General features: G+C 40.4%; 18 non-coding genes across 18 annotated transcripts; 13 read left to right on the top strand and 5 right to left on the bottom strand.

The window, feature by feature from the left end:
• The first annotated feature begins 25,266 nt into the window (after positions 1-25,266).
• On the top strand, positions 25,267-25,339 carry TRNAR-UCG (transfer RNA arginine (anticodon UCG)). Its single transcript has one exon. It is a non-coding gene; the product is annotated as a tRNA-Arg (tRNA).
• Positions 25,340-27,177: 1,838 nt separating this feature from the next.
• On the bottom strand, positions 27,178-27,250 carry TRNAR-UCG (transfer RNA arginine (anticodon UCG)). The gene has a single exon. It is a non-coding gene; the product is annotated as a tRNA-Arg (tRNA).
• A 792-nt stretch (positions 27,251-28,042) lies between these two features.
• On the top strand, positions 28,043-28,115 carry TRNAR-UCG (transfer RNA arginine (anticodon UCG)). Its single transcript has one exon. It is a non-coding gene; the product is annotated as a tRNA-Arg (tRNA).
• Positions 28,116-29,210: 1,095 nt separating this feature from the next.
• Positions 29,211-29,283, bottom strand: TRNAR-UCG (transfer RNA arginine (anticodon UCG)). Its single transcript has one exon. It is a non-coding gene; the product is annotated as a tRNA-Arg (tRNA).
• A 792-nt stretch (positions 29,284-30,075) lies between these two features.
• Positions 30,076-30,149, top strand: TRNAR-UCG (transfer RNA arginine (anticodon UCG)). The gene has a single exon. It is a non-coding gene; the product is annotated as a tRNA-Arg (tRNA).
• Positions 30,150-31,245: 1,096 nt separating this feature from the next.
• On the bottom strand, positions 31,246-31,318 carry TRNAR-UCG (transfer RNA arginine (anticodon UCG)). Its single transcript has one exon. It is a non-coding gene; the product is annotated as a tRNA-Arg (tRNA).
• Positions 31,319-32,110: 792 nt separating this feature from the next.
• TRNAR-UCG (transfer RNA arginine (anticodon UCG)) lies at positions 32,111-32,183 on the top strand. The gene has a single exon. It is a non-coding gene; the product is annotated as a tRNA-Arg (tRNA).
• A 1,094-nt stretch (positions 32,184-33,277) lies between these two features.
• TRNAR-UCG (transfer RNA arginine (anticodon UCG)) lies at positions 33,278-33,350 on the bottom strand. Its single transcript has one exon. It is a non-coding gene; the product is annotated as a tRNA-Arg (tRNA).
• A 19,330-nt stretch (positions 33,351-52,680) lies between these two features.
• TRNAR-UCG (transfer RNA arginine (anticodon UCG)) lies at positions 52,681-52,753 on the top strand. Its single transcript has one exon. It is a non-coding gene; the product is annotated as a tRNA-Arg (tRNA).
• A 1,096-nt stretch (positions 52,754-53,849) lies between these two features.
• Positions 53,850-53,922, bottom strand: TRNAR-UCG (transfer RNA arginine (anticodon UCG)). The gene has a single exon. It is a non-coding gene; the product is annotated as a tRNA-Arg (tRNA).
• Positions 53,923-54,714: 792 nt separating this feature from the next.
• TRNAR-UCG (transfer RNA arginine (anticodon UCG)) lies at positions 54,715-54,787 on the top strand. Its single transcript has one exon. It is a non-coding gene; the product is annotated as a tRNA-Arg (tRNA).
• Positions 54,788-64,203: 9,416 nt separating this feature from the next.
• Positions 64,204-64,276, top strand: TRNAR-UCG (transfer RNA arginine (anticodon UCG)). Its single transcript has one exon. It is a non-coding gene; the product is annotated as a tRNA-Arg (tRNA).
• Positions 64,277-64,964: 688 nt separating this feature from the next.
• TRNAR-UCG (transfer RNA arginine (anticodon UCG)) lies at positions 64,965-65,037 on the top strand. Its single transcript has one exon. It is a non-coding gene; the product is annotated as a tRNA-Arg (tRNA).
• Positions 65,038-67,197: 2,160 nt separating this feature from the next.
• On the top strand, positions 67,198-67,270 carry TRNAR-UCG (transfer RNA arginine (anticodon UCG)). The gene has a single exon. It is a non-coding gene; the product is annotated as a tRNA-Arg (tRNA).
• Positions 67,271-67,944: 674 nt separating this feature from the next.
• On the top strand, positions 67,945-68,017 carry TRNAR-UCG (transfer RNA arginine (anticodon UCG)). The gene has a single exon. It is a non-coding gene; the product is annotated as a tRNA-Arg (tRNA).
• Positions 68,018-68,690: 673 nt separating this feature from the next.
• TRNAR-UCG (transfer RNA arginine (anticodon UCG)) lies at positions 68,691-68,763 on the top strand. The gene has a single exon. It is a non-coding gene; the product is annotated as a tRNA-Arg (tRNA).
• Positions 68,764-70,196: 1,433 nt separating this feature from the next.
• On the top strand, positions 70,197-70,269 carry TRNAQ-UUG (transfer RNA glutamine (anticodon UUG)). Its single transcript has one exon. It is a non-coding gene; the product is annotated as a tRNA-Gln (tRNA).
• A 673-nt stretch (positions 70,270-70,942) lies between these two features.
• Positions 70,943-71,015, top strand: TRNAR-UCG (transfer RNA arginine (anticodon UCG)). The gene has a single exon. It is a non-coding gene; the product is annotated as a tRNA-Arg (tRNA).
• The last annotated feature ends 1,074 nt before the right edge of the window (positions 71,016-72,089 follow it).

The raw sequence follows: 72,089 nt of genomic DNA, 5'->3' as shown, positions 1-72,089 counted from the left end.
AACATGATTCAAAGTGAAGAATCTCTAACCCTTTGGTCTTTAAACTATTCAGTAAACTTTGTAGATTGCACATCAACCATTAAATATATTTCTCAGTTTGTTTAAGGTTTCTCAAACTTCTTGAATGGGGTATTGTAGAATACTAAACAATATTAGTTTTATTCAGAATTAATAATTGAAATTATTGTTGGATTAAAGTTTGTCATCTGAGTGTAAGATTATCCAAAACAGTTGTCTCAAAGAAAAAAACAAATATGTTTTTTACTTGAATCTTTATGTTACTATACTTTCTTAGGCATTAATATATTGACAAACAGTGACCACCTGGCCTAATGGATAAGGCGTCTGACTTCGGATCAGAAGATTGAGGATTCGAGTCCCTTCGTGGTCATTGGATTCAATGTTATTTGTTTATACTGTATTTTTTTCATTAAGATGAAATACAGATGTAGCCACCTTTATCTTGAGTGGCCGCGGCGGTTGTCCCGTTCGACCATACGCAGCGTACTGTGGCGTAGCGAGGCGCGCCTAGCCACAGAGAGGCTATCTAATCGCACGGAGACAGACATTTGACGTTTGGCGTTACCTTTACGTGTAATACCTGCGATCAGCCACCAGATGTCGCTTTTTACAATCACCACTGCGCATGCGTGTGGTCTCCCGTAAAATACAATACTGACATACATAATAAGGACTACTTTACTAAGGCGTCTCATTACGCTGCATACAGCAAATACTGTACTCATTACGCTGCATTATTTAATACAGTACTGTATATACAGTACGACACCGACGCAAATACAGTAGTACAGCATACAGTATATGATCCATCTACAATACTTTATGAATACTGTATGTGAGCGTCCAAGTCCCGCAGACAAAACACAGTACTGTAAAACCAGTAGTGTACACTGTCGCAAATGGATGTGTGTTACAAGTTCACTATTGCCTCTCAAGATTAGGAATTTTCTACAGTATGTTATCGTCCTAATCCCGTAGCCATTACAGCATAATCAAAACCAACGGATTTATACATTTGTCTGCGGCGAAGTGGTGAAGTGTTTCGCTTCCTATACTCAGAGTCCAGGGTTCGATTCCTTAAGTACGAATGCATGTTACTGTAGTTTTTTTCAGACACTTTATTATTTTTTTTATTCACATACTGTAAACCAGGGCATACAGTAGCTGCATGAGCGGTTCTATGCGATCGAGTCCGGTGTACCATAATGTGCAGGTTCTATGCAGGTTAAGGTACTATGCTCCGTACACAGTACACATACAATTCTGTAGCTGGGCAGACTGAATAGAAATGGCTACCACCTATGACTCCTTGCCCCACAGAGGCCCTAGGCTACGGAGCAAGTAATAGTCCAGATTGTACAGACTATGGGGCAATGCTGAAGGAGCGTCACAATCCCCTAGCTAAAATACACAGTATGCATATTATGGTACACCGGACTCGATGACATACAGTACTGTAGCACACTGGCAAAATGGCCGCCGCCCCTGAACCCTTGTGCAGGTTATGGGGCAATGCTGAAGGAGCGTCACAATCCCCTAGCCAAAATACACAGGGGAGGGATAAGCTACTGTACTGTAGGATTGCATACAGTATTACGGTACACCGGACTCAATCGCATAGCACACTGTCAAAACGACCACTACCCATGAACCCCCACCTCCTGAACCCCCACCTCGTGGCAGGCAGCAGTTGGGTATGGAATGAGAAATGGCATAAGCTGTGCAGGCTACGGGGCGATGCTGAAGGAGCGTCACAATCCCCTAGCCAAAATACACAGAGATACTGTAAGCGAGGTCTATGCACATTACAGTACTGTACGTTACACCGGGCTCGGTCGCATAGCAAACTGACAAAACACAAGTTTTACAGTACATACAGTAAAGCAGGCCAAAGCTGCAGGAGAGTTTCTACTGTAAAGGTTCTATGCACCGTACGGTAATGTACACATACCTGTACAATTCTATAGCAGGGCAGACTCAATTGAAATGGCTACCGCCTGTGACTCCTACAGTAGCTCCTAGGAGGCACTCAGCTATGGAGCAAATAACAGCACAGATTTTGCAGGCTACGGGGCAATGCTGAAGGAGCGTCACAATCCCCTAGCTACAATACACAGGGGTGATAGAGATAATCGAGTGGCTGGAGGGGGGTCCCCTTGATTTAAGGGGCCCCCACTCCTCCAGGGTACTCCGGCCAGGTGTGACTAGTTGGGTATTTAATTCCATGGCCGCAGGGACCGGTATAAAAGTCTCCCCCGGCTGTGCATTATCTGTCCAGCTAGTGGAGCCCAGTGCTGATTCAAAAAATATGGGGAACCCCTACGCTTTTTTTGTCCCCCTTATTTTTTGCACCAGGACCAGGCGCAGAGCCCGGTGCTGGTTCTAAAAAGATGGGGGATCCCGTGTCCATTTTTTCCGTATTCCTTCCGGAATTCGACTGCAATTGCATATACAGTACTGTACCCCTTAATGTCACTGCTTACAGTATACAGTATTTAGACATGAGCTTGTGTACAGTATCTGTCATGAGGTGCTTTTTTCACTGACACTATAACTTTTTTCTATTGTGATATACTGTACAGAGGCGGCAAACTAGCCAAACGGGAATAATCAGCTTCTGCAGAATAAAATGAGATGCTACAGTACATGCCTATATTCTGTGAGTGACTGCGGCTCTATGAAATTAAATCAGAAAATTTAAATATGAAATGCATTACTAATGTGTGGCATTACTGTACTGTATGTGTATAAGGTGTACTACAATATTTTCTGGTGTAACATAAGGAAAGGCACTACTGCATGGTCTAATGCAGTGGTTCTCAAACTTGGTCCTCAGGACCCCACACAGTGCATGTTTTGCAGGTAAACCAGCAAGTGCACAGATGTATTCATTACTAACTGACACATTTTAGAAGGTCCATACAGTAGGTGGAGCTAATTTTTTCACTTGTGATTCTGTGAGACCTGCAAAACCTGCACTGTGTGGGGTCCTGAGGACTGAGTTTGAGAACCTGTGGTCTAATGTAAATAAAGATGAATGTGGTGGGGTGTAATGTGAATAAGGGGCATTACTGTTAGGAGTAATGTGGTACTATGATATGATGTCATGAGAATAAGAGACACCACTGCATGATATAATGTGAATAAAGTTGCAGTACTGTGTTGTGTCATTTCATCTTCGGGTATTATTGTGTTACCATGCCCCTTCCCAGCAAGAACATACTGTACACTGTTTTGGGCTGGCACTAAATGTGCACATTGTTCTTATTTAGATTATAGGGGGTAGGAGCGCCAAAATGGGTGATGGTGCTGGGAAAGGGGTGCAGGGTTAGAGGCGGAACTACGTAGCATCTGTGCAAGAGGGCATCAGCCAAAATCTAGCCTAGGGCATCATGTTGGTCAGGTTTGGCTCTGATAATACTGTATACTGTACTCTTACTGTACTTTGCATTCAATACAGATACTGTTTGCACACAGGTTTTACATGAATCATTGGCAATGCTGCAGGAGTGTCTCATTAGGCAATCTAAAATATACCACGACTATGGGTGGGGATACAGTAGGGAAGTTCTGTCACCATAAGCTGTCTGCTGTGTATAGCATATTTCCATCTGAGATGCATTTGTGTGTTTGTAATAAGAAAAAATCATTTTACTGTACATTTAGTGGATACAGTATTTCTCCCCCATAATGACGTATCATACTGTACAGGTACCCTCATGTACTGTACCGTACCATACTGTAAAATTGAATATTTATTGGAAAAACATCAATATTAATGTAAAAATAAAGTATTACAACATCCGATTCCATGTACTGCACTGATCAAAATGTACAGTACTCTTATTCAGGACTTATAAAACTGAAAATAACTGTTCATACAGTACACATCAATAACATTACTACTGTATAATATTCTACATTAGTTTATGCAATAATCAGACAAAGGCAATTTTATCATTTTTTTTAATAATGCACCAATTTAAAATTTTAAACAGAAAATACAGAACTACATATTTGTGGCTTGACCATTTCTTTCAACTACAACAGGTAATACTTTATACAGGTGATTTATATAATTATTACAATGTTCAGGTGTGAGTACTTCTAGCCAAAATTTCTTTATCCCATCCACCAGTTGCTGTTTTGTTGTTGGCTTTGCAACACTCCTAACGTACCTCTTCAATTGAGCCCACACTAATTCGATTGGGTTCATGTCTGGTGATCTATATAAAAATAAAAAAAAAGCGTATAGAAAAAATTAATTACATTACAGTAAATAGAGAAAATTAAACATACAATATTGTACTGTTTATTAAACAAAAATTTTTTTTACAGTACTAGAGTGCTATCCAAAATTTTACTTGTACACTGTTGAAAGAATACTCACTCTGGTGGTGTGCGTTCCCAATTCATACCTTTCTCTTCCATAAATTTGGCTGAGGCGGAGTGTTTAGGATCATTGTCTTGGAATATCCTATGGTGAGTTGGGTAATATTTATTCACAAATGGCACCATACATTTCTCTACTATTGTTTCTTGGAAATATTTCTTATCCATGATTCCTACAGAAATCAAAAAATGTTGTTCATTAATAAGCAACTCCTTTTATTGTGCAGTTACACGTACTCTACAGTACAACATGTATTTTTACAGAACACAGGCACAGAATAAAGTATAGTACTGTACCTTCGAAAAATAATAGGGGACCAGCTCCTAATCGTGATATGCCTCCCCATACATGGACTTTCAATGGATGCTTTGGGCGTGGTTTTAAAGAGATATGGTTACGTTTCCTGAATGACATTCTGGAGAACCGCTCAAGGGCAACAGACGATTCATCTGTGAAAATGACATCATCAAATGTTTCACCACTCTCAATCCATCGCCGTGCCTGTTCCACTCTCTTTTCTTTATTCACATCTCTTATCATTGGAGATATCCTGTGAAGAGCCAAAAATAATGAAATCAGATACAGTTATGAAATTACAGATTTACAGATTACTGTATATACAGTAGACTGTATGTGCAGTATACTGTATTATATACCTACTGTATACATTAAACTGTACATACAGTACATTAAGTTACATACAGAGTAATATATATATACATACTGTACATACACACAAACACACACACACAGTATACAGTATGTAATCATCACAATAAGCCGGCAATGCTTCATTGCTGTCTCTGAGTGCCTATACAGTAGGTATCTCTTTTGGGATAGAATATATACAGTATATACACACACACATACTGTATATAGTATAAAGTACACACTCTGTATAATGATTTATGGCATTATTATATCACGTATCAAGGGATTATTAACAGTGCATTTACTGTATGGTTTATACTGCTTTCAGTATTTTACCTTGTTGCGCCAAAGGTCCATCCCATTTTCCGTCGCATCCTTCTGATGCTGGTGGCCGATATGTCCAGGTCATACTTGGAATGGAGAATTCGTTTTATTTGCAGAGCAGTACGCTCATCATCCTCACGAGTTAGTTCCTCCACAATTTGTTGCACTCTCCTACAGTACAATACAGTATGAAAAATATGAATTCATGAACAGCACAATCACAGTTACAATTGATGAAGTTTTTATTTTATTTCAAAAAAATTGTTTATGGTATAAAGCAAGTCATTTAAACATTACAGTAGTGTACAGTACGTACCATGTGCATTTTGTAGGAAATACAAATCTGGGCGTTGTTCTCTCGAATGCATGATAGCGCACCGTTTCTAAAGTGACTATAATGCCACTTTCCTTGAGCCATGCATGGATCTCTTTGATGGTTTTATTTTCTTTTTTCATGTTGGCGATTATCTTGCTCATCGTTTTGTTGATAGTTACTGGCATGTTGTCCAACTATAATTCCTGTATGGAGAGAAAACATTTGTGAATACTGTAGTCTAAAATTTACACATCTGAAAATGCATAAGAGTTTTATGATAGAAGTTAATACTGTACATGTTTACTATCCAGTACCTGATACATGTTTACTATCCAGTACCTGATGTTCAAATTTAAGTATTGTATACTGTACAGTACTGAAAATACAACTTCAGTGTTATGGACTGCAATTAGTTTCCTGTATGAAACAGATACAGTACAGTAAATAACCCTCCTTGGAAGTGCATGGGCCCTGTGAGACTTACAGTAGTGTACAGCATAAGGGTCGACTGACATGATGTACAAGCATTACATACAGTACATGTCAGTACTGTATGTAAATTCTTCAATTATTGCCTAACAACAATGCTGCTTACTGTATATTAAATACTGTAGGCCTAGAAATGTGCATCTCAATATAGTAGTTAAAAACACAGGGGCCTATGTGGATAAGCGAGTTCTATGCACACTAAAAATGGCCACCGACCGTGAACCCCCAGCACGTGGCAGCGCTCGGATATGTAGTGAGATACAGTATGGCATACATTTCACAGTTCAGGGGGCAATGCTGAAGGAGCGTCACAATCCCCTAGCTCAATTACACTGGGATAAGCGAGGTCTACTGTATGCACATTACGGTATACCGAGCTGGATCGCTTAGCAACCTGACAAAATGGCCGCCGACCGTGAACTCCCAGCACGTGGCAGCGCTCGGATATGTAGTGAGATACAATATGGCATACATTTCACAGTTCAGGGGGCAATGCTGAAGGAGCGTCACAATCCCCCTAGCTTAATTACACCGGGATAAGCGAGGTCTATGCACATTACGGTATACCGAGCTGGATCGCTTAGCAACCTGACAAAATGGCCGCCGACCGTGAACTCCCAGCACGTGGCAGCGCTCGGATATGGAGTGAGATACAGTATGGTACAGTCCAGGGGCAATGCTGAAGGAGCGTCACAATCCCCTAGCTCAATTACATTGGGATAAGCGAGGTCTATGCACATTACGGTATACCGAGCTGGATCGCTTAGCAACCTGACAAAATGGATGCCGACCGTGAACTCCCAGCACGTGGCAGCGCTCGGATATGTAGTGAGATACAATATGGCATACATTTCACAGTTCAGGGGGCAATGCTGAAGGAGCGTCACAATCCCCTAGCTCAATTACATTGGGATAAGCGAGGTCTATGCACATTACGGTATACCGAGCTGGATCGCTTAGCAACCTGACAAAATGGCCGCCGACCGTGAACTCCCAGCACGTGGCAGCGCTCGGATATGGAGTGAGAGATGGTATACATTTTAAAATACACCGGGATAAGTTGTATAGGCCATGGAGCAATGCACAGGGACATTCATCATTTACGTACAGTATATAAATAATTGTAAACCGTAAATGAAAGAATTACCGGTCAAATACTGTATGACGAAACTGTGTCAATGAGCTGGAACAGTATGGCCTGTGAAGAAGTTTTCGAAGGCAGAAACGGAGAGCAAATTATCAGGAGATTTCTGAAAGGTCGGAGAAGATCCACACAGCAAGTCTGCTTACGAGGAAACAGCTTTGCAAAGTGGGTAGCGGGGCGGTGACTGAGACGCTCTTTTATTCACATTCACACAAAAGGAATTCTTACCGCTGTGATTGGTGCCAATATAGGCGCATTCATCCTTACACCAATCACAGAGCATACTGTACTTTTGAATGTGAATAAAAGAGCGTCTCAGTCACCGCCCGCTACCCACTTTGCAAATCTGTTTCCTCGTAGGCAGACTTGCTGTGTGGATCTTCTCCGACCTTTCAGAAATCTCCTGATAATTTGCTCTCCGTTTCTGCCTTCGAAAACTTCTTCACAGGCCATACTGTTCCAGCTCATTGACACAGTTTCGTCATACAGTATTTGACCGGTAATTCTTTCATTTACGGTTTACAATTATTTATATACTGTACGTAAATGATGAATGTCCCTGTGCATTGCTCCATGGCCTGTACAACTTATCCCGGTGTATTTTAAAATGTATACCATCTCTCACTCCATATCCGAGCGCTGCCACGTGCTGGGAGTTCACGGTCGGCGGCCATTTTGTCAGGTTGCTAAGCGATCCAGCTCGGTATACCGTAATGTGCATAGACCTCGCTTATCCCAATGTAATTGAGCTAGGGGATTGTGACGCTCCTTCAGCATTGCCCCCTGAACTGTGAAATGTATGCCATATTGTATCTCACTACATATCCGAGCGCCGCCACGTGCTGGGAGTTCACGGTCGGTGGCCATGTTGTCAGGTTGCTAAGCGATCCAGCTCGGTATACCGTAATGTGCATAGACCTCGCTTATCCCAATGTAATTGAGCTAGGGGATTGTGACGCTCCTTCAGCATTGCCCCCTGAACTGTGAAATGTATGCCATATTGTATCTCACTACATATCCGAGCGCTGCCACGTGCTGGGAGTTCGCGGTCGGCGGCCATTTTGTCAGGTTGCTAAGCGATCCAGCTCGGTATACCGTAATGTGCATAGACCTCGCTTATCCCAGTGTAATTGAGCTAGGGGATTGTGACGCTCCTTCAGCATTGCCCCCTGAACTGTGAAATGTATGCCATATTGTATCTCACTACATATCCGAGAGCTGCCACGTGCTGGGAGTTCACGGTCGGCGGCCATTTTGTCAGGTTGCTAAGCGATCCAGCTCGGTATACCGTAATGTGCATAGACCTCGCTTATCCCAATGTAATTGAGCTAGGGGATTGTGACGCTCCTTCAGCATTGCCCCCTGAACTGTGAAATGTATGCCATATTGTATCTCACTACATATCCGAGCGCTGCCACGTGCTGGGAGTTCACGGTCGGCGGCCATGTTGTCAGGTTGCTAAGCGATCCAGCTCGGTATACCGTAATGTGCATAGACCTCGCTTATCCCAATGTAATTGAGCTAGGGGATTGTGACGCTCCTTCAGCATTGCCCCCTGAACTGTGAAATGTATGCCATATTGTATCTCACTACATATCCGAGAGCTGCCACGTGCTGGGAGTTCACGGTCGGCGGCCATTTTGTCAGGTTGCTAAGCGATCCAGCTCGGTATACCGTAATGTGCATAGACCTCGCTTATCCCAATGTAATTGAGCTAGGGGATTGTGACGCTCCTTCAGCATTGCCCCCTGAACTGTGAAATGTATGCCATATTGTATCTCACTACATATCCGAGCGCTGCCACGTGCTGGGAGTTCACGGTCGGCGGCCATGTTGTCAGGTTGCTAAGCGATCCAGCTCGGTATACCGTAATGTGCATAGACCTCGCTTATCCCAATGTAATTGAGCTAGGGGATTGTGACGCTCCTTTAGCATTGCCCCCTGAACTGTGAAATGTATGCCATATTGTATCTCACTACATATCCGAGCGCTGCCACGTGCTGGGAGTTCACGGTCGGCGGCCATTTTGTCAGGTTGCTAAGCGATCCAGCTCGGTATACCGTAATGTGCATACAGTAGACCTCGCTTATCCCAGTGTAATTGAGCTAGGGGATTGTGACGCTCCTTCAGCATTGCCCCCTGAACTGTGAAATGTATGCCATACTGTATCTCACTACATATCCGAGCGCTGCCACGTGCTGGGGGTTCACGGTCGGTGGCCATTTTTAGTGTGCATAGAACTCGCTTATCCACATAGGCCCCTGTGTTTTTAACTACTATATTGAGATGCACATTTCTAGGCCTACAGTATTTAATATACAGTAAGCAGCATTGTTGTTAGGCAATAATTGAAGAATTTACATACAGTACTGACATGTACTGTATGTAATGCTTGTACATCATGTCAGTCGACCCTTATGCTGTACACTACTGTAAGTCTCACAGGGCCCATGCACTTCCAAGGAGGGTTATTTACTGTACTGTATCTGTTTCATACAGGAAACTAATTGCAGTCCATAACACTAATATTAAGCCCACTCCATTATCCACTCCTCCCCTGTGTATTAAACACCCCCTACCACCCTGGAAGTCATGTACCAGGGCCCCTTCATTCAGCACAATGCCCCCTTCTACAGTTTAGTGTTCTCCTTCCTGCCCCATCTGTGCAGTAAAGGAATAATTAGCAGAAATTATTTCTCCAGGTCCTACTGTACATACTGAGCGAAAGATAGAACCCCCCTATCCCCCGCGGAGCATCAAAGCTGCCGCTGATAGCTCCCCCCACCCCTTCCGCTGGTGAGTGGGTAGGGGCCCCAGTGCATTGCTGTGTCCAGGGGCCCACACTGCTGTTAAGATGGCTCTAGTAATTGAGCTAGGGGATTGTGACGCTCCTTCAGCATTGCCCCTGGACTGTACCATACTGTATCTCACTCCATATCCAAGCGCTGCCACGTGCTGGGAGTTCACGGTCGGTGGCCATTTTGTCAGGTTGCTAAGCGATCCAGCTCGGTATAACGTAATGTACATAGACCTTGCTTATCCCGGTGTACTACAGGTATGTGCAGTAGTACTGAATGATTGCTATCACTTGTGGTGAATTAGTCCCACAAAAGAAGAAGAAAACTGCCAAGGCGGCTCAGAAAGAAAATGTGGTGAAACCACGAATAAATGCCAAGGCAAAGAATAATACGTTGGAGATGATATGTGGTGTGGCAAATGATGTAATTGTTCCATCTCCTGCAGATCACAGTGTTCAGCCAATGAATCTGGAAATACCGGTGCTAGAGGACGTGACAAACACGCTGCATCAGGAAGCTTCTTTTTTGGACCATGTAGCCACCCCTGGACAAGAAGACATGACACATTCACCACGAAGAAGGTTGCATTTCACAGATGTGAACACCAAAGTGCAGGACTGCCAGTGTACCTGTCCTGTTTTACTAAAGGAGCTACTCAGTAAGGTGACCAATATGGAGTCAGAAGTTGGTGGACAGGTCAATCAGCTGCAGACCGATGTGGCTGGCCTTAAAGAAGGCATAAAGGAACAGATGGTAGAAGCCATGAAGAAAGTCATTGAACAAACGAGGGAAGAATGGCAAGTTGGAGTTTGCCGCACCATCATTGCAACACACCACCAAGCGGTTCAAGTCAGCGGCCTGGACGACCGAGGCCTGGAGGACCGCAGAGGAGGCCTGGAGGACCGCAGAGGAGGCCTGGAGGACCGCAGAGGAGGCCTGGACGACCGCAGCGGACTGGACGAAGTCAGCGGCATGGACGACCACAGAGGAGGCCTGGAGGACCGCAGAGGAGGCCTGGAGGACCGCAGAGGAGGCCTGGACGACCGCAGAGGAGGCCTGGACAACCGCAGAGGAGGCCTGGACGACCGCAGAGGAGGCCTGGACGACCGTAGAGGAGGCCTGGGGGACCGCAGCAGCGGACTGGACGAAGTCAGCGACTTGGACGACCGCAGAAGAGGCCTGGAGGACCGCAGAAGAGGCCTGGAGGACCGCAGAAGAGACCTGGAGGACCGCAGAAGAGACCTGGAGGACCGCAGAGGCCTGGACCACAGCAGCGGACTGGACGAAGTCAGCGACTTGGGCGACCGCAGAGGAGGCCTGGACGACTGCAGAGGAGGCCTGGACGACCGCAGAGGAGGCCTGGACGACCGTAGAGGAGGCCTGGGGGACCGCAGCAGCGGACTGGACGAAGTCAGCGACTTGGACGACCGCAGAGGAGGCCTGGAGGACCGCAGAGGAGGCCTGGACGACCGCAGCGGACTGGACGAAGTCAGCGGCATGGACGACCACAGAGGAGGCCTGGAGGACCGCAGAGGAGGCCTGGAGGACCGCAGAGGAGGCCTGGACGACCGCAGAGGAGGCCTGGACGACCGCAGAGGAGGCCTGGACGACCGTAGAGGAGGCCTGGGGGACCGCAGCAGCGGACTGGACGAAGTCAGCGACTTGGACGACCGCAGAGGAGGCCTGGAGGACCGCAGAAGAGACCTGGACGACCGCAGAGGAGGCCTGGACGACCGCAGAGGAGGCCTGGACGACCGCAGAGGAGGCCTGGACGACCGCAGAGGAGGCCTGGAAGACCGCAGAAGAGACCTGGAGGACCGCAGAGGAGGCCTGGAGGACCGCAGAGGAGGCCTGGAGGACCGCAGAGGAGGCCTGGACGACCGCAGAGGCCTGGATTCAAGTGTGCTGTTGCCAGGAACACCAATGATGACCAGCACACCTGCTCACAGGCCACTTCGCAATACATTCGGAGGCTCTCTGAACAATATTGCCCTGGCTGTCATCTCAACTTCCCTGGACGACCATCTGTACAGAGCTTCAAATGGACATATTCAGAAATATGCATATTCTCTGTTCCAGCACCATGTACGGTACGACAAATACTTGACGTGGGCCAATCGTGTGAACTTTGATGGTTCCAAGGGCAAACTTCCGCTGCCCAAAAATCTGGTACATGACATCATGGCTAGGTGTGAACGCCGCGTGAGGATTGGTGATCCAGAAAAGAGGAAGATAAGGGATACCATAAACTCTGTGCTGAGAACGAAGAGGAAAATGACTTGGAAGCTCGACTATGATGAAACCAGATCATTACCTACCTCCTAGCTTCAGCACATCAGCTTCACACAGCTGAAGCTAAAAAATTGTGTCAATGTACCTGTATGACCTGTACATTTTCTGGGGCTGCATGCACTGTGCTGAATCCACTTGGAGCAGCTCGGTTACTCAAAGGGGAGTGCATGAACTTGGCTCACCACATTCCTGGTAATGTAAGGGCCTGTTACAAGTTGCCCCTTTTATTCCTGTTGATTTTTTGGGCGCTGCTGTATCTATCCAGTAGCAGCCGAGTCCATTGTGCTGTGTCCATCTGGGGCCTTGGGCTGCGTTTCCATCCAGGGGCTGCTGTTGTCAGTCCTCTATTCTGGTGTCCGTATGCGACAGTGTTAAAAAGCAAAAGACAAAAACGAAAAATAATTCAAAAAAGCAAAACCTAAAAATAAAGTACAAAAACCATTACCCCGCACCACCACCACAAAAAAATAAATTATAAAAATGTTAAAGTTGATATTGTTACTGTATTTGTGCTGTTACCTTTTGATTAAAGTACCGTACAGTATGTGTGATGTTGGCTTTATTACAATACAGTACAGTATGTGTGATGTTACATGTTCCAAATGATTTTGTCCATAAATAAAGTGTTTCTTAAAATAAACATGACGTGGTTTCCAATGTTTGTATTCCCAACTTCCTGTACTGTATAAATTAGTACTACTGTATGATGGGAATTCAATTAAGAGTGGTATACTGTATGTAAAACAACTTGGTTAGGCATCTTGCATTTCATATTTTAATAAAAACCACAGGAAACTTCTATTTTTAAAAGTTTATTGAAGAAAAAAAAGGTGTTTTTTTTTAAATAAAGTTTGAAAGTTAATTAAAACAAAAAAGTAGTTTGTTCTTCGTTACATTCTTTTCTTGTGTATATAGATATCTGTGGGGAAAAAAAAAAAAAAGTATTAAAGTAAAGACACTCATGTTCATTTGTTTTCCAAGAAAATTTGTGGAACCACACAGCCCAGCAATAAGTCATGCTGGGCTGTGTGGTTCCACAAAAGGCATGCGGTACAAAGTGAAATAGTGGTGTCAGTGGTCAGCACTTTGACACGCTAACATTTGTGGAACCACACAGCAATGGCTGACACACATAAAATGGCTGACACACACAAAATGCCTGACACACACAAAATGCCTGACACACACAAAATGCCTGACACACACAAAATGCCTGACACACACAAAATGCCTGACACACACAAAATGCCTGACACACACATGCTGGAGTGAAAACACATGTTTGCCAAACAGTCGACAGCACATGTCGGCCAGATGGCCGACCAAACTTGCTCCAAATCACCCCAAACTGGCCAGAAAGCACCCCAGCACACTCAGGAGGTACTGTACACCACAGCTAAATTAGGAGAGAATTTCATTACAAACAGCCAGATCTTGCAGATTATCTGCCAGATAATTGTATGGTGTACAGTATGCCTATCTTATACAGTAGAAAAAGATACTATACAATGGAGTACAAGAACAAAAAATTTTATTAAATAAAATTAAATTAATCTTAATAAAAAATTAAAAAAGTGGTCCACTAGGAGGTGGACCACCACCCGCAGGAGCTGGATGGCACGCTGCAACTGTTCTGTGGGAAAAAAAGGACAGTATTACAAAACAAATACTGAATACTTTACAGTGTAGTAATGGCAATACAGTACTTTACTCTATATTAGACAATATTGTTATTTACAATGTACAGTACTGTATTGTCAGTACAGTAAATCAAACCAAACACTACTGTACGCTGTCGAGGTAATTTAAACATTGCTTTAGTTTACCTCTTGTATAAGTGGGCTGCTGCCTGCCCGCTTCTGGGCCAGCCCACCTATCTTGCCCCTGTCTGGGGCCCCCATAAATAATTGGCACTATATTGGAGAAAAAAAAAACATTTAGTCACATTCAAATAGTAAACAATTATTACTGTATACTGTAGGTACAGTATTATACTGTATTGCTGGTATTCAAAATATAAAGTACTGTACAAGAGTTTAGCTTCAATAGGTCATAAACAAATTGTCAAAGGAATAAAACACCACAGTACAAATACTGTAGACATTTACTGTATGTATTAGCAGTCATGACATTTCATGACCGCTTCAGAAAAAAGAGGGTTACAGTACTGTAGGTGGTGTTGTAGGGAGTACTATCCATAATAGTGGACTGTACTCAGAGCCAGCCATAAATAATATGATTCCCTAGTCAAGTTTTTGGATGCTGCCCCCTTGCACAGATGCTATTTCCGCCTCTGAGCCTGTACCCCTTTCCCAGCACCATCACCCCTCAACCATAGCAGTCCTCATTTTGGTGCTCCTCCAACTTACTGTACTGTATGTTTCAAATAGCAACAGTGTGCACATTCGGTGTGCATCCCAAAACGGTGCATGTTCTTGCTGGGAAGGGGCATGGCCACACAGTAATTCCCCAATCTGAAATGACGCCACACAGTACTGCAACTTTATTCACAACATATCATGCAATAGTGTCTCTTTTTCTCGTTACATCATATGATAGTACCACATTACTCCTCAAAGTATTCCCACTTATTCACATTGCATCACATCATATTGCTCTTTGTTCACATTAGACCACACAGTAGTGCCCTTGCTACAGTATATGTTACACAACAAAGTACTGTATACACATAATGCTGCACATTAGTAATGCATTTTGTATGCACAGAATATACTGTAGGCATGCTGCATATCATATTAATCAGCAGAAGCTGCTTGTGCCCCTGGGCATTTGGCAAGTATGCCTATGCCTAGGGCAGGCTCAGACTGGAGATCAGTACGTAATCCCGCTGGACGGGATCCCGGCAGTCAAAATACAGACGCCGGAATCCCGACCACACAATCCCGACAGGGGCGGCGAGCGGAAAGCAGCCCCTTGCATGCTTGCTTCGCTCGCCACGCGGTGGACACGGTGCCTCGCTACGCTCTACACACTATTATATCAGTAGTCAGGAAACGCAGCATGCATTTGTGTAGTGAAGAGGGTGAAAAAGGAGAGAAAGTACAGTTTGTACTGTAAGGTTATGTCAGAGGGTGTGAAGATGATCAGCTCAGTGTTATACATGTTACAGTAAGTTAGAATACAGTACAGTGCATTATGTATTTCTATTTTATTACCAGGTGTCTCCTCCACTGGTTGGCGACGGACTGTAAAAAGATAAAATACAGTTAGTCATATCAGTTGGACTTAAAGTAATGTTGGAGAAAAAAAATACTGTAATTGCAGTACCAACTATTGCTACTGTACAGTATATTTATTTACCAAAATGGTATTCTGGCTCGTCGTCTGTGGGTAAAAGAGAAGAATATTATAAGATACAGTATACAGTAAAAAGTATAGTAATAGTAAACTAGTGTCCAGGCCTAGTGACAGGTGGGTAAAAAAAAGGTATGCTTGTGACAGGCATGGTGATTCCAAGGGACCCCACCGAGACCATCAGAAAATTTGTGAGTGGCCCGTATGCCGGTGATTATGACTAGACTAAGGTAGCAACTCTTTTTTGCTTTGAATTATGCATACTGTACAGTACTGTACTGTATGTGCATATTGTACAGTACACTTAAAATATTTAGCAGTTACTGTAGTGGTAATTTGTAGTGGCAAATATGAGAATTCTAACTACAGTATATGAAGATACTTCTCTGACAATTACAAATATTACCTACTGTACTGCATTATCGTCTGTAAGTGTAACTACTGTAGATAAATGTTAATGTGGAATGTGATTGGTTGCTACTGTATGGGCAATATCACCAGTTCAAACAAAAACAATCATCTAAAGTCCCCCATCCACTATTCCGATTTGTGCAATTTTTATCCGATTTCTACGCATTTTCCAGAAAAATCTGATGAAAAGTGCTACTCTGGTGGAATCAAATCAATGTCAGTGATAATTCTTACCACTAAATGCCGCCTCATCATATTCATCATCCTCCTCGGCGGCCTGTTCCAGTGTAGGAACTATGAAAAAACATTAATGCGAAAAAAAAGGTTCATTCCAGGAAATACACTACTTTACACCTAACCGCTAGAATCCTGACTGCTGGTCATGCAAACCCAACCCATTGGTTTAACACAATGTACAGTACAGTACAATACTTTAGTTTACTTACCAAGTTGGGGAGAGGGCTTTTTCTCCCCTTCCTCATCCCCTTCCTCATCACTGTCAATAATTACTGAGTGGAAAATAAAAAAATATTATAAACAAAATACAGTAGAGTACAGTTACTACAAAATTGCACAGTAGTACAGTGCTACAGGAGGCAGAGATATATTCATAATACAGTAGGAGCAGAATGACTGTCCAGTGGTAGGGGACATACAGTACTGTACTGTGCCTGTATTTAACTCGTGTTGGAGGAGAGGCGATTTCGCACACAGAGGCGAAAAGGGGTCTTCACAGTGAGGGAAATACTGTACAGTACATGTTTGGAATTCCCTGCCTGAAAAGTAATAAAAGTGGACTTGGTCAATACTTTTAAGAATGGGCTTGAGAAAATCCTACTGTACTTACTATACTGTGGCGGCTCCTCCGACGACTCAGAGTCCACGTAAGTGACATCTGTGTTGAATATAAAAAAAACAAAAAGAAAAGTCAATGGGATTTCTGCAATCAGGATACCGCTGTCGGTCACTTGACTGCTGGAATCCTGACCACTGGTCACGCAAACCCAAGCCATTGGTACTGTTAATAAATCAATGAATGTAGAATGTAGAGTACTGTACAGTAGATTACAATTCTTACCAGGCTGGCCTGAAGGCTCCCCCATTTCCTCCTCCTCGGTATCAATAACGAGGCGGTCTGTGTGTACAAGATAACAAGTATTGTAAAATAAAAAAATTACAGTAATACTGTAGGAAACTAGTGTGTCTGTAACAAAAATAATGATTACCACTTCCAGAGCTCTGCTGGTCAGACGGTGTTGGTGGTGGTGGTGGTGGTGGTGGTACTGTGAGAAAAAACAACAGTGCTGTAAGTGAAGCTGTCAATTTGTAACATGTACTATACAGTATCCAGGACACATGTACAGTAGTGTAACAACGATGACAGTCACACCAGAATTCTCGTTACACAATACCTGGCAGCGCAGCAGGTGGTGGTGGTGGTGGTGGTGGTGTTGTTGGTACTGTGGGAAAAAAAATAACAGTACTGTAAGTGAAGCTGTCAATTGGAAACATGTACTGTACAGTATCCAGGACACATGTACAGTAGTGTAACGATGACAGTCACACCAGAATTCTCGTTACACAATACCTGGCAGCGCAGCAGGTGGTGGCGGTGGTGGTGTTGTTGGTACTGTGGGAAAAAAAATAACAGTACTGTAAGTGAAGCTGTCAATTTGAAACATGTACTGTACAGTATCCAGGACACATGTACAGTAGTGTAACAACGATGACAGTAGCACCAGAATTCTCGTTACACAATACCTGGCAGCGCAGCAGGTGGTGGTGGTGGTGGTGGTGGTGGTGTTGGTACTGTGGGAAAAAAAATAACAGTACTGTAAGTGAAGCTGTCAATTGGAAACATGTACTGTACAGTATCCAGGACACATGTACAGTAGTGTAACGATGACAGTCACACCAGAATTCTCGTTACACAATACCTGGCAGCGCAGCAGGTGGTGGTGGTGGTGGTGTTGTTGGTACTGTGGGGAAAAAAATAACAGTACTGTAAGTGAAGCTGTCAATTTGAAACATGTACTGTACAGTATCCAGGACACATGTACAGTAGTGTAACAACGATGACAGTAGCACCAGAATTCTCGTTACACAATACCTGGCAGCGCAGCAGGTGGTGGTGGTGGTGGTGGTGGTGGTACTGTGGGAAAAAAAATAACAGTACTGTAAGTGAAGCTGTCAATTTGAAACATGTACTGCACAGTATCCAGGACCAAAAAGGGGTCCGGCCAATAAACAATCTGCATCAGAGAAGCAAGATACAGTATGCTTAAAGTATACAGTACTATATACTAGATCGCCAACAAACGTAAATTAACAAACAACTATCACTGGAATTTACCATCCTCATCCCGTAGCGAAGCACAGGTATTCAGCTATCTACAATGTTATTTATACTTTGTGTTTAATATTTACATTTAGTTTTGTAAACAGACATTCTTAACATTAACGGATTGCAGCAAGTTATCTGTGATGGTCAGGACAGGGGGTTGGGACTATAGAAATCACTATGTACTGTACACTACTGTATTTGACAATACTTACCAGCTTGGCGGCGCCTGTCCCGCCTCCTGTGACGTCGTGCTACCAGCCCTGTAAAAATATATATACAGTATAATGGCAGCATACTGTACAGCCAATGAAATTCAACATTGACAGCATCTTTATGACATCACAATAAATGGAATTGTTCATTCTAGTACCCTGCACCTAATCACTCAGGAGGGCATAGTGTACTGTACTGTCTTCAAAACTTAAGGGGCACATTTCTAAATGTGACATACAGTACACTTACAGTATCGCTACAGTACAGTAGGTCCAGGGTATTAGACAGAACACTACCTTTATAGACATTGTAACACACATAAGCATTGCCCTTATAAACATTATGACACACATCAGCATGCAGCCCTCCCACCCTTAACCATCTCAGTACTGTTCATTACATTACAAATTGATTTCATGACAGATGATGCAGTACTCACCTGAATTCATCTTATTCACGTCATGTCACAGTAGTGCAGTTTATTCACGTCACAGTACTGTCCTTGATTCACGTTGTGTCACACAGTAGAGCACCGTATTCACGTCACAGTACTGTCCTTGATTCACGTTGTGTCACACAGTAGAGCACCGTATTCACGTCACAGTACTGTCCTTGATTCACGTTGTGTCACACAGTAGAGCACCGTATTCACGTCACAGTACTGTCCTTGATTCACGTTGTGTCACACAGTAGAGCACCTTATTCACGTTACTGTACTGTACGTCACAGTAGTGCAGTAGTATATCCACATTACGTCACAAAGTAGAGATCTGCCAGTCATGAACCTTATGCAAGAGTAATGCACGTCAGAACACATTAGGCCACTGTAACATCCCTTAGAATAATTTCTGCCAAAGTAACATCCCTTAGAACACTGTACTATCTGAAACACAAATTTCGGCACACTGCACGACACACTGCAATTAAACCACACAATGCACTGCACGACTGCATAGTGTATGCACTGCGTGATATGACAAACTGCACATTTCCCTGCAAAATATGATACAATGTACACTACACAAAAAACTGCAATTACCACATGTGTATACAGTACACTGCACGACAGTGCTGGCCCTAGCCAGGTACAGATACAGCCGCAGTCACGCAAAATATAGGCATGCCGCATATCATTTTAATCAGCAGAAGCTGCTGGTGCCCCTAAGCATAGCAAATGCCCTAGGCATTTGCCTACTGTAGTTTGCCTATGCCTAAGGCCGGCTCTGCTGCACGATGTGATTCACTATGTATTACACTCACTGCACAATACCATATACTGAATGTACACTGCATGACACGCTGCAATTACGCAGCACGATACACTGTGATACATTGCATATACTGTACACTGCATGATACTGTACACTGCACAATCGTAGACCACCTGGATTGTAAAGAACTACTGTATATACACAAGTTTAAAAAAATAACAATTGTTTTTGTAAAACGCATGTCGATCTTTTTCCATGTCAACTTAACGACCATGTCAACCTACAGTAACTGGTGTCAACCAATTTCAAAAGCCGCACCATCTAGGTCGACGCAAAAAAACAAATTGACCTTTTGACCCGGGTTAATGTTTGGTCCTTGTTTAACCATTTGTTTACCACAAATACTGTACAGTGCTGTATAGACCGGATACCTGCTGCTACAGCAGCCCCTGCTATAATGTACTGTACCTGTAACTACAGTAACTTAAAGTACAGTAATCTACAGTAATGTACTGTATTTACAATCCCTTATGGCCTGCAGGCGTCGTGGGGTCCTCCTCACGAGGTCGCTCCATCTCCTCTGGAGCGACCTCACCGTTCTCCTCCGGTTGTAGGTCTGGAGGATAGCCCTACTTGCCCTCCTATATGCTCTAACTTTCTCCTCGTTGCTGGCGAGAGTTCTGTCCCGCCAGCGAACGAGGAGACGCAGCTCACCCAGAGCATAGGGACGGTCACGTACAGCAGCCATGCTTATGCTCAATGAGCGATCCAGACGTCGTGCGTCTCAGACGTCGTGCGTCTCAGACGTCGTGCGTTCCAGGCATTCAACGTACAGTACTGTAGTTACTGTACTTTGTGACAGTTTCCCTTAGTTTTAAATATGCCCTTTCTTTGACCACAGTATTTTCCACTGTCTTGCCCTACGCCCTTCCCTCCTGGGAGCCTTCACAGGTCTTATGCTATACACAAATACCGAAGATGCACAGTCCGTCAGAATACACTCATTTCATTCACGCTGTTTGGGTGCATTTAGCGTAAAGAATCGCTCCTGCAGATGTACTTTGATTTATGTGAAACCTGTGTGCATCCTTCCATTGACTGTCTTACAATGTAAATAAAATAATACAGTGCATTATTACAGAAAAAAAAAAAAAAAGAAAGAAAGCACATCATGTCTCGAACCCTGGACCCCCAGTGAGGGAGGTGGGAGCCTTCACCCCTAGCCCACGATGCCTCATGAGAGATTTCTAATTTCATGTGTGAAAGTACTGCAAACAGCGCCCGGCCCTCGCCCCATTGCTGTTGGTTTATGCCTTAGAGGACTCGGACGCTCGCATTTGTAAAGCACGGTGTTTTCCTCCGCCTCCTGCTAGCCTGTTGCCCTTCCCCCATGGGAGCCTGCACAGATCATGCAGTAGACAGGGAGGGAATGCAGGTCATGTGCAATACACAAACGCCCACTGTAGTACTATTTTGCTCACTTACAGTACCGTACTGTAGGTTGCATTTAGCGTAAAGAATCGCTCCTGCAGATGTACTTTGATTTATGTGAAACCTGTGTGCATCCTTCCATTGGATGTACTGTATTGGAGAGAAAAAAAAAAAATGTTAAAGTGAATGTCACGGGAACACATTAAAAATAAGGTTGGCACTTCCTTCCCATTGGTGTTGGTTTACAGTATGCCGTAGTGTACTCGGACGCTCATGTAATTGCATTTCAAAGGCACAGTATTTTCCATCGTCTCCCCCCTACCCCCATCGCCCTTCCCCCCTGGGGGCCTGCACAGGGAGGAAATTCAGGTCCTGTGCAATGCACAAACGCTGAAGATCTACAGTACTGTTTTGCTTAGTTGGTAGCGTCAGAATACACTCATTTCATTCACGCTGTTTGGGTGCATTTAGCGTAAAGAATCGCTCCTGCAGATGTACTTTGATTTATGTGAAACCTGTGTGCATCCTTCCATTGACTGTCTTACAATGTAAATAAAATAATACAGTGCATTATTACAGAAAAAAAAAAAAAAAGAAAGAAAGCACATCATGTCTCGAACCCTGGACCCCCAGTGAGGGAGGTGGGAGCCTTCACCCCTAGCCCACGATGCCTCATGAGAGATTTCTAATTTCATGTGTGAAAGTACTGCAAACAGCGCCCGGCCCTCGCCCCATTGCTGTTGGTTTATGCCTTAGAGGACTCGGACGCTCGCATTTGTAAAGCACGGTGTTTTCCTCCGCCTCCTGCTAGCCTGTTGCCCTTCCCCCATGGGAGCCTGCACAGATCATGCAGTAGACAGGGAGGGAATGCAGGTCATGTGCAATACACAAACGCCCACTGTAGTACTATTTTGCTCACTTACAGTACCGTACTGTAGGTTGCATTTAGCGTAAAGAATCGCTCCTGCAGATGTACTTTGATTTATGTGAAACCTGTGTGCATCCTTCCATTGGATGTACTGTATTGGAGAGAAAAAAAAAAATGTTAAAGTGAATGTCACGGGAACACATTAAAAATAAGGTTGGCACTTCCTTCCCATTGGTGTTGGTTTACAGTATGCCGTAGTGTACTCGGACGCTCATGTAATTGCATTTCAAAGGCACAGTATTTTCCATCGTCTCCCCCCTACCCCCATCGCCCTTCCCCCCTGGGGGCCTGCACAGGGAGGAAATTCAGGTCCTGTGCAATGCACAAACGCTGAAGATCTACAGTACTGTTTTGCTTAGTTGGTAGCGTCAGAATACACTCATTTCATTCACGCTGTTTGGGTGCATTTAGCGTAAAGAATCGCTCCTGCAGATGTACTTTGATTTATGTGAAACCTGTGTGCATCCTTCCATTGACTGTCTTACAATGTAAATAAAATAATACAGTGCATTATTACAGAAAAAAAAAAAAAAAAGAAAGAAAGCACATCATGTCTCGAACCCTGGACCCCCAGTGAGGGAGGTGGGAGCCTTCACCCCTAGCCCACGATGCCTCATGAGAGATTTCTAATTTCATGTGTGAAAGTACTGCAAACAGCGCCCGGCCCTCGCCCCATTGCTGTTGGTTTATGCCTTAGAGGACTCGGACGCTCGCATTTGTAAAGCACGGTGTTTTCCTCCGCCTCCTGCTAGCCTGTTGCCCTTCCCCCATGGGAGCCTGCACAGATCATGCAGTAGACAGGGAGGGAATGCAGGTCATGTGCAATACACAAACGCCCACTGTAGTACTATTTTGCTCACTTACAGTACCGTACTGTAGGTTGCATTTAGCGTAAAGAATCGCTCCTGCAGATGTACTTTGATTTATGTGAAACCTGTGTGCATCCTTCCATTGACTGTCTTACAATGTAAATAAAATAATACAGTGCATTATTACAGAAAAAAAAAAAAAGAAAGAAAGCACATCATGTCTCGAACCCTGGACCCCCAGTGAGGGAGGTGGGAGCCTTCACCCCTAGCCCACGACGCCTCATGAGAGATTTCCAATTTCATGTGTGAAAGTACTGCAAACAGCGCCCGGCCCCCGCCCCATTGCTGTTGGTTTATGCCTTAGAGGACTCGGACGCTCGCATTTGTAAAGCACGGTGTTTTCCTCCGCCTTCTGCTAGTCCTCCATTCCCATTATGCATTAGCGAACTCAGACGCTCATATATTTTAAAAGCACGGTGTTTATACATTGTACTGTACATTCTTCCTTTTACACAATTACTGTAGTTGTGTCTCCATACACATACAGTACTGTACTCCATACTTTTTCCACCGCCTCCCGTTACGCCTACAGTATTGCCAGAGCAGTAGATCAATCCGCCGCTATACTGTACGATCGAAAGTACTGGATTAGTGGAGCATTAGCCACACAGTGGTGGAGATGTGTAATGCACGATGAGTATCTAGATCGTCTCAACGCGCCTGCCTGTGATTAAACTCAGCTATCGCCTTAGCGTGGCTAAACGCCCGTCTCGGCGGAGAAACAGTCAAGATAAAGGTGGCTACATCTGTATTTTGTAAGGAATATAATAATGAAATCAGAACAAACACAGCTCAAAGTAAAATATCTGAAAACCTTTGTTCTTTAAACTATTTAGCAAACTTTGTAGATTGCACAGCAGTCAATGTATCTTTAAGTTGATTTAAGATTTCTCAAAATTCTAGGCTTGGGTATTGTGGAATACTAAACATTATTATATTCTTTCAGAATCAATAACTAAAATTATTGTTGGATCAAAGTTTGTCATCTAGGTGTATATATTTTTACATAAAGATAACATCTTATGTTTGGATTTTAATAATAAAATCAGATCAAACATGATTCAAAGTGAAGAATCTCTAACCCTTTGGTCTTTAAACCATTCAGTAAACTTTGTAGATTGCACATCAACCATTAAATATATTTCTCAGTTTGTTTAAGGTTTCTCAAACTTCTTGAATGGGGTATTGTAGAATACTAAACAATATTAGTTTTATTAAGAATTAATAATTGAAATTATTGTTGGATTAAAGTTTGTCATCTGAGTGTAAGATTATCCAAAACAGTTGTCTCAAAGAAAAAAACATATGTTTTTTACTTGAATCTTTAGGTTACTATACTTTCTTAGGCATTAATATATTGACAAACAGTGACCACGTGGCCTAATGGATAAGGCGTTTGACTTCAGATCAGAAGATTGAGGGTTTGAGTCCCTTCGTGGTCATTGCATTCAATGTTATTTGTTTATACTGTATTTTTTTTCATTTAGATTAAATATTTTGTAAGGAATATAATAATGAAATCAGAACAAACACAGCTCAAAGTAAAATATCTCAAAACCTTTGTTCTTTAAACTATTTAGCAAACTTTGTAGATTGCACAGCAGTCAATGTATCTTTAAGTTGATTTAAGGTTTCTCAAAATTCTAGGCTTGGGTATTGTGGAATACTAAACATTATTATTTTCTTTCAGAATCAATAACTAAAATTATTGTTGGATCAAAGTTTGTCATATAGGTGTATATATTTTTACATAAAGATAACATCTTATGTTTGGATTATAATAATGAAATCAGATCAAACATGACTCAAAGTGAAGAATCTCTAACCCTTTGGTCTTTAAACTATTCAGTAAACTTTGTAGATTGCACATCAACCATTAAATATATTTCTCAGTTTGTTTAAGGTTTCTCAAAAATCTTGAATGGGGTATTGTAGAATTCTAAACAATATTAGTTTTATTCAGAATTAATAATTGAAATTATTGTTGGATTAAAATTTGTCATCTGAGTGTAAGATTATCCAAAACAGTTGTCTCAAAGAAACAAAACAAATATGTTTTTTACTTGAATCTTTTTGTTACTATACTTTCTTAGGCGTTAATCGTTGGACAGACATTGACCACGTGGCCTAATGGATAAGGCGTCTGACTTCGGATCAGAAGATTGAGGGTTCGAGTCCCTTCGTGGTTATTGCATTCAATGTTATTTGTTTATACTGTATTTTTTTCATTAAGATGAAATATTTTGTAAGGAATATAATAATGAAATCAGAACAAACACAGCTCAAAGTAAAATATCTCAAAACCTTTGTTCTTTAAACTATTTAGCAAACTTTGTAGATTGCACAGCAGTCAATGTATCTTTAAGTTGATTTAAGGTTTCTCAAAATTCTAGGCTTGGGTATTGTGGAATACTAAACATTATTATTTTCTTTCAGAATCAATAACTAAAATTATTGTTGGATCAAAGTTTGTCATCTAGGTGTATATATTTTTACATAAAGATAACATCTTATGTTTGGATTATAATTATTAAATCAGATCAAACATGATTCAAAGTGAAGAATTTCTAACCCTTTGGTCTTTAAACTATTCAGTAAACTTTGTAGATTGCACATCAACCATTAAATATATTTCTCAGTTTGTTTAAGGTTTCTCAAACTTCTTGAATGGGGTATTGTAGAATACTAAACAATATTAGTTTTATTAAGAATTAATAATTGAAATTATTGTTGGATTAAAGTTTGTCATCTGAGTGTAAGATTATCCAAAACAGTTGTCTCAAAGAAAAAAACATATGTTTTTTACTTGAATCTTTAGGTTACTATACTTTCTTAGGCATTAATATATTGACAAACATTGACCACGTGGCCTAATGGATAAGGCGTTTGACTTCAGATCAGAAGATTGAGGGTTCGAGTCCCTTCGTGGTCATTGCATTCAATGTTATTTGTTTATACTGTCTTTTTTTCATTAAGATGAAATATTTTGTAAGGAATATAATAATGAAATCAGAACAAACACAGCTCAAAGTAAAATATCTCAAAACCTTTGTTCTTTAAACTATTTAGCAAACTTTGTAGATTGCACAGCAGTCAATGTATCTTTAAGTTGATTTAAGGTTTCTCAAAATTCTAGGCTTGGGTATTGTGGAATACTAAACATTATTATTTTCTTTCAGAATCAATAACTAAAATTATTGTTGGATCAAAGTTTGTCATCTAGGTGTATATATTTTTACATAAAGATAACATCTTATGTTTGGATTATAATAATGAAATCAGATCAAACATGATTCAAAGTGAAGAATCTCTAACCCTTTGGTCTTTAAACTATTCAGTAAACTTTGTAGATTGCACATCAACCATTAAATATATTTCTCAGTTTGTTTAAGGTTTCTCAAACTTCTTGAATGGGGTATTGTAGAATACTAAACAATATTAGTATTATTCAGAATTAATAATTGAAATTATTGTTGGATTAAAGTTTGTCATCTGAGTGTAAGATTATCCAAAACAGTTGTCTCAAAGAAAAAAACAAATATGTTTTTTACTTGAATCTTTATGTTACTATACTTTCTTAGGCATTAACATATTGACAAACAGTGACCACCTGGCCTAATGGATAAGGCGTTTGACTTCGGATCAGAAGATTGAGGATTCGAGTCCCTTCGTGGTCATTTGATTCAATGTTATTTGTTTATACTGTATTTTTTTCATTAAGATGAAATATTTTGTAAGGAATATAATAATGAAATCAGAACAAACACAGCTCAAAGTAAAATATCTCAAAACCTTTGTTCTTTAAACTATTTAGCAAACTTTGTAGATTGCACAGCAGTCAATGTATCTTTAAGTTGATTTAAGGTTTCTCAAAATTCTAGGTTTGGGTATTGTGGAATACTAAACATTATTATTTTCTTTCAGAATCAATAACTAAAATTATTGTTGGATCAAAGTTTGTCATCTGAGTGTAAGATTATCCAAAACAGTTGTCTCAAAGAAACAAAACAAATAACATTGAATCCAATGACCACGAAGGGACTCGAACCCTCAATCTTCTGATCCGAAGTCAGACGCCTTATCCATTAGGCCACGTGGTCACTGTTTGACAATGTATTAATGCCTAAGAAAGTATAGTAACATAAAGATTCAAGTAAAAAACATTTGTTTTTTTCTTTGAGACAACTGTTTTGGATAATCTTACACTCAGATGACAACCTTTAATCCAACAATAATTTCAATTATTAATTCTAAATAAAACTTATATTGTTTAGTATTCTACAATACCCCATTCAAGAAGAACAAACACAGCTCAAAGTAGAATATCTCAAAACCTTTGTTCTTTAAACTATTTAGCAAACTTTGTAGATTGCACAGCAGTCAATGTATCTTTAAGTTGATTTAAGGTTTCTCAAAATTCTAGGCTTGGGTATTGTGGAATACTAAACATTATTATTTTCTTTCAGAATCAATAACTAAAATTATTGTTGGATCAAAGTTTGACATCTAAGTGTATATATTTTTAGATAAAGATAACATCTTATGTTTGGATTATAATAATGAAATCAGATCAAACATGATTCAAAGTGAAGAATCTCTAACCTTTTGGTCTTTAAACTATTCAGTAAACTTTGTAGAAGGCACATCAACCATTAAATGTATTTCTCAGTTTGTTTAAGGTTTCGCAAACTTCTTGAATGGGGTATTGTAGAATACTAAACAATATTAGTTTTATTCAGAATTAATAATTGAAATTATTGTTGGATTAAAGTTTGTCATCTGAGTGTAAGATTATCCAATACAGTTGTCTCAAAGAAACAAAACAAATATGTTTTTTACTTGAATCTTTATATTACTATACTTTTTTAGGCGTTAATCTTTGGACAGACATTGACCACGTGGCCTAATGGATAAGGCGTCTGACTTCGGATCAGAAGATTGAGGGTTCGAGTCCCTTCGTGGTCATTGCATTCAATGTTATTTGTTTATACTGTCTTTTTTTCATTAAGATGAAATATTTTGTAAGGAATATAATAATGAAATCAGAACAAACACAGCTCAAAGTAAAATATCTCAAAACCTTTGTTCTTTAAACTATTTAGCAAACTTTGTAGATTGCACAGCAGTCAATGTATCTTTATGTTGATTTAAGGTTTCTCAAAATTCTAGGCTTGGGTATTGTGGAATACTAAACATTATTATTTTCTTTCAGAATCAATAACTAAAATTATTGTTGGATCAAAGTTTGTCATCTAGGTGTATATATTTTTACATAAAAATAACATCTTATGTTTGGATTTTAATAATGAAATCAGATCAAACATGATTCAAAGTGAAGAATCTCTAACCCTTTGGTCTTTAAACTATTCAGTAAACTTTGTAGATTGCACATCAACCATTAAATATATTTCTCAGTTTGTTTAAGGTTTCTCAAACTTCTTGAATGGGGTATTGTAGAATACTAAACAATATTAGTATTATTCAGAATTAATAATTGAAATTATTGTTGGATTAAAGTTTGTCATCTGAGTGTAAGATTATCCAAAACAGTTGTCTCAAAGAAAAAAACAAATATGTTTTTTACTTGAATCTTTATGTTACTATACTTTCTTAGGCATTAATATATTGACAAACAGTGACCACCTGGCCTAATGGATAAGGCGTCTGACTTCAGATCAGAAGATTGAGGATTCGAGTCCCTTCGTGGTCATTGGATTCAATGTTATTTGTTTATACTGTATTTTTTTCATTAAGATGAAATATTTTGTAAGGAATATAATAATGAAATCAGAACAAACACAGCTCAAAGTAAAATATCTCAAAACCTTTGTTCTTTAAACTATTTAGCAAACTTTGTAGATTGCACAGCAGTCAATGTATCTTTAAGTTGATTTAAGGTTTCTCAAAATTCTAGGTTTGGGTATTGTGGAATACTAAACATTATTATTTTCTTTCAGAATCAATAACTAAAATAATTGTTGGATCAAAGTTTGTCATCTGAGTGTAAGATTATCCAAAACAGTTGTCTCAAAGAAACAAAACAAATAACATTGAATCCAATGACCACGAAGGGACTCGAACCCTCAATCTTCTGATCCGAAGTCAGACGCCTTATCCATTAGGCCACGTGGTCACTGTTTGACAATGTATTAATGCCTAAGAAAGTATAGTAACATAAAGATTCAAGTAAAAAACATTTGTTTTTTTCTTTGAGACAACTGTTTTGGATAATCGTACACTCAGATGACAACCTTTAATCCAACAATAATTTCAATTATTAATTCTAAATAAAACTTATATTGTTTAGTATTCTACAATACCCCATTCAAGAAGAACAAACACAGCTCAAAGTAGAATATCTCAAAACCTTTGTTCTTTAAACTATTTAGCAAACTTTGTAGATTGCACAGCAGTCAATGTATCTTTAAGTTGATTTAAGGTTTCTCAAAATTCTAGGCTTGGGTATTGTGGAATACTAAACATTATTATTTTCTTTCAGAATCAATAACTAAAATTATTGTTGGATCAAAGTTTGACATCTAAGTGTATATATTTTTAGATAAAGATAACATCTTATGTTTGGATTATAATAATGAAATCAGATCAAACATGATTCAAAGTGAAGAATCTCTAACCTTTTGGTCTTTAAACTATTCAGTAAACTTTGTAGAAGGCACATCAACCATTAAATGTATTTCTCAGTTTGTTTAAGGTTTCTCAAACTTCTTGAATGGGGTATTGTAGAATACTAAACAATATTAGTTTTATTCAGAATTAATAATTTAAATTATTGTTGGATTAAAGTTTGTCATCTGAGTGTAAGATTATCCAATACAGTTGTCTCAAAGAAACAAAACAAATATGTTTTTTACTTGAATCTTTATATTACTATACTTTTTTAGGCGTTAATCTTTGGACCGACATTGACCACGTGGCCTAATGGATAAGGCGTCTGACTTCGGATCAGAAGATTGAGGGTTCGAGTCCCTTCGGTGGTCATTGCATTCAATGTTATTTGTTTATACTGTCTTTTTTTCATTAAGATGAAATATTTTGTAAGGAATATAATAATGAAATCAGAACAAACACAGCTCAAAGTAAAATATCTCAAAACCTTTGTTCTTTAAACTATTTAGCAAACTTTGTAGATTGCACAGCAGTCAATGTATCTTTATGTTGATTTAAGGTTTCTCAAAATTCTAGGCTTGGGTATTGTGGAATACTAAACATTATTATTTTCTTTCAGAATCAATAACTAAAATTATTGTTGGATCAAAGTTTGTCATCTAGGTGTATATATTTTTACATAAAGATAACATCTTATGTTTGGATTTTAATAATGAAATCAGATCAAACATGATTCAAAGTGAAGAATCTCTAACCCTTTGGTCTTTAAACTATTCAGTAAACTTTGTAGATTGCACATCAACCATTAAATATATTTCTCAGTTTGTTTAAGGTTTCTCAAACTTCTTGAATGGGGTATTGTAGAATACTAAACAATATTAGTATTATTCAGAATTAATAATTGAAATTATTGTTGGATTAAAGTTTGTCATCTGAGTGTAAGATTATCCAAAACAGTTGTCTCAAAGAAAAAAAACAAATATGTTTTTTACTTGAATCTTTATGTTACTATACTTTCTTAGGCATTAATATATTGACAAACAGTGACCACCTGGCCTAATGGATAAGGCGTCTGACTTCAGATCAGAAGATTGAGGATTCGAGTCCCTTCGTGGTCATTTGATTCAATGTTATTTGTTTATACTGTATTTTTTTCATTAAGATGAAATATTTTGTAAGGAATATAATAATGAAATCAGAACAAACACAGCTCAAAGTAAAATATCTCAAAACCTTTGTTCTTTAAACTATTTAGCAAACTTTGTAGATTGCACAGCAGTCAATGTATCTTTAAGTTGATTTAAGGTTTCTCAAAATTCTAGGTTTGGGTATTGTGGAATACTAAACATTATTATTTTCTTTCAGAATCAATAACTAAAATTATTGTTGGATCAAAGTTTGTCATTTGAGTGTAAGATTATCCAAAACAGTTGTCTCAAAGAAACAAAACAAATAACATTGAATCCAATGACCACGAAGGGACTCGAACCCTCAATCTTCTGATCCGAAGTCAGACGCCTTATCCATTAGGCCACGTGGTCACTGTTTGACAATGTATTAATGCCTAAGAAAGTATAGTAACATAAAGATTCAAGTAAAAAACATTTGTTTTTTTCTTTGAGACAACTGTTTTGGATAATCTTACACTCAGATGACAACCTTTAATCCAACAATAATTTCAATTATTAATTCTAAATAAAACTTATATTGTTTAGTATTCTACAATACCCCATTCAAGAAGAACAAACACAGCTCAAAGTAGAATATCTCAAAACCTTTGTTCTTTAAACTATTTAGCAAACTTTGTAGATTGCACAGCAGTCAATGTATCTTTAAGTTGATTTAAGGTTTCTCAAAATTCTAGGCTTGGGTATTGTGGAATACTAAACATTATTATTTTCTTTCAGAATCAATAACTAAAATTATTGTTGGATCAAAGTTTGACATCTAAGTGTATATATTTTTAGATAAAGATAACATCTTATGTTTGGATTATAATAATGAAATCAGATCAAACATGATTCAAAGTGAAGAATCTCTAACCTTTTGGTCTTTAAACTATTCAGTAAACTTTGTAGAAGGCACATCAACCATTAAATGTATTTCTCAGTTTGTTTAAGGTTTCTCAAACTTCTTGAATGGGGTATTGTAGAATACTAAACAATATTAGTTTTATTCAGAATTAATAATTGAAATTATTGTTGGATTAAAGTTTGTCATCTGAGTGTAAGATTATCCAATACAGTTGTCTCAAAGAAACAAAACAAATATGTTTTTTACTTGAATCTTTATATTACTATACTTTTTTAGGCGTTAATCTTTGGACAGACATTGACCACGTGGCCTAATGGATAAGGCGTCTGACTTCGGATCAGAAGATTGAGGGTTCGAGTCCCTTCGTGGTCATTGCATTCAATGTTATTTGTTTATACTGTCTTTTTTTCATTAAGATGAAATATTTTGTAAGGAATATAATAATGAAATCAGAACAAACACAGCTCAAAGTAAAATATCTCAAAACCTTTGTTCTTTAAACTATTTAGCAAACTTTGTAGATTGCACAGCAGTCAATGTATCTTTATGTTGATTTAAGGTTTCTCAAAATTCTAGACTTGGGTATTGTGGAATACTAAACATTATTATTTTCTTTCAGAATCAATAACTAAAATTATTGTTGGATCAAAGTTTGTCATCTAGGTGTATATATTTTTACATAAAAATAACATCTTATGTTTGGATTTTAATAATGAAATCAGATCAAACATGATTCAAAGTGAAGAATCTCTAACCCTTTGGTCTTTAAACTATTCAGTAAATTTGTAGATTGCACATCAACCATTAAATATATTTCTCAGTTTGTTTAAGGTTTCTCAAACTTCTTGAATGGGGTATTGTAGAATACTAAACAATATTAGTATTATTCAGAATTAATAATTGAAATTATTGTTGGATTAAAGTTTGTCATCTGAGTGTAAGATTATCCAAAACAGTTGTCTCAAAGAAAAAAACAAATATGTTTTTTACTTGAATCTTTATGTTACTATACTTTCTTAGGCATTAATATATTGACAAACAGTGACCACCTGGCCTAATGGATAAGGCGTCTGACTTCAGATCAGAAGATTGAGGATTCGAGTCCCTTCGTGGTCATTGGATTCAATGTTATTTGTTTATACTGTATTTTTTTCATTAAGATGAAATATTTTGTAAGGAATATAATAATGAAATCAGAACAAACACAGCTCAAAGTAAAATATCTCAAAACCTTTGTTCTTTAAACTATTTAGCAAACTTTGTAGATTGCACAGCAGTCAATGTATCTTTAAGTTGATTTAAGGTTTCTCAAAATTCTAGGTTTGGGTATTGTGGAATACTAAACATTATTATTTTCTTTCAGAATCAATAACTAAAATTATTGTTGGATCAAAGTTTGTCATCTGAGTGTAAGATTATCCAAAACAGTTGTCTCAAAGAAACAAAACAAATAACATTGAATCCAATGACCACGAAGGGACTCGAACCCTCAATCTTCTGATCCGAAGTCAGACGCCTTATCCATTAGGCCACGTGGTCACTGTTTGACAATGTGTTAATGCCTAAGAAAGTATAGTAACATAAAGATTCAAGTAAAAAACATTTGTTTTTTTCTTTGAGACAACTGTTTTGGATAATCTTACACTCAGATGACAACCTTTAATCCAACAATAATTTCAATTATTACAGATGTAGCCACCTTTACCTTGACTGTTTCTCCGCCGAGACGGGCGTTTAGCCACGCTAAGGCGATAGCTGAGTTTCATCACAGGCAGGCGCGTTGAGACGATCTAGATACTCATCATGCATTACACATCTCCACCACTGTGTCGCTAATGCTCCACTAATCCAGTACTTTCGATCGTACAGTATAGCGGCGGATTGATCTACAGCTCTGGCAATACTGTAGGCGTAACGGGAGGCGGTGGAAAAAGTATGGAGTACTGTACAGTATGTGTATGGAGACGCAACTACAGTAATTGTGTAAAAGGAAGAATGTACAGTACAATGTATAAACACCGTGCTTTTAAAATATATGAGCGTCTGAGTTCGCTAATGCATAATGGGAATGGAGGACTAGCAAATGCGAGCGTCCGAGTCCTCTAAGGCATAAACCAACAGCAATGGGGCGGGGGCCGGGCGCTGTTTGCAGTACTTTCACACATGAAATTGGAAATCTCTCATGAGGCGTCGTGGGCTAGGGGTGAAGGCTCCCACCTCCCTCGCTGGGAGTCCAGGGTTCGAGACCTGATGTGCTTTCTTTCTTTTTTTTTTTTTTTTCTGTAATAATGCACTGTATTATTTTATTTACATTGTAAGACAGTCAATGGAAGGATGCACACAGGTTTCACATAAATCAAAGTACATCTGCAGGAGCGATTCTTTACGCTAAATGCACCTAAACAGCGGGAATGAAATGAGTGTATTCTGACGCTACCAACTGAGCAAAACAGTACTGTAGATCTTCAGCGTTTGTGTATTGCACAGGACCTGAATTTCCTCCCTGTGCAGGCCCCCAGGGGGGAAGGGCGATGGGGGTAGGGGGGAGACGATGGAAAATACTGTGCCTTTGAAATGCAATTACATGAGCGTCCGAGTACACTACGGCATACTGTAAACCAACACCAATGGGAAGGAAGTGCCAACCTTATTTTTAATGTGTTCCCGTGACATTCACTTTAAAAAAAAAAAAATTCTCTCCAATACAGTACATCCAATGGAAGGATGCACACAGGTTTCACATACTGTAAATCAAAGTACATCTGCAGGAGCGATTCTTTACGCTAAATGCACCTAAACAGCGGGAATGAAATGAGTGTATTCTGACGCTACCAACTGAGCAAAACAGTACTGTAGATCTTCAGCGTTTGTGTATTGCACAGGACCTGAATTTCCTCCCTGTGCAGGCCCCCAGGGGGGAAGGGCGATGGGGGTAGGGGGGAGATGATGGAAAATACTGTGCCTTTGAAATGCAATTACATGAGCGTCCGAGTACACTACGGCATACTGTAAACCAACACCAATGGGAAGGAAGTGCCAACCTTATTTTTAATGTGTTCCCGTGACATTCACTTTAAAAAAAAAAAAATTCTCTCCAATACAGTACATCCAATGGAAGGATGCACACAGGTTTCACATACTGTAAATCAAAGTACATCTGCAGGAGCGATTCTTTACGCTAAATGCAACCTACAGTACGGTACTGTAAGTGAGCAAAATAGTACTACAGTGGGCGTTTGTGTATTGCACATGACCTGCATTCCCTCCCTGTCTACTGCATGATCTGTGCAGGCTCCCATGGGGGAAGGGCAACAGGCTAGCAGGAGGCGGAGGAAAACACCGTGCTTTACAAATGCGAGCGTCCGAGTCCTCTAAGGCATAAACCAACAGCAATGGGGCGGGGGCCGGGCGCTGTTTGCAGTACTTTCACACATGAAATTGGAAATCTCTCATGAGGCGTCGTGGGCTAGGGGTGAAGGCTCCCACCTCCCTCGCTGGGAGTCCAGGGTTCGAGACCTGATGTGCTTTCTTTCTTTTTTTTTTTTTTTTCTGTAATAATGCACTGTATTATTTTATTTACATTGTAAGACAGTCAATGGAAGGATGCACACAGGTTTCACATAAATCAAAGTACATCTGCAGGAGCGATTCTTTACGCTAAATGCACCTAAACAGCGGGAATGAAATGAGTGTATTCTGACGCTACCAACTGAGCAAAACAGTACTGTAGATCTTCAGCGTTTGTGTATTGCACAGGACCTGAATTTCCTCCCTGTGCAGGCCCCCAGGGGGGAAGGGCGATGGGGGTAGGGGGGAGACGATGGAAAATACTGTGCCTTTGAAATGCAATTACATGAGCGTCCGAGTACACTACGGCATACTGTAAACCAACACCAATGGGAAGGAAGTGCCAACCTTATTTTTAATGTGTTCCCGTGACATTCACTTTAAAAAAAAAAAAATTCTCTCCAATACAGTACATCCAATGGAAGGATGCACACAGGTTTCACATACTGTAAATCAAAGTACATCTGCAGGAGCGATTCTTTACGCTAAATGCACCTAAACAGCGGGAATGAAATGAGTGTATTCTGACGCTACCAACTGAGCAAAACAGTACTGTAGATCTTCAGCGTTTGTGTATTGCACAGGACCTGAATTTCCTCCCTGTGCAGGCCCCCAGGGGGGAAGGGCGATGGGGGTAGGGGGGAGACGATGGAAAATACTGTGCCTTTGAAATGCAATTACATGAGCGTCCGAGTACACTACGGCATACTGTAAACCAACACCAATGGGAAGGAAGTGCCAACCTTATTTTTAATGTGTTCCCGTGACATTCACTTTAAAAAAAAAAAATTCTCTCCAATACAGTACATCCAATGGAAGGATGCACACAGGTTTCACATACTGTAAATCAAAGTACATCTGCAGGAGCGATTCTTTACGCTAAATGCAACCTACAGTACGGTACTGTAAGTGAGCAAAATAGTACTACAGTGGGCGTTTGTGTATTGCACATGACCTGCATTCCCTCCCTGTCTACTGCATGATCTGTGCAGGCTCCCATGGGGGAAGGGCAACAGGCTAGCAGGAGGCGGAGGAAAACACCGTGCTTTACAAATGCGAGCGTCCGAGTCCTCTAAGGCATAAACCAACAGCAATGGGGCGGGGGCCGGGCGCTGTTTGCAGTACTTTCACACATGAAATTGGAAATCTCTCATGAGGCGTCGTGGGCTAGGGGTGAAGGCTCCCACCTCCCTCGCTGGGAGTCCAGGGTTCGAGACCTGATGTGCTTTCTTTCTTTTTTTTTTTTTTTTCTGTAATAATGCACTGTATTATTTTATTTACATTGTAAGACAGTCAATGGAAGGATGCACACAGGTTTCACATAAATCAAAGTACATCTGCAGGAGCGATTCTTTACGCTAAATGCACCTAAACAGCGGGAATGAAATGAGTGTATTCTGACGCTACCAACTGAGCAAAACAGTACTGTAGATCTTCAGCGTTTGTGTATTGCACAGGACCTGAATTTCCTCCCTGTGCAGGCCCCCAGGGGGGAAGGGCGATGGGGGTAGGGGGGAGACGATGGAAAATACTGTGCCTTTGAAATGCAATTACATGAGCGTCCGAGTACACTACGGCATACTGTAAACCAACACCAATGGGAAGGAAGTGCCAACCTTATTTTTAATGTGTTCCCGTGACATTCACTTTAAAAAAAAAAAAATTCTCTCCAATACAGTACATCCAATGGAAGGATGCACACAGGTTTCACATACTGTAAATCAAAGTACATCTGCAGGAGCGATTCTTTACGCTAAATGCACCTAAACAGCGGGAATGAAATGAGTGTATTCTGACGCTACCAACTGAGCAAAACAGTACTGTAGATCTTCAGCGTTTGTGTATTGCACAGGACCTGAATTTCCTCCCTGTGCAGGCCCCCAGGGGGGAAGGGCGATGGGGGTAGGGGGGAGACGATGGAAAATACTGTGCCTTTGAAATGCAATTACATGAGCGTCCGAGTACACTACGGCATACTGTAAACCAACACCAATGGGAAGGAAGTGCCAACCTTATTTTTAATGTGTTCCCGTGACATTCACTTTAAAAAAAAAAAAATTCTCTCCAATACAGTACATCCAATGGAAGGATGCACACAGGTTTCACATACTGTAAATCAAAGTACATCTGCAGGAGCGATTCTTTACGCTAAATGCAACCTACAGTACGGTACTGTAAGTGAGCAAAATAGTACTACAGTGGGCGTTTGTGTATTGCACATGACCTGCATTCCCTCCCTGTCTACTGCATGATCTGTGCAGGCTCCCATGGGGGAAGGGCAACAGGCTAGCAGGAGGCGGAGGAAAACACCGTGCTTTACAAATGCGAGCGTCCGAGTCCTCTAAGGCATAAACCAACAGCAATGGGGCAGGGGCCGGGCGCTGTTTGCAGTACTTTCACACATGAAATTGGAAATCTCTCATGAGGCGTCGTGGGCTAGGGGTGAAGGCTCCCACCTCCCTCGCTGGGAGTCCAGGGTTCGAGACCTGATGTGCTTTCTTTCTTTTTTTTTTTTTTTTCTGTAATAATGCACTGTATTATTTTATTTACATTGTAAGACAGTCAATGGAAGGATGCACACAGGTTTCACATAAATCAAAGTACATCTGCAGGAGCGATTCTTTACGCTAAATGCACCTAAACAGCGGGAATGAAATGAGTGTATTCTGACGCTACCAACTGAGCAAAACAGTACTGTAGATCTTCAGCGTTTGTGTATTGCACAGGACCTGAATTTCCTCCCTGTGCAGGCCCCCAGGGGGGAAGGGCGATGGGGGTAGGGGGGAGACGATGGAAAATACTGTGCCTTTGAAATGCAATTACATGAGCGTCCGAGTACACTACGGCATACTGTAAACCAACACCAATGGGAAGGAAGTGCCAACCTTATTTTTAATGTGTTCCCGTGACATTCACTTTAAAAAAAAAAAAATTCTCTCCAATACAGTACATCCAATGGAAGGATGCACACAGGTTTCACATACTGTAAATCAAAGTACATCTGCAGGAGCGATTCTTTACGCTAAATGCACCTAAACAGCGGGAATGAAATGAGTGTATTCTGACGCTACCAACTGAGCAAAACAGTACTGTAGATCTTCAGCGTTTGTGTATTGCACAGGACCTGAATTTCCTCCCTGTGCAGGCCCCCAGGGGGGAAGGGCGATGGGGGTAGGGGGGAGACGATGGAAAATACTGTGCCTTTGAAATGCAATTACATGAGCGTCCGAGTACACTACGGCATACTGTAAACCAACACCAATGGGAAGGAAGTGCCAACCTTATTTTTAATGTGTTCCCGTGACATTCACTTTAAAAAAAAAAAAATTCTCTCCAATACAGTACATCCAATGGAAGGATGCACACAGGTTTCACATACTGTAAATCAAAGTACATCTGCAGGAGCGATTCTTTACGCTAAATGCAACCTACAGTACGGTACTGTAAGTGAGCAAAATAGTACTACAGTGGGCGTTTGTGTATTGCACATGACCTGCATTCCCTCCCTGTCTACTGCATGATCTGTGCAGGCTCCCATGGGGGAAGGGCAACAGGCTAGCAGGAGGCGGAGGAAAACACCGTGCTTTACAAATGCGAGCGTCCGAGTCCTCTAAGGCATAAACCAACAGCAATGGGGCGGGGGCCGGGCGCTGTTTGCAGTACTTTCACACATGAAATTGGAAATCTCTCATGAGGCGTCGTGGGCTAGGGGTGAAGGCTCCCACCTCCCTCGCTGGGAGTCCAGGGTTCGAGACCTGATGTGCTTTCTTTCTTTTTTTTTTTTTTTTCTGTAATAATGCACTGTATTATTTTATTTACATTGTAAGACAGTCAATGGAAGGATGCACACAGGTTTCACATAAATCAAAGTACATCTGCAGGAGCGATTCTTTACGCTAAATGCACCTAAACAGCGGGAATGAAATGAGTGTATTCTGACGGACTGTGCATCTTCGGTATTTGTGTATTGCATAAGACCTGTGAAGGCTCCCAGGAGGGAAGGGCGTAGGGCAAGACAGTGGAAAATACTGTGGTCAAAGAAAGGGCATATTTAAAACTAAGGGAAACTGTCACAAAGTACAGTAACTACAGTACTGTACGTTGAATGCCTGGACCGCACGACGTCTGAGACGCACGACGTCTGAGGCGCACGACGTCTGAGACGCTCATTGAGCATAAGGACGGTTATGGCTGCTGCACGGGACCGTCCCTATGCTCTTGGTGAGCTGCGTCTCCTCGTTCGCTGGCGGGACAGAACTCTCGCCAGCAACGAGGAGAAAGTGAGGGCATACCGGAGGGCCAGCAGGGACATCCTCCGGAAGTATAACAGGAGGAGAACGGTGAGGTCTCTCCAGAGGAGGTGGAGTGACCTCGTGAGGCGGACCCCACGACGCCTGCAGGCCATAAGGGATTGTAAGTACAGTACATTACTGTAGATAACTGTACTTTAAGTTACTGTAGTTACAGGTACAGTACATTATAGCAGGGGCTGCTGTAGCAGCAGGTATCCGGTCTATACAGCACTGTACAGTATTTGTGGTAAACAAATGGTTAAACAAGGACCAAACATTAACCCGGGTCAAAAGGTCAATTTGTTTTTTTGCGTCGACCTAGATGGTGCGGCTTTTGAAATTGGTTGACACCAGTTACTGTAGGTTGACATGGTCGTTAAGTTGACATGGAAAAAGATCGACATGCGTTTTACAAAAACAATTGTTATTTTTTTAAACTTGTGTATATACAGTAGTTCTTTACAATCCAGGTGGTCTACGATTGTGCAGTGTACAGTATCATGCAGTGTACAGTATATGCAATGTATCACAGTGTATCGTGCTGCGTAATTGCAGCGTGTCATGCAGTGTACATTCAGTATATGGTATTGTGCAGTGAGTGTAATACATAGTGAATCACATCGTGCAGCAGAGCCGGCCTTAGGCATAGGCAAACTACAGTAGGCAAATGCCTAGGGCATTTGCTATGCTTAGGGGCACCAGCAGCTTCTGCTGATTAAAATGATATGCGGCATGCCTATATTTTGCGTGACTGCGGCTGTATCTGTACCTGGCTAGGGCCAGCACTGTCGTGCAGTGTACTGTATACACATGTGGTAATTGCAGTTTTTTGTGTAGTGTACATTGTATCATATTTTGCAGGGAAATGTGCAGTTTGTCATATCACGCAGTCGTGCAGTGCATTGTGTGGTTTAATTGCAGTGTGCCGAAATTTGTGTTTCAGATAGTACAGTGTTCTAAGGGATGTTACTTTGGCAGAAATTATTCTAAGGGATGTTACAGTGGCCTAATGTGTTCTGACGTGCATTACTCTTGCATAAGGTTCATGACTGGCAGATCTCTACTTTGTGACGTAATGTGGATATACTACTGCACTACTGTGACGTACAGTAACGTGAATAAGGTGCTCTACTGTGTGACACAACGTGAATCAAGGACAGTACTGTGACGTGAATACGGTGCTCTACTGTGTGACACAACGTGAATCAAGGACAGTACTGTGACGTGAATAAGGTGCTCTACTGTGTGACACAACGTGAATCAAGGACAGTACTGTGACGTGAATACGGTGCTCTACTGTGTGACACAACGGGAATCAAGGACAGTAATGTGACGTGAATAAACTGCACTACTGTGACATGACGTGAATAAGATGAATTCAGGTGAGTACTGCATCATCTGTCATGAAATCAATTTGTAATGTACAGTAATGAACAGTACTGAGATGGTTAAGGGTGGGAGGGCTGCATGCTGATGTGTGTCATAATGTTTATAAGGGCAATGCTTATGTGTGTTACAATGTCTATAAAGGTAGTGTTCTGTCTAATACCCTGGACCTACTGTACTGTAGCGATACTGTAAGTGTACTGTATGTCACATTTAGAAATGTGCCCCTTAAGTTTTGAAGACAGTACAGTACACTATGCCCTCCTGAGTGATTAGGTGCAGGGTACTAGAATGAACAATTCCATTTATTGTGATGTCATAAAGATGCTGTCAATGTTGAATTTCATTGGCTGTACAGTATGCTGCCATTATACTGTATATATATTTTTACAGGGCTGGTAGCACGACGTCACAGGAGGCGGGACAGGCGCCGCCAAGCTGGTAAGTATTGTCAAATACAGTAGTGTACAGTACATAGTGATTTCTATAGTCCCAACCCCCTGTCCTGACCATCACAGATAACTCGCTGCAATCCGTTAATGTTAAGAATGTCTGTTTACAAAACTAAATGTAAATATTAAACACAAAGTATAAATAACATTGTAGATAGCTGAATACCCGTGCTTCGCTACGGGATGAGGATGGTAAATTCCAGTGATAGTTGTTTGTTAATTTACGTTTGTTGGCGATCTAGTATATAGTACTGTATACTTTAAGCATACTGTATCTTGCTTCTCTGATGCAGATTGTTTATTGGCCGGACCCCTTTTTGGTCCTGGATACTGTGCAGTACATGTTTCAAATTGACAGCTTCACTTACAGTACTGTTATTTTTTTCCCCACAGTACCACCACCACCACCACCTGCTGCGCTGCCAGGTATTGTGTAACGAGAATTCTGGTGCTACTGTCATCGTTGTTACACTACTGTACATGTGTCCTGGATACTGTGCAGTACATGTTTCAAATTGACAGCTTCACTTACAGTACTGTTATTTTTTTTCCCACAGTACCACCACCACCACCACCTGCTGCGCTGCCAGGTATTGTGTAACGAGAATTCTGGTGCTACTGTCATCGTTGTTACACTACTGTACATGTGTCCTGGATACTGTGCAGTACATGTTTCAAATTGACAGCTTCACTTACAGTACTGTTATTTTTTTTCCCACAGTACCACCACCACCACCACCTGCTGCGCTGCCAGGTATTGTGTAACGAGAATTCTGGTGCTACTGTCATCGTTGTTACACTACTGTACATGTGTCCTGGATACTGTGCAGTACATGTTTCAAATTGACAGCTTCACTTACAGTACTGTTATTTTTTTTCCCACAGTACCACCACCACCACCACCACCACCACCACCACCTGCTGCGCTGCCAGGTATTGTGTAACGAGAATTCTGGTGTGACTGTCATCGTTACACTACTGTACATGTGTCCTGGATACTGTACAGTACATGTTTCAAATTGACAGCTTCACTTACAGTACTGTTATTTTTTTTCCCACAGTACCACCACCACCACCACCACCTGCTGCGCTGCCAGGTATTGTGTAACGAGAATTCTGGTGCTACTGTCATCGTTGTTACACTACTGTACATGTGTCCTGGATACTGTGCAGTACATGTTTCAAATTGACAGCTTCACTTACAGTACTGTTATTTTTTTTCCCACAGTACCACCACCACCACCACCTGCTGCGCTGCCAGGTATTGTGTAACGAGAATTCTGGTGCTACTGTCATCGTTGTTACACTACTGTACATGTGTCCTGGATACTGTGCAGTACATGTTTCAAATTGACAGCTTCACTTACAGTACTGTTATTTTTTTTCCCACAGTACCACCACCACCACCACCACCACCACCACCTGCTGCGCTGCCAGGTATTGTGTAACGAGAATTCTGGTGTGACTGTCATCGTTACACTACTGTACATGTGTCCTGGATACTGTACAGTACATGTTTCAAATTGACAGCTTCACTTACAGTACTGTTATTTTTTTTCCCACAGTACCAACACCACCACCACCACCACCTGCTGCTGCATCCGAGAGCTCCGGAAGTGGTAATAATTACTTTTTGTTACAGACACACTAGTTTCCTACAGTATTACTGTAATTTTTGTATTTTACAATACTTGTCATCTTTTACACACAGACCGCCTCGTAATTGATACAGAGGAGGAGCTCATTCCCATTGATTCGGGGGAAGAGGAGCCAGATTATAGTAAGTACAGTAGGATTTTCTCAAGCCCATTCTTAAAAGTATTGACCAAGTCCACTTTTATTACTTTTCAGGCAGGGAATTCCAAACATGTACTGTACAGTATTTCCCTCACTGTGAAGACCCCTTTTCGCCTCTGTGCGAAATCGCCTCTACTTCAACAAGAGTTACTGTGCACGTGTCCTCTGTGTCCATCTTATCAAAAACCGTTCCTGTGTATTGTCCCCTTACTGTATACAGTATATTTGTAAAGGTTAATCATGTCCCCTCTTCTATGTTTCTGTATGCAGACCCTCCAACATGACCCGCCGCACTGCTCTGTTTCTAGACTTCCCTCTTAATTTATGATTTCCATCACCTGTGTTGAACTAGTTATATGATAAGAAAGCTGTTTCTTCACAGGTGATGGCAATAATAAATTAAGAGGGAAGTCCAGAACCAGAGCATTTTGTACCATGTTGGAGGGTATGTGTATTTCCTGGAATTAACCTTTTTTTTTTTCACATTAATGTTTTTTTTCACAGGCCCTACACTGGAACAGGCCACGGAGGAGGAGGAGGATGATGATGATGCTGCTGCATTTAGTGGTAAGAATTATTACTGACATTGATCTGATGCCATCAGAGTAGCACTTTTCATCAGATTTTTCTGGCAAATGCGTAGAAATCGGATGAAAATTGTTTTTGTTTGAACTGGTGATATTGCCCATACAGTAGCAACCGATCACATCCCACATTAACATTTACAGTATCTAGTTACACTTACAGACGATAATACAGTACAGTAGGTAATATTTGATTGGTTGCTACTGTATGGACAACATCCTGTTCTAAAAAAAACACCCATCTTACTCAATTTCTCTCTCTCTCTCTCTCTCTCTCACCCCTTGTCACTGTCTCTCCATTCATCTCTCTAGATACTGTCAGTGATGAATTTCCCATTAGGCACGAGAGGCACGTACTGTACCTAGTGGCGGCATCTGTTTGGGGGCCTCAGTTGGATGCTTACAGTATGCTAATACTGTCATCCCAAAAATTACCACTACAGTAACTGCTAAATATTTTAAGTGTACTGTACAATATGCACATACAGTACAGTACTGTACAGTATACATAATTCAAAAGAAAAAAGAGTTGCTACTGTACCTTATTCTAGTCATAATCACCGGCATACGGGTCACTCACAAATTTTCTGATGGTCTCGGTGGGGTCCCTTGGAATCACCATGCCTGTCACAAGCATACCTTTTTTTACCCACCTGACACTGGGCCTGGACACTAGTGTACTATTACTATACTTTTTACTGTATACTGTATCTTATAATATTCTTCTCTTTTACCCACAGACGACGAGCCAGAATACATTTTTGGTAAATATACTGTACAGTAGCAATAGTTGGTACTGTAATTACAGTATTTTTTTTTCTCCAACATTATTTTAAGTCAAACTGATATGACTAACTGTACTGTATTATCTTTTTACAGTCCGTCGCCAACCAGTGGAGGAGACACCTGGTAATAAAATAGAAATACATAATGCACTGTACTGTATTCTAACTTACTGTAACATGTATAACACTGAGCTGATCATCTTCACACCCTCTGACATAACCTTACAGTACAAACTGTACTTTCTCTCCTTTTTCACCCTCTTCACTCCACAAATGCATGCTGCGTTTCCTGACTACTGATATAATAGTGTGTAGAGCGTAGCGAGGCACCGTGCCCACCGCGTGGCGAGCGAAGCAAGCATGCAAGGGGCTGCTTTCCGCTCGCCGCCCCTGTCGGGATTGTGTGGTCGGGATTCCGGCGTCTGTATTTTGACTGCCGGGATCCCGTCCAGCGGGATTACGTACTGATCTCCAGTCTGAGCCTGCCCTAGGCATAGGCATACTTGCCAAATGCCCAGGGGCACAAGCAGCTTCTGCTGATTAATATGATATGCAGCATGCCTACAGTATATTCTGTGCATACAAAATGCATTACTAATGTGCAGCATTATGTGTATACAGTACTTTGTTGTGTAACATATACTGTAGCAAGGGCACTACTGTGTGGTCTAATGTGAACAAAGAGCAATATGATGTGATGCAATGTGAATAAGTGGGAATACTTTGAGGAGTAATGTGGTACTATCATATGATGTAACGAGAAAAAGAGACACTATTGCATGATATGTTGTGAATAAAGTTGCAGTACTGTGTGGCGTCATTTCAGATTGGGGAATTACTGTGTGGCCTTGCCCCTTCCCAGCAAGAACATGCACCGTTTTGGGATGCACACCGAATGTGCACACTGTTGCTATTTTAAACATACAGTACAGTAAGTTGGAGGAGCACCAAAATGACGACTGCTATGGTTGAGGGGTGATGGTGCTGGGAAAGGGGTACAGGCTCAGAGGCGGAAATAGCATCTGTGCAAGGGGGCAGCATCCAAAAACTTGACTAGGGAATCATATTATTTATGGCTGGCTCTGAGTACAGTCCACTATTATGGATAGTACTCCCTACAACACCACCTACAGTACTGTAACCCTCTTTTTTCTGAAGCGGTCATGAAATGTCATGACTGCTAATACATACAGTAAATGTCTACAGTATTTGTACTGTGGTGTTTAATTCCTTTGACAATTTGTTTATGACCTATTGAAGCTAAACTCTTGTACAGTACTTTATATTTTGAATACCAGCAATACAGTATAATACTGTACCTACAGTATACAGTAATAATTGTTTACTATTTGAATGTGACTAAATGTTTTTTTTTCTCCAATATAGTGCCAATTATTTATGGGGGCCCCAGACAGGGGCAAGATAGGTGGGCTGGCCCAGAAGCGGGCAGGCAGCAGCCCACTTATACAAGAGGTAAACTAAAGCAATGTTTAAATTACCTCGACAGCATACAGTAGTGTTTGATTTACTGTACTGACAATACAGTACTGTACATTGTAAATAACAATATTGTCTAATATAGAGTAAAGTACAGTACTGTATTGCCATTACTACACTGTAAAGTATTCAGTATTTGTTTTGTAATACTGTCCTTTTTTTCCCACAGAACAGTTGCAGCGTGCCATCCAGCTCCAGCGGGAGGTGGTCCACCTCCTAGTGGACCACTATTTTAATATTTTATTAAGTTTTATTTAATTTTATTTAATAAAAATTTTTGTTCTTGTACTCCATTGTATAGTATCTTTTTCTACTGTATAAGATAGGCATACTGTACACCATACAATTATCTGGCAGATAATCTGCAAGATCTGGCTGTTTGTAATGAAATTCTCTCCTAATTTAGCTGTGGTGTACAGTACCTCCTGAGTGTGCTGGGGTGCTTTCTGGCCAGTTTGGGGTGATTTGGAGCAAGTTTGGTCGGCCATCTTGCCGACATGTGCTGTCGACTGTTTGGCAAACATGTGTTTTCACTCCAGCATGTGTGTGTCAGGCATTTTGTGTGTGTCAGGCATTTTGTGTGTGTCAGGCATTTTGTGTGTGTCAGCCATTTTATGTGTGTCAGCCATTGCTGTGTGGTTCCACAATTGTTAGCGTGTCAAAGTGCTGACCACTGACACCACTATTTCACTTTGTACCGCATGCCTTTTGTGGAACCACACAGCCCAGCATGACTTATTGCTGGGCTGTGTGGTTCCACAAATTTTCTTGGAAAACAAATGAACATGAGTGTCTTTACTTTAATACTTTTTTTTTTTTTTCCCCACAGATATCTATATACACAAGAAAAGAATGTAACGAAGAACAAACTACTTTTTTGTTTTAATTAACTTTCAAACTTTATTTAAAAAAAAAAACACCTTTTTTTTCTTCAATAAACTTTTAAAAATAGAAGTTTCCTGTGGTTTTTATTAAAATATGAAATGCAAGATGCCTAACCAAGTTGTTTTACATACAGTATACCACTCTTAATTGAATTCCCATCATACAGTAGTACTAATTTATACAGTACAGGAAGTTGGGAATACAAACATTGGAAACCACGTCATGTTTATTTTAAGAAACACTTTATTTACGGACAAAGTCATTTGGAACATGTAACATCACACATACTGTACTGTATTGTAATAAAGCCAACATCACACATACTGTACGGTACTTTAATCAAAAGGTAACAGCACAAATACAGTAACAATATCAACTTTAACATTTTTATAATTTATTTTTTTGTGGTGGTGGTGCGGGGCCTCCAGGCCTCCTCTGCGGTCCTCCAGGCCTCCTCTGCGGTCCTCCAGGCCTCCTCTGCGGTCCTCCAGGCCTCCTCTGCGGTCCTCCAGGCCTCCTCTGCGGTCCTCCAGGTCTCTTCTGCGGTCCTCCAGGCCTCCTCTGCGTTCGCCCAAGTCGCTGACTTCGTCCAGTCCGCTGCTGTGGTCCAGGCCTCTGCGGTCCTCCAGGCCTCCTCTGCGGTCCTCCAGGCCTCCTCTGCGGTCCTCCAGGCCTCCTCTGCGGTCCTCCAGGCCTCCTCTGCGGTCCTCCAGGCATCCTCTGCGGTCCTCCAGGCCTCCTCTGCGGTCCTCCAGGCCTCCTCTGCGGTCCTCCAGGCCTCCTCTGCGGTCCTCCAGGTCTCTTCTGCGGTCCTCCAGGCCTCCTCTGCGTTCGCCCAAGTCGCTGACTTCGTCCAGTCCGCTGCTGTGGTCCAGGCCTCTGCGGTCCTCCAGGCCTCCTCTGCGGTCCTCCAGGCCTCCTCTGCGGTCCTCCAGGCCTCCTCTGCGGTCCTCCAGGCATCCTCTGCGGTCCTCCAGGCCTCCTCTGCGGTCCTCCAGGCCTCCTCTGCGGTCCTCCATGTTTCCTCTGCGGTCCTCCAGGTCTCTTCTGCGGTCCTCCAGGCCTCCTCTGCGGTCCTCCATGCCGCTGACTTCGTCCAGTCCGCTGCGGTCGTCCAGGCCTCCTCTGCGGTCCTCCATGCCGCTGACTTCGTCCAGTCCGCTGCGGTCGTCCAGGTCTCTTCTGCGGTCCTCCAGGCCTCCTCTGCGGTCGTCCAGCCCTCTGCGGTCCTCCAGGCCTCCTCTGCGGTCCTCCAGGCCTCCTCTGCGGTCCTCCAGGTCTCTTCTGCGGTCCTCCTGGTCTCTTCTGCGGTCCTCCAGGTCTCTTCTGCGGTCCTCCAGGCCTCCTCTGCGGTCGTCCAAGTCGCTGACTTCGTCCAGTCCGCTGCTGTGGTCCAGGCCTCTGCGGTCCTCCAGGCCTCCTCTGCGGTCCTCCAGGCCTCCTCTGCGGTCCTCCAGGCCTCCTCTGCGGTCCTCCAGGCCTCCTCTGCGGTCCTCCATGCCGCTGACGTCGTCCAGGCCTCCTCTGCGGTCGTCCAGGCCTCCTCTGCGGTCCTCCAGGCCTCGGTCGTCCAGGCCGCTGACTTGAACCGCTTGGTGGTGTGTTGCAATGATGGTGCGGCAAACTCCAACTTGCCATTCTTCCCTCGTTTGTTCAATGACTTTCTTCATGGCTTCTACCATCTGTTCCTTTATGCCTTCTTTAAGGCCAGCCACATCGGTCTGCAGCTGATTGACCTGTCCACCAACTTCTGACTCCATATTGGTCACCTTACTGAGTAGCTCCTTTAGTAAAACAGGACAGGTACACTGGCAGTCCTGCACTTTGGTGTTCACATCTGTGAAATGCAACCTTCTTCGTGGTGAATGTGTCATGTCTTCTTGTCCAGGGGTGGCTACATGGTCCAAAAAAGAAGCTTCCTGATGCAGCGTGTTTGTCATGTCCTCTAGCACCGGTATTTCCAGATTCATTGGCTGAACACTGTGATCTGCAGGAGATGGAACAATTACATCATTTGCCACACCACATATCAGCTCCAACGTATTATTCTTTGCCTTGGCATTTTTTCGTGGTTTCACCACATTTTCTTTCTGAGCCGCCTTGGCAGTTTTCTTCTTCTTTTGTGGGACTACTGCAGCAAGTTTCTGTGCCACTGATGGGTGGGTTTTGGCACTCCCGTAAAATCTGGTAGTCTGCATTCTTTGTCTTTTGTCTAAAAATATAAAAACCACAATAAGAAAACATGTAAAGCACAGCATGCTAAAAATAGCAAACAACTGTACATTTTCAAATAAAGTGCACAACAGTAAAGTGCAAATACAGTACTGTACAGTATTTGCTTTTTTTCCCTGTGCCTCCCAACAAGAACCTCTGCAGGAGGGACAGAATGCTCTGTTACGGACTTCAGTTTAAATATACAGTATGATTACCATCACCTGTGCGAACAACTATACTGTACAGTAGTTACTGTATTTGATAAGATAGGTGTTTCACCACAAGTGATAGCAATCATTCAGTACTACTGCACATACCTGTAGTACACCGGGATAAGCAAGGTCTATGTACATTACGTTATACCGAGCTGGATCGCTTAGCAACCTGACAAAATGGCCACCGACCGTGAACTCCCAGCACGTGGCAGCGCTTGGATATGGAGTGAGATACAGTATGGTACAGTCCAGGGGCAATGCTGAAGGAGCGTCACAATCCCCTAGCTCAATTACTAGAGCCATCTTAACAGCAGTGTGGGCCCCTGGACACAGCAATGCACTGGGGCCCCTACCCACTCACCAGCGGAAGGGGTGGGGGGAGCTATCAGCGGCAGCTTTGATGCTCCGCGGGGGATAGGGGGGGTTCTATCTTTCGCTCAGTATGTACAGTAGGACCTGGAGAAATAATTTCTGCTAATTATTCCTTTACTGCACAGATGGGGCAGGAAGGAGAACACTAAACTGTAGAAGGGGGCATTGTGCTGAATGAAGGGGCCCTGGTACATGACTTCCAGGGTGGTAGGGGGTGTTTAATACACAGGGGAGGAGTGGATAATGGAGTGGGCTTAATATTAGTGTTATGGACTGCAATTAGTTTCCTGTATGAAACAGATACAGTACAGTAAATAACCCTCCTTGGAAGTGCATGGGCCCTGTGAGACTTACAGTAGTGTACAGCATAAGGGTCGACTGACATGATGTACAAGCATTACATACAGTACATGTCAGTACTGTATGTAAATTCTTCAATTATTGCCTAACAACAATGCTGCTTACTGTATATTAAATACTGTAGGCCTAGAAATGTGCATCTCAATATAGTAGTTAAAAACACAGGGGCCTATGTGGATAAGCGAGTTCTATGCACACTAAAAATGGCCACCGACCGTGAACCCCCAGCACGTGGCAGCGCTCGGATATGAAGTGAGATACAGTATGGCATACATTTCACAGTTCAGGGGGCAATGCTGAAGGAGCGTCACAATCCCCTAGCTCAATTACATTGGGATAAGCGAGGTCTATGCACATTACGGTATACCGAGCTGGATCGCTTAGCAACCTGACAAAATGGCCGCCAACCGTGAACTCCCAGCACGTGGCAGCGCTCGGATATGTAGTGAGATACAATATGGCATACATTTCACAGTTCAGGGGGCAATGCTGAAGGAGCGTCACAATCCCCTAGCCAAAATACACAGGGGAGGGATAAGCTACTGTAGGATTGCATACAGTATTACGGTACACCGGACTCAATCGCATAGCACACTGTCAAAACGACCACTACCCATGAACCCCCACCTCCTGAACCCCCACCTCGTGGCAGGCAGCAGTTGGGTATGGAATGAGAAATGGCATAAGCTGTGCAGGCTACGGGGCGATGCTGAAGGAGCGTCACAATCCCCTAGCTCAATTACATTGGGATAAGCGAGGTCTATGCACATTACGGTATACCGAGCTGGATCGCTTAGCAACCTGACAACATGGCCGCCGACCGTGAACTCCCAGCACGTGGCAGCGCTCGGATATGGAGTGAGATACAATATGGCATACTGTACATTTCACAGTTCAGGGGGCAATGCTGAAGGAGCGTCACAATCCCCTAGCTCAATACAGTATCTCACGCTTACAGTATCTTACAGTATACGCTTACAGTATCTCTGTGTATTTTGGCTAGGGGATTGTGACGCTCCTTCAGCATCGCCCCGTAGCCTGCACAGCTTATGCCATTTCTCATTCCATACCCAACTGCTGCCTGCCACGAGGTGGGGGTGAATAAAAAAAATAATAAAGTGTCTGAAAAAAACTACAGTAACATGCATTAGTACTTAAGGAATCGAACCCTGGACTCTGAGTATAGGAAGCGAAACACTTCACCACTTCGCCGCAGACAAATGTATAAATCCGTTGGTTTTGATTATGCTGTAATGGCTACGGGATTAAGACGATAACATACTGTAGAAAATTCCTAATCTTGAGAGGCAATAGTGAACTTGTAACACACATCCATTTGCGACAGTGTACACTACTGGTTTTACAGTAGTGTTTTGTCTGCGGGACTCGGACGCTCACATACAGTATTCATAAAGTATTGTAGATGGATCATATACTGTATGCTGTACTACTGTATTTGCGTCGGTGTCGTACTGTATATACTGTACAGTACTGTATTAAATAATGCAGCGTAATGAGTACAGTATTTGCTGTATGCAGCGTAATGAGACGCCTTAGTAAAGTAGTCCTTATTATGTATGTCAGTATTGTATTTTACGGGAGACCACACGCATGCGCAGTGGTGATTGTAAAAAGCGACATCTGGTGGCTGATCGCAGGTATTACACGTAAAGGTAACGCCAAACGTCAAATGTCTGTCTCCGTGCGATTAGATAGCCTCTCTGTGGCTAGGCGCGCCTCGCTACGCCACAGTACGCTGCGTATGGTCGAACGGGCCAACCGCCGCGGCCACTCAAGATAAAGGTGGCTACATCTGTAATTCTAAATAAAACTTATATTGTTTAGTATTCTACAATACCCCATTCAAGAAGAACAAACACAGCTCAAAGTAGAATATCTCAAAACCTTTGTTCTTTAAACTATTTAGCAAACTTTGTAGATTGCACAGCAGTCAATGTATCTTTAAGTTGATTTAAGGTTTCTCAAAATTCTAGGCTTGGGTATTGTGGAATACTAAACATTATTATTTTCTTTCAGAATCAATAACTAAAATTATTGTTGGATCAAAGTTTGACATCTAAGTGTATATATTTTTAGATAAAGATAACATCTTATGTTTGGATTATAATAATGAAATCAGATCAAACATGATTCAAAGTGAAGAATCTCTAACCTTTTGGTCTTTAAACTATTCAGTAAACTTTGTAGAAGGCACATCAACCATTAAATGTATTTCTCAGTTTGTTTAAGGTTTCTCAAACTTCTTGAATGGGGTATTGTAGAATACTAAACAATATTAGTTTTATTCAGAATTAATAATTTAAATTATTGTTGGATTAAAGTTTGTCATCTGAGTGTAAGATTATCCAATACAGTTGTCTCAAAGAAACAAAACAAATATGTTTTTTACTTGAATCTTTATATTACTATACTTTTTTAGGCGTTAATCTTTGGACCGACATTGACCACGTGGCCTAATGGATAAGGCGTCTGACTTCGGATCAGAAGATTGAGGGTTCGAGTCCCTTCGTGGTCATTGCATTCAATGTTATTTGTTTATACTGTCTTTTTTTCATTAAGATGAAATATTTTGTAAGGAATATAATAATGAAATCAGAACAAACACAGCTCAAAGTAAAATATCTCAAAACCTTTGTTCTTTAAACTATTTAGCAAACTTTGTAGATTGCACAGCAGTCAATGTATCTTTATGTTGATTTAAGGTTTCTCAAAATTCTAGGCTTGGGTATTGTGGAATACTAAACATTATTATTTTCTTTCAGAATCAATAACTAAAATTATTGTTGGATCAAAGTTTGTCATCTAGGTGTATATATTTTTACATAAAGATAACATCTTATGTTTGGATTTTAATAATGAAATCAGATCAAACATGATTCAAAGTGAAGAATCTCTAACCCTTTGGTCTTTAAACTATTCAGTAAACTTTGTAGATTGCACATCAACCATTAAATATATTTCTCAGTTTGTTTAAGGTTTCTCAAACTTCTTGAATGGGGTATTGTAGAATACTAAACAATATTAGTATTATTCAGAATTAATAATTGAAATTATTGTTGGATTAAAGTTTGTCATCTGAGTGTAAGATTATCCAAAACAGTTGTCTCAAAGAAAAAAAACAAATATGTTTTTTACTTGAATCTTTATGTTACTATACTTTCTTAGGCATTAATATATTGACAAACAGTGACCACCTGGCCTAATGGATAAGGCGTCTGACTTCAGATCAGAAGATTGAGGATTCGAGTCCCTTCGTGGTCATTTGATTCAATGTTATTTGTTTATACTGTATTTTTTTCATTAAGATGAAATATTTTGTAAGGAATATAATAATGAAATCAGAACAAACACAGCTCAAAGTAAAATATCTCAAAACCTTTGTTCTTTAAACTATTTAGCAAACTTTGTAGATTGCACAGCAGTCAATGTATCTTTAAGTTGATTTAAGGTTTCTCAAAATTCTAGGTTTGGGTATTGTGGAATACTAAACATTATTATTTTCTTTCAGAATCAATAACTAAAATTATTGTTGGATCAAAGTTTGTCATCTGAGTGTAAGATTATCCAAAACAGTTGTCTCAAAGAAACAAAACAAATAACATTGAATCCAATGACCACGAAGGGACTCGAACCCTCAATCTTCTGATCCGAAGTCAGACGCCTTATCCATTAGGCCACGTGGTCACTGTTTGACAATGTATTAATGCCTAAGAAAGTATAGTAACATAAAGATTCAAGTAAAAAACATTTGTTTTTTTCTTTGAGATAACTGTTTTGGATAATCTTACACTCAGATGACAAACTTTAATCCAACAATAATTTCAATTATTAATTCTAAATAAAACTTATATTGTTTAGTATTCTACAATACCCCATTCAAGAAGAACAAACACAGCTCAAAGTAGAATATCTCAAAACCTTTGTTCTTTAAACTATTTAGCAAACTTTGTAGATTGCACAGCAGTCAATGTATCTTTAAGTTGATTTAAGGTTTCTCAAAATTCTAGGCTTGGGTATTGTGGAATACTAAACATTATTATTTTCCTTCAGAATCAATAACTAAAATTATTGTTGGATCAAAGTTTGTCATCTAGGTGTATATATTTTTACATAAAGATAACATTTTATGTTTGGATTATAATAATGAAATCAGATCAAACATGATTCAAAGTGAAGAATCTCTAACCCTTTGGTCTTTAAACTATTCAGTTAACTTTGTAGATTGCACATCAACCATTAAATATATTTCTCAGTTTGTTTAAGGTTTCTCAAACGTCTTGAATGGGGTATTGTAGAATACTAAACAATATTAGTTTTATTCAGAATTAATAATTGAAATTATTGTTGGATTAAAGTTTGTCATCTGAGTGTAAGATTATCCAAAACAGTTGTCTCAAAGAAACAAAACAAATATGTTTTTTACTCGAATCTTTATATTACTATATTTTTTTAGGCGTTAATCTTTGGACAGACATTGACCACGTGGCCTAATGGATAAGGCGTCTGACTTCGGATCAGAAGATTGAGGGTTCGAGTCCCTTCATGGTCATTGCATTCAATGTTATTTGTTTATACTGTATTTTTTTCATTAAGATGAAATATTTTGTATGGAATATAATAATGAAATCAGAACAAACACAGCTCAAAGTAAAATATCTCAAAACCTTTGTTCTTTAAACTATTTAGCAAACTATGTAGATTGCACAGCAGTCAATGTATCTTTAAGTTGATTTAAGGTTTCTCAAAATTCTAGGCTTGGGTATTGTGGAATACTAAACATTATTATTTTCTTTCAGAATCAATAACTAAAATTATTGTTGGATCAAAGTTTGTCATCTAGGTGTATATATTTTTACATAAAGATAACATCTTATGTTTGGATTTTAATAATGAAATCAGATCAAACATGATTCAAAGTGAAGAATCTCTAACCCTTTTGTCTTTAAACTATTCAGTAAACTTTGTAGATTGCACATCAACCATTAAATATATTTCTCAGTTTGTTTAAGGTTTCTCAAACTTCTTGAATGGGGTATTGTAGAATACTAAACAATATTAGTTTTATTCAGAATTAATAATTGAAATTATTGTTGGATTAAAGTTTGTCATCTGAGTGTAAGATTATCCAAAACAGTTGTCTCAAAGAAAAAAACAAATATGTTTTTTACTTGAATCTTTGTAAACTTTGTAGATTGCATTTTGGGCTCTGTAATGCCCCCGGCAGTCTTCCAGGATTTCATGAATGATGTGCTCAGGGAATATTTGGATAGATTCTTAGTTGTATACTTAGATGACATCCTAATCTTCTCCCATTCCCTGGAGGAACATCGGAAGCATGTACGCTTAGTCCTCCAGAAACTCAGAGACCACCGGCTTGGGGCGAAGCTGGAGAAGTGCGAATTTGAAGTTCAGCAAATCGCATTTCTAGGATATATTATCTCCCCAGAAGGTTTCCAAATGGAGGGTTCCAAGGTACAGGCAGTCCTGGATTGGGTGCAGCCCACTAGTTTGAAGGCGCTTCAGCGTTTCCTGGGCTTTGCAAATTTTTATAGACGATTTATCGCTGGATTTTCGTCTATAGTGGCGCCCTTGGTGGCACTCACTAAGAAAGGGGCGGATGTTGCTCACTGGTCTTGTGAGGCTAAAGCGGCTTTTGCCCGTCTCAAAAGGGCATTTGTTTCGGCCAAGGTGCTGCGACACCCAGATCCAGAGCGTCCTTTTGTGGTGGAGGTGGATGCCTCTGAGATGGGTATTGGGGCAGTGCTTTCTCAGATGGGAGTGTCAGATAATCGCCTTCATCCCTGTGCTTACTTTTCCCGTAAATTTTCGCCTGCCGAGATGAATTATGACGTGGGTAACCGGGAATTGTTGGCTATTAAGGATGCACTCGAGGAGTGGAGACACTGGCTTGAGGGGGCTAAGTTTGTGGTCTCAATTCTCACTGACCATAAGAATCTGGCATATTTAGAGTCAGCGAAGCGTCTCAATGCCAGGCAGGCACGATGGGCTTTGTTTTTTGCTCGCTTTAATTTTTTGATAACATATCGCCCTGGGTCAAAAAACATCAAGGCTGATGCGGAGTTTTGCTCCAATCCAGGAGACCACCGAGGAGCCGTTGCCCATTGTTTCCCCATCATGTATTAAAGTGGGCATTACCCAGGACCTCTTATCATTAGTCCTTAGAGCACAGGAGCAGGCTCCTCCAGACCTTCCGGTAGGTCTTTTGTTTGTGCCTCCTAGGTTAAGACAGCGAGTGTTCCTGGAATTCCATGCCAAGAAGTCTGCAGGTCACCCGGGTATTGCCAGAACTCGGGAGTTGCTATCTAGGGCGGTGTGGTGGCCCTCGGTGGCTAAGGATGTGGATCAGTGGGTTCGGGCATGTGACATCTGTGCCCGAAATAAGACTCCTAGAGGGGTTCCTGTTGGCCCACTACATCCACTCTCTATCCCATCTAAGCCATGGACCCACATTTCAATGGATTTTGTGGTGGACTTGCCCAAATCCTCGGGGATGACAGCCATCTGGGTTGTCGTTGACAGGTTTTCGAAGATGGCGCACTTCGTTCCACTGGTTGGGCTGCCATCGGCCAGACGCCTGTCTGAATTATTTATGCTGCATGTTGTGCGTCTCCACGGGTTGCCACTTGATGTGGTCTCTGACCGCGGATCCCAGTTTGTGGCCAAATTCTGGAGGGCATTTTGTTCCGATCTCCAGATTTCTGTCAGCTTGTCGTCGGGCTACCATCCGCAGTCTAATGGGCAGACTGAAAGGGTGAACCAGTCCTTGGAGCAGTTCCTCAGGTGTTATGTCTCCAAGTGTCAGACTGACTGGGTTGCTCATCTGTCCATGGCGGAGTTTGCCTATAACAACGCGGCTCACTCTGCTACAGGGATCTCTCCCTTCCTTTGTGTGTATGGGCATCATCCTAAGGCCAATTCTTTTGACCCCCTGGACTCCACGCCTGGTGGTTCCTCTGTGGTTTCGGTCCTTAGAGGTATTTGGCGGAAAGTGAAGAAAGCCCTTGTGTCTGTGTCATTAGTGACCAAAAGGGTTTTTGATAAGCGGAAAAGACCCTGCAGCTTCAAATTAGGAGACTTCGTCTGGTTGTCTACCAAGAATTTGAAGTTGAGACAGCCATCTCATAAGTTAGGCCCCCGGTTCATCGGCCCTTATAAGATCACCAGGGTTATCAATCCGGTGGCATTTCAGTTAGATCTGCCCCGTTCTTTGGGTATCAATAAAACATTTCATTGTTCCCTTTTAAAACGGGCGATTAGTAATCCTTCTTCCAGTGGAAGACCTTCCCCTCTTCTGATACGTGGCCAGAGGGAGTTTGTTGTTGAAAGGATTCTTGACTCCAAGGTGGTTCGGGGTCGGCTGTCATTTTTGGTGCACTGGAAGGGGTATGGCCCGGAGGAGCGGTCGTGGGTGCGCAGTTGTGATCTTCATGCCCCCAGACTGATACGCTCTTTCTTCTCACTGTTCCCCGATAAACCCGGTGGTAGGGGTTCTTTGACCCCTCGTCAGAGGGGGGGTACTGTTAGGGTCTCCTGCCCTGTGCTGCCACGTCGTCATGGCAACCGGGAGACAAGTGCTAGCGGAGTAACCTGAGCGCAGCTGATACTCCGGTTCGGGTCTTTTGCTGTGCAGTGGTTATAGGCTCTGTGCATGGCAGGGGATCCGGTGCTGGTTTTTGTGCTCACAGTCTGTGAGGTCTGAGTGGGGCGTGGACAGCACCTGCTTTATAAGGCCTCTTTTCAGGGTAAGCAGATGCTGCTGAATCTTTGTTGGTTAGTCAGTTTCTGAAAGTTAGCTAGTACTGTGTAGCTTTGTATTTGTTTGTTGCTTACTGCAAATAGGCCTGGGGATTTGGTATTACACTCTGCCAATCCAGACCTAGCAGTAAGACTGGAGTCAGTCGTTTAGCTTGCTGGGGTTCTGTTACTACTCTGTGAACTTAGCAAGTTTGCGGCTGTATTCTAAGACTTGCCTGTCTAATCCTGTCTCACTGTGCTAGGTGTCAGGGGTCAGTTTAGTGGCAGTAAACCGAACCTGTGCACTGCAAGTGAGAATTAGGATTGTGGAGAATCTCCTTGTGTCTATCATTCCATCTCTGACCAAGGAGTTTACTGCCACACCCGTTGGTAACCCTTTAGGGTTTTGCTGTTGCCCTTAGCAACAGCATTTCGGGTTTTCTATGTATTAAAACACAACATCTTGCTTTTCACATCTGAGCAGTTCTAATACAAGGGAGATACCCAGTTCCTTAGCCTCTGGGCTTCTCTGTTCACGTTGTGTGTATTTTGTTACCCTACCACTTTCTGTGTACGTTATGTCATATTCCCTAGTCTGTCTGTGAGTCCATTTGTTTTGCATAACAGTTCAAACACCAGTACATTCCTGCAGGCACTGGAGTGCATAACAGTCCTGACACCAGTACTTTCCTGCAGGCACTGGTGTGCATAACAGGCATGGCTTATCTGAGCGTATTAAAGATGAGTTAGCTACCAGAGACTTACCTTCCAAGTTAGATGAGCTAATCTCACTCTGCACGAAAGTTGATTAACGTTTCAGAGAGAGAGCAACTGAGCGTGGAAGATCATCTGCTCCAAAATCTTCTGCTCCTCCTCCTCGCCAACTGTCACCATCTAAAGATGAGCCCATGCAAATTGGCCGTTCCCGTTTAACTCCTGCTGAGCGCCGAAGACGTCTCTCCGAGTCTCTCTGTCTTTATTGTGCAGCTCCGTCTCACACCATTAATGCCTGTCCCAAACGTCCGGGAAATTCCAAATCTTAGCTCGCCAAGGAGAGGGCCGGCTAGGAGTAATGATCTCCTCTCCATCTCCTCATGATTGTAATCTCCCAGTCTCGCTTCAAGTTGCTCAACGTTATCGGAACGTCATTGCCCTCCTTGATTCCGGAGCAGCTGGGAACTTTATTACCGAAGCCTATGTTAAACGGTGGTCCCTACCCACCGAAAGACTTCCTTCATCCATCTCCTTAACTGCCGTGGATGGCAGCAAGATTTTTGATACAGTTATTTCTCTAAGGACTCTACCAGTTCGTCTGAGAGTGGGAGTTCTTCATTCCGAACTTATTTCTTTTTTAGTGATTCCAAAAGCCACACATCCTGTGGTCCTGGGCCTTCCATGGCTCCGTCTTCACAATCCTACAATTGATTGGACGACTACGCAAATTCTGGCATGGGGTTCCTCCTGTGCTGAGACATGTTTGTTTAAAGTATTGCCTGTCTGTTCTTCCTCCCCCAGGTCGTCTGATGTTCCACCTCCTCCATATCAAGATTTTACGGATGTGTTCAGTAAAGCTTCTGCTGATATCCTTCCTCCTCATAGAGAATGGGACTGCCCGATTGATCTTGTTCCAGGGAAGGTTCCACCTCGAGGCCGAACTTATCCGTTGTCTCTGCCTGAGACGCATTCTATGGAGGAATACATTAAAGAGAACCTAGCAAAGGGGTTCATTCGACCTTCTTCTTCTCCAGCCGGCGCAGGCTTCTTTTTTGTAAAGAAGAAAGATGATGGTCTGCGGCCGTGCATCGACTACAGAGGTTTGAACGACATTACCATCAAGAACCGCTATCCTTTACCCCTGATTACTGAGCTCTTTGATAGAGTTAGCGGAGCTACCATCTTCACTAAGCTGGACTTGAGAGGTGCATACAATCTCATCCGGATCCGTGAGGGTGACGAGTGGAAGACCGCCTTTAACACCCGTGACGGACATTATGAGTACCTCGTCATGCCCTTCGGATTGAGCAATGCTCCAGCTGTCTTCCAGCATTTTGTCAATGAGATCTTCAGAGACATTTTATACCGTCATGTCGTAGTCTATCTAGATGATATCCTCATTTTTGCTAACAATTTAGAGGAACATCGTTTTTGGGTAAAAGAGGTTCTGTCCCGTCTCCGTGTCAATCATCTCTATTGCAAATTAGAGAAATGCGTCTTTGAAGTCAAGTCCATTCCGTTTCTAGGTTACATTGTGTCCGGTTCCGGACAAGAGATGGATCCTGAGAAACTACAAGCAATCCAGAATTGGCCGATACCCTTAACCCTCAAAGGGGTCCAGAGGCCAATTATTACAGAAAGTTTATACGAGACTTTTCCACCATTGTGGCGCCTATTACTGCTTTAACTAAGAAGGGTGCTAACCCGTCCAAGTGGTCTGAAGAAGCTACGCAAGCTTTTCATCTTTTAAAACAGCGGTTCATCTCAGCACCAGTTCTGAAACAGCCCGACGTTGACTCCCCTTTCATCTTAGAGGTGGATGCCTCCTCCGTTGGAGTAGGAGCAGTGTTATCTCAGAGGGCTAAAGATGGTCATTTACACCCTTGCAGTTTCTTCTCCCGGAAGTACTCCCCAGCTGAGCGCAACTATGCCATTGGCGACCAGGAGTTGCTAGCCATCAAGCTCGCTCTAGAAGAGTGGAGGTATCTGTTGGAGGGAGCTTCTCATTCAATCACCATACTTACAGACCACAAGAATCTTTTATATCTGAAAGGCGCACAATGTCTCAATCCTCGTCAGGCCAGATGGGCACTTTTCTTTTCCAGGTTCGACTTTAAGCTCCAGTTCTGTCCGGGCTCTCAGAATCGCAAGGCCGATGCCCTTTCCCGCTCATGGGAGCAAGAAAATGAGTCAGAGTCTTCAGACAAGCATCCTATTATAAATCCGTTGGCATTCTCCACGGTAGGGATGGACTCTACGCCCCCACCAGGGAAAAGTTTTGTGAAGCCGATGCTAAGGAAGAAGCTCATGCATTGGGCCCATGCTTCCCGCTTTGCCGGACATACAGGTATCCAAAAAACCCTGGAGTTTATCTCTAGGTCCTATTGGTGGCCAACTCTGAAAAAGGACGTCATGGAGTTTATTGCATCTTGCCCAAAGTGTGCCCAACATAAGGTATCCCGCCAGTCGCCTGCGGGGCAACTGGTTCCACTATCCGTTCCCCATCGACCATGGACCCATTTGTCGATGGATTTCATTACAGACTTACCCATGTGCAACAAGTTCAATACCATCTGGGTGGTAGTTGACCGGTTCACCAAGATGGCGCACTTCATTCCTCTCACCGGTCTTCCGTCAGCTTCCAAGTTGGCTCAAGTATTCATACAAGAGATCTTCCGACTCCACGGTCTTCCTGAAGAAATTATCTCAGATCGAGGAGTTCAATTCACAGCCAAATTCTGGCGAAGTTTATGTCAAGTCCTCCAAGTCAAGCTAAAGTTTTCCACGGCTTACCATCCTCAGACCAATGGTCAAACTGAGAGGGTGAATCAGGACTTGGAGGCCTTCCTCCGCATCTATGTGTCTTCCTCTCAAGATGACTGGGTTCAATTACTTCCCTGGGCCGAGTTCTGTCATAACAACCAGTATCATTCCTCATCTTCTTCAACACCATTCTTCACTAACTTTGGATTCCACCCTAAAGTTCCTGAGTTCCAACCGCTTCCAGCAACTTCTGTTCCAGCAGTGGATATCACCTTGCATCAGTTTGCAAATAACTGGAAGAGTGTACGATCAGCTCTGCTCAAGGCATCGTTCAGGTACAAGAAGTTTGCGGATAAGAAGCGTAGAGCAGTTCCTGCTCTCAAGGTGGGTGATCGGGTATGGTTATCCACGAAGAATTTGAGGTTAAGAGTTCCCAGTATGAAGTTTGCACCTCGCTACATCGGTCCTTTTAAAATTGAACAAGTCATCAATCCTGTTGCTTAGAGACTTCAGTTACCTCCCTTCTTAAAAATACCCAGGACATTCCATGTTTCCCTGTTGAAACCGCTGATCCTGAATCGGTTTCATTCCTCACTTCCTCCAACTCCGAAAGTCCAAACTCAACGAGGCGTTGAGTATGAAGTGGCCAAGATCCTGGACTCACGTCACCGTTACGGTCAACTACAGTATCTTATTGACTGGAAGGGTTACGGCCCTGAGGAACGCTCATGGACCAATGCTTCTGATGTCCATGCTCCTGCCTTGGTCCGGAGATTCCATTCCAAGTTTCCTCAAACGCCAAAGAAGTGTCTTGGGGATACTCCTAAAGGGGGGGGTGCTGTCACGATCCGGGTATCTGGACGCCATTACTTACCCTTCAGATGCCTCCTGAGGCTGGCTCAGCGTTCCAGGACCGGATCCCATCCGTTACACTGATGTCCACATTCCTGCCTCCTCTCCTGTCACTCTGAGACGCGGTCACCGCGGCGCCATGTTACATCTGGAATGGCGTTCCCCGCGGCCTCCGCCGCTGTCCCTGAGTTCCTGCATGCAGAGTGTCAGAGTGGCGATTACGTCAGCCGCGGCCTCCGCTGTGCCCGCGTGGTTTAGATGTGCAATCATCAGTCTGGCGTCTCCTGTCTCCTGTGGCCGGCGCCGCCATTGCTGTTTCAATTCTCACATGGATTACAAACCAAACTTCCCTCCAAGTGTCTGCATGGGCGCAGCCATCTTGGATTTTGTCATCTGATCATTTCCACCAATCTGCTGTCTGTATTGTTAATCTGCATAATTGCCTAGCCAACCCCTTCCTTGCTGCAGGTATAAATATGCTGTGCCTGAGCAAGGAAGGCGTCAGTGCTTTGGTTGTCAAACCTAGTTCCAGTTTGTCTCTCTCCTGTGGTTGTTTTCCAGGTTCCAGTTCCTATCTCCAAACCTCCACTAAAGAGACCCGCACCAGCATTCCACCTGCGGTGTAGCCTGACTCTCCTATCCTCATTGGATTCATCTGCTTCCAGCTACAGAACCACCTGCTTTCAGCATCCAGCTTCCAGCAGAGGTCAGCTCTTCTTAAAGTGCCGGTACCCTTTTCTGCATATTATCATTTATCACCGGCATTATAATTTCACCGCTCTCAATCTCCAAACATCACTTCATATTTCATCGCTCTCAAGCTACATTTATTATTTGACTGGTTCCAGCCAGTACCCACTCCGTGCCAACATCAGTCTGGTTCCAGCCAGTACCCACAGCAGCCGTTTTATCCACAGCAGCCCAGCTTTTCCTGGAACACCAGCTGGTACGATCCTGGGCTATCTCCATTGCTACAGTCGGGCCTGGTAAGGACTTTCCAACTAGAAGATTATAAGAACTATCTCACACTACCAGAGCCCTGTGGCCCTTGCCACCCTGTAGTACCCAGGAACTGTATTTATTCTCTGCTGATTTTTATGTTTTCTTTTTACTACTGCTGTGTTACGGAGTTTTGTCATAAATAAACATCATTGACTTTTATCCTGGTTGTCGTGGTCACGCCTTCGGGCAATTCTGTTACATGTTACTTACATGTCAAGGGGTCTGATACAACCTCCCAGGTTCCACTATACCTCAGCCCCTACAACTGAGGCTGCCTCCCGTCAGCTCGGGCCCTCAGTTGTGACAAAAATATCTCAAAACCTTTGTTCTTTAAACTATCTAGCCACCTTTGTAGATTGCACAGCAGTCAATGTATCTTTAAGTTGATTTAAGGTTTCTCAAAATTTTAGGCTTGGGTATTGTGGAATACTAAACATTATTATTTTCTTTCAGAATCAATAACTAAAATTATTGTTGGATCAAAGTTTGACATCTAAGTGTATATATTTTTAGATAAAGATAACATCTTATGTTTGGATTATAATAATGAAATCAGATCAAACATGATTCAAAGTGAAGAATCTCTAACCTTTTGGTCTTTAAACTATTCAGTAAACTTTGTAGATTGCACATCAACCATTAAATATATTTCTCAGTTTGTTTAAGGTTTCTCAAACTATTTGAATGGGGTATTGTAGAATACTAAACAATATTAGTTTTATTCAGAATTAATAATTGAAATTATTGTTGGATTAAAGTTTGTCATCTGAGTGTAAGATTATCCAATACAGTTGTCTCAAAGAAACAAAACAAATATGTTTTTTACTTGAATCTTTATATTACTATATTTTTTTAGGCGTTAAGCTTTGGACAGACATTGACCACGTGGCATAATGGATAAGGCGTCTGACTTCGGATCAGAAGGTTGAGGGTTCGAGTCCCTTCGTGGTCATTGCATTCAATGTTATTTGTTTATACTGTATTTTTTTCATTAAGATGAAATATTTTGTAAGGAATATAATAATGAAATCAGAACAAACACAGCTCAAAGTAAAATAGCTCAAAGTAAAATATCTCAAAACCTTTGTTCTTTAAACTATTTAGCAAACTTTGTAGATTGCACAGCAGTCAATGTATCTTTAAGTTGATTTAAGGTTTCTCAAAATTCTAGGCTTGGGTATTGTGGAATACTAAACATTATTATTTTCTTTCAGAATCAATAACTAAAATTATTGTTGGATCAAAGTTTGTCATCTAGGTGTATATATTTTTATATAAAGATAACATCTTATGTTTGGATTTTATTAATGAAATCAGATCAAACATGATTCAAAGTGAAGAATCTCTAACCCTTTGGTCTTTAAACTATTCAGTAAACTTTGTAGATTGTACATCAACCATTAAATATATTTCTCAGTTTGTTTAAGGTTTCTCAAAATTCTTGAATGGGGTATTGTAGAATTCTAAACAATATTAGTTTTATTCAGAATTAATAATTGAAATTATTGTTGGATTAAAGTTTGTCATCTGAGTGTAAGATTATCCAATACAGTTGTCTCAAAGAAACAAAACAAATATGTTTTTTACTTGAATCTTTATATTACTATACTTTCTTAGGCGTTAATCTTTGGACAGACATTGACCACGTGGCCTAATGGATAAGGCGTCTGACTTCGGATCAGAAGATTGATGGTTCGAGTCCCTTCGTGGTCATTGCATTCAATGTTATTTGTTTATACTGTATTTTTTTCATTAAGATGAAATATTTTGTAAGGAATATAATAATGAAATCAGAACAAACACAGCTCAAAGTAAAATATCTCAAAACCTTTGTTCTTTAAACTATTTAGCAAACTTTGTAGATTGCACAGCAGTCAATGTATCTTTAAGTTGATTTAAGGTTTCTCAAAATTCTAGGCTTGGGTATTGTGGAATACTAAACATTATTATTTTCTTTCAGAATCAATAACTAAAATTATTGTTGGATCAAAGTTTTCATCTAGGTGTATATATTTTTACATAAAGATAACATCTTATGTTTGGATTTTAATAATGAAATCAGATAAACATGATTCAAAGTGAAGAATCTCTAACCCTTTGGTCTTTAAACTATTCAGTAAACTTTGTAGATTGCACATCAACCATTAAATATATTTCTCAGTTTGTTTAAGGTTTCTCAAACTTCTTGAATGGGGTATTGTAGAATACTAAACAATATTAGTTTTATTCAGAATTAATAATTGAAATTATTGTTGGATTAAAGTTTGTCATCTGAGTGTAAGATTATCCAAAACAGTTGTCTCAAAGAAAAAAACAAATGTGTTTTTTACTTGAATCTTTATGTTACTATACTTTCTTAGGCATTAATATATTGACAAACAGTGACCACCTGGCCTAATGGATAAGGCGTCTGACTTCGGATCAGAAGATTGAGGATTCGAGTCCCTTCGTGGTCATTGGATTCAATGTTATTTGTTTATACTGTATTTTTTTCATTAAGATGAAATATTTTGTAAGGAATATAATAATGAAATCAGAACAAACACAGCTCAAAGTAAAATATCTCAAAACCTTTGTTCTTTAAACTATTTAGCAAACTTTGTAGATTGCACAGCAGTCAATGTATCTTTAAGTTGATTTAAGGTTTCTCAAAATTCTAGGCTTGGGTATTGTGGAATACTAAACATTATTATTTTCTTTCAGAATCAATAACTAAAATTATTGTTGGATCAAAGTTTGTCATCTAGGTGTATATAGTTTTACATAAAGATAACATCTTATGTTTGGATTATAATAATGAAATTAGATCAAACATGATTCAAAGTGAAGAATCTCTAACCCTTTGGTCTTTAAACTATTCAGTAAACTTTGTAGATTGCACATCAACCATTAAATATATTTCTCAGTTTGTTTAAGGTTTCTCAAACTTCTTGAATGGGGTATTGTAGCATACTAAACAATATTAGTTTTATTCAGAATTAATAATTGAAATTATTGTTGGATTAAAGTTTGTCATCTGAGTGTAAGATTATCCAAAACAGTTGTCTCAAAGAAACAAAACAAATATGTTTTTTACTTGAATCTTTATATTACTATACTTTCTTAGGTGTTAATCTTTGGACACATGGTGACCACGTGGCCTAATGGATAAGGCATCTGACTTCGGATAAGAAGATTGAGAGATCGAGTCCTTTCGTGGTCATTGCATTTAATGTTATTTGTTTATACTGTATTTTTTCATTAAGATTAAATATTTTGTAAGGAATATAATAATGAAATCAGAACAAACACAGCTCAAAGTAAAATATCTGAAAAACTTTGTTCTTTAAACTATTTAGCAAACTTTGTAGATTGCACAGCAGTCAATGTATCTTTAAGTTGATTTAAGATTTCTCAAAATTCTAGGCTTGGGTATTGTGGAATACTAAACATTATTATATTCTTTCAGAATCAATAACTAAAATTATTGTTGGATCAAAGTTTGTCATCTAGGTGTATATATTTTTACATAAAGATAACATCTTATGTTTGGATTTTAATAATGAAATCAGATCAAACATGATTCAAAGTGAAGAATCTCTAACCCTTTGGTCTTTAAACTATTCAGTAAACTTTGTAGATTGCACATCAACCATTAAATATATTTCTCAGTTTGTTTAAGGTTTCTCAAACTTCTTGAATGGGGTATTGTAGAATACTAAACAATATTAGTTTTATTCAGAATTAATAATTGAAATTATTGTTGGATTAAAGTTTGTCATCTGAGTGTAAGATTATCCAAAACAGTTGTCTCAAAGAAAAAAACAAATATGTTTTTTACTTGAATCTTTAGGTTACTATACTTTCTTAGGCATTAATATATTGACAAACAGTGACCACGTGGCCTAATGGATAAGGTGTCTGACTTCGGATCAGAAGATTGAGGGTTCGAGTCCCTTCGTGGTCATTGCATTCAATGTTATTTGTTTATACTGTATTTTTTTTCATTAAGATTAAATATTTTGTAAGGAATATAATAATGAAATCAGAACAAACACAGCTCAAAGTAAAATATCTCAAAACCTTTGTTCTTTAAACTATTTAGCAAACTTTGTAGATTGCACAGCTGTCAATGTATCTTTAAGTTGATTTAAGGTTTCTCAAAATTCTAGGCTTGGGTATTGTGGAATACTAAACATTATTATTTTCTTTCAGAATCAATAACTAAAATTATTGTTGGATCAAAGTTTGTCATCTAGGTGTATATATTTTTACGTAAAGATAACATCTTATGTTTGGATTATAATAATGAAATCAGATCAAACATGATTCAAAGTGAAGAATCTCTAACCCTTTGGTCTTTAAACTATTCAGTAAACTTTGTAGATTGCACATCAACCATTAAATATATTTCTCAGTTTGTTTAAGGTTTCTCAAACTTCTTGAATGGGGTATTGTAGAATAATAAACAATATTAGTTTTATTCAGAATTAATAATTGAAATTATTGTTGGATTAAAGTTTGACATCTGAGTGTAAGATTATCCAAAACAGTTGTCTCAAAGAAACAAAACAAATATGTTTTTTACTTGAATCTTTATATTACTATACTTTCTTAGGCGTTAATCTTTGGACAGACATTGACCACGTGGCCTAATGGATAAGGCGTCTGACTTCGGATCAGAAGATTGAGGGTTCGAGTCCCTTCGTGGTCATTGCATTCAATGTTATTTGTTTATACTGTATTTTTTTCATTAAGATTAAATATTTTGTAAGGAATATAATAATGAAATCAGTACAAACACAGCTCAAAGTAAAATATCTCAAAACCTTTGTTCTTTAAACTATTTAGCAAACTTTGTAGATTGCACAGCAGTCAATGTATCTTTAAGTTGATTTAAGGTTTCTCAAAATTCTAGGCTTGGGTATTGTGGAATACTAAACATTATTATTTTCTTTCAGAATCAATAACTAAAATTATTGTTGGATCAAAGTTTGTCATCTAGGTGTATATATTTTTACATAAAGATAACATTTTATGTTTGGATTATAATAATGAAATCAGATCAAACATGATTCAAAGTGAAGAATCTCTAACCCTTTGGTCTTTAAACTAATCAGTAAACTTTGTAGATTGCACATCAACCATTAAATATATTTCTCAGTATGTTTAAGGTTTCTCAAACTTCTTCAATGGGGTATTGTAGAATACTAAACAATATTAGTTTTATTCAGAATTAATAATTGAAATTATTGTTGGATTAAACTTTGTCATCTGAGTGTAATATTATCCAAAACAGTTGTCTCAAAGAAACAAAACAAATATGTTTTTTACTTGAATCTTTATATTACTATACTTTCTTAGGTGTTAATCTTTGGACAGACATTGACCATGTGGCCTAATGGATAAGGCGTCTGACTTCGGATCAGAAGATTGAGGGTTTGAGTCCCTTCGTGGTCATTGCATTCGATGTTATTTGTTTATACTGTATTTTTTTCATTAAGATTAAATATTTTGTAAGGAATATAATAATGAAATCAGAACAAACACAGCTCAAAGTAAAATAGCTCAAAGCAAAATATCTCAAAACCTTTGTTCTTTAAACTATTTAGCAAACTTTGTAGATTGCACAGCAGTCAATGTATCTTTAAGTTGATTTAAGATTTCTCAAAATTCTAGGCTTGGGTATTGTGGAATACTAAACATTATTATATTCTTTCAGAATCAATAACTAAAATTATTGTTGGATCAAAGTTTGTCATCTAGGTGTATATATTTTTACATAAAGATAACATCTTATGTTTGGATTTTAACAATGAGATCAGATCAAACATGATTCAAAGTGAAGAATCTCTAACCCTTTTGTCTTTAAACTATTCAGTAAACTTTGTAGATTGCACATCAACCATTAAATATATTTCTCAGTTTGTTTAAGGTTTCTCAAACTTCTTGAATGGGGTATTGTAGAATACTAAACAATATTAGTTTTATTCAGAATTAATAATTGAAATTATTGTTGGATTAAAGTTTGTCATCTGAGTGTAAGATTATCCAAAACAGTTGTCTCAAAGAAAAAAACAAATATGTTTTTTACTTAAATCTTTATGTTACTATACTTTCTTAGGCATTAATATATTGACAAACAGTGACCACCTGGCCTAATGAATAAGGCGTCTGACTTCGGATCAGAAGATTGAGGATTCGAGTCCCTTCGTGGTCATTGGATTCAATGTTATTTGTTTATACTGTATTTTTTTCATTAAGATTAAATATTTTGTAAGGAATATAATAATGAAATCAGAACAAACACAGCTCAAAGTAAAATATCTCAAAACCTTTGTTCTTTAAACTATTTAGCAAACTTTGTAGATGGCACAGCAGTCAATGTATCTTTAAGTTGATTTAAGGTTTCTCAAAATTCTAGGCTTGGGTATTGTGGAATACTAAACATTATTATTTTCTTTCAGAATCAATAACTAAAATTATTGTTGGATCAAAGTTTGTCATCTAGGTGTATATATTTTTACATAAAGATAACATCTTATGTTTGGATTATAATAATGAAATCAGATCAAACATGATTCAAAGTGAAGAATCTCTAACCCTTTGGTCTTTAAACTATTCAGTAAACTTTGTAGATTGCACATCAACCATTAAATATATTTCTCAGTTTGTTTAAGGTTTCTCAAACTTCTTCAATGGGGTATTGTAGAATACTAAACAATATTAGTTTTATTCAGAATTAATAATTGAAATTATTGTTGGATTAAACTTTGTCATCTGAGTGTAATATTATCCAAAACAGTTGTCTCAAAGAAACAAAACAAATATGTTTTTTACTTGAATCTTTATATTACTATACTTTCTTAGGTGTTAATCTTTGGACAGACATTGACCATGTGGCCTAATGGATAAGGCGTCTGATTTTGGATTAGAAGATTGAGGGTTCGAGTCCCTTCGTGGTCATTGCATTCGATGTTATTTGTTTATACTGTATTTTTTTCATTAAGATGAAGTATTTTGTAAGGAATATAATAATGAAATCAGAACAAACACAGCTCAAAGTGAAATATCTCAAAACCTTTGTTCTTTAAACTATTTAGCAAACTTTGTAAATTGGACAGCAGTCAATGTATCTTTAAGTTGATTTAAGGTTTCTCAAAATTCTAGGCTTGGGTATTGTGGAATACTAAACATTATTATTTTCTTTCAGAATCAATAACTAAAATTATTGTTGGATCAAAGTTTGTCATCTAGGTGTATATATTTTTACATTAAGATAACATCTTATGTTTGGATTTTAATAATGAAATCAGATCAAACATGATTCAAAGTGAAGAATCTCTAACCTTTTGGTCTTTAAACTATTCAGTAAACTTTGTAGATTGCACATCAACCATTAAATATATTTCTCAGTTTGTTTAAGGTTTCTCAAACTTCTTGAATGGGGTATTGTAGAATACTAAACAATATTAGTTTTATTCAGAATTAATAATTGAAATTATTGTTAGATTAAAGTTTGTCATCTGAGTGTAAGATTATCCAATACAGTTGTCTCAAAGAAACAAAACAAATATGTTTTTTACTTGAATCTTTATATAACTATATTTTTTTAGGCGTTAATCTTTGGAAAGACATTGACCACGTGGCCTAATGGATAAGGCGTCTGACTTCGGATCAGAAGATTGAGGGTTCGAGTCCCTTCGTGGTCATTGCATTCAATGTTATTTGTTTATACTGTATTTTTTTCATTAAGATTAAATATTTTGTAAGGAATATAATAATGAAATCAGAACAAACACAGCTCAAAGTAAAATAGCTCAAAGCAAAATATCTCAAAACCTTTGTTCTTTAAACTATTTAGCAAACTTTGTAGATTGCACAGCAGTCAATGTATCTTTATGTTGATTTAAGTTTTCTCAAAATTCTAGGCTTGGGTATTGTGGAATACTAAACATTATTATTTTCTTTCAGAATCAATAACTAAAATTATTGTTGGATCAAAGTTTGTCATCTAGGTGTATATATTTTTACATAATGATAACATCTTATGTTTGGATTTTAATAATGAAATCAGATCAAACATGATTCAAAGTGAAGAATCTCTAACCTTTTGGTCTTTAAACTATTCAGTAAACTTTGTAGATTGCACATCAACCATTAAATATATTTCTCAGTTTGTTTAAGGTTTCTCAAACTTCTTGAATGGGGTATTGTAGAATACTAAACAATATTAGTATTATTCAGAATTAATAATTGAAATTATTGTTGGATTAAAGTTTGTCATCTGAGTGTAAGATTATCCAAAACAGTTGTCTCAAAGAAAAAACAAATATGTTCTTTACTTGAATCTTTATGTTACTATTAGAGATGAGCGCCTGAAATTTTTCGGGTTTTGTGTTTTGGTTTTGGGTTCGGTTCCGCGGCCGTGTTTTGGGTTCGAACGCGTTTTGGCAAAACCTCACCGAATTATTTTTGTCGGATTCGGGTGTGTTTTGGATTCGGGTGTTTTTTTCAAAAAACACTAAAAAACAGCTTAAATCATAGAATTTGGGGGTCATTTTGATCCCAAAGTATTATTAACCTCAAAAACCATAATTTACACTCATTTTCAGTCTATTCTGAATACCTCACACCTCACAATATTATTTTTAGTCCTAAAATTTGCACCGAGGTCGCTGTGTGAGTAAGATAAGCGACCCTAGTGGCCGACACAAACACCGGGCCCATCTAGGAGTGGCACTGCAGTGTCACGCAGGATGTCCCTTCCAAAAAACCCTCCCCAA

The sequence above is a fragment of the Pseudophryne corroboree genome, chromosome 8, assembly GCF_028390025.1.
Source record: "Pseudophryne corroboree isolate aPseCor3 chromosome 8, aPseCor3.hap2, whole genome shotgun sequence".
Classification (NCBI taxonomy): Eukaryota; Metazoa; Chordata; class Amphibia; order Anura; family Myobatrachidae; genus Pseudophryne; species Pseudophryne corroboree.
Note: the sequence above shows the minus strand (reverse complement) of the source record. Positions and strands in the feature narration are given on the sequence as shown.